Below are 72,089 nucleotides of genomic sequence, written 5' to 3'. Positions count from 1 at the left end.
TATTAGAGAATTGGAGGGAAGGTAACACACACCAACATTTGTGGTAGGCAGTGTATTAGTTATCCATTGCTGCATAACAAATTATTCCAAAAATCTATTGGTTTTTTAAAAAAAATAATAATAAACACTTCTTATCCCTCACATTACCTGCAATTTAGGAGCAGCTTAGGTGATGGCCCAGAGCTGTCATGACATTATAATCAAATGTCAGCCAAGATTGCTGTCACCTGAAACCAGATGTAGCTTTGGGATTACTTACAAGATGAATCACTCATATGCCTGTCAGTCAGTGCCTCCCGGGACAAAAGACAGGAATAAAGAGAAGCAGATGCAAGCTCCTTTTGGTGTTCGCAATGCTGGAAATTGAACTCAGGGCCTTGCACATACTAAGCAAGCCCTCTACAGCTGCATGACACCCCAGCTCTGAGCCACCTTTTCATAAACTAGCCTGGAAGTCACATACCATCACTCCCCTTGTGCTCCGTTCCTTGGTATCAAACTCTAAATGTGACCCACATTCAAAGGGAGGAGACTGCAGTACCACCTCTTAGGAGGAGGAAAGGATTTACAGACATCTTTTCAAAGTGTCACTGGAATAAAGCATTGTACATTGCATGTGTGTAAGCAATGTTTCAAATGACTACTGACATCCTGTCCAAAAGCAATGAAGGTGGAGACAATTGGACATTTTTAACTGCATATTTATGGCAGACATGTAATGTCTCAGTGCACGTGGACTTTGTGTAATTTTAAAAAGTGTTAAACATACCTGTCTTCCCAAACATTTGTTATTTATTCGTGATGAAGACATGCAAAATCCTTTCTTGGACTTTACTGAAACACAATACACTAGCATCATCTATAGCCATGCACCTGTGCTATCCAACCCTGGACTTATTTTTCCAATCTGTACTATAACTGAGTACCCATTGGCCCACACCTGTCCCCACTCCTCCTCCCCACTTCCGTTCTACTTTCTATTTCTAGGAGATCAACAATCTCAGATTTCACATATGAGTGAGGTCGGTTAACACACGCCTGGACATTCTGAGCCTGGTCTATGTAGCTTAACACAATGTTTACCAGACCCACCTATGTTGTCACATAGGATTTTGTCATTATTACAGCTTTGTTTTATTCCACTGTATACACTGGCTGCATTTCCTTTATCATCGCTTGATGAGCATTTAAGTTATTTCCATTTCTTAGCTACTGTGAATAATTCTACAATAAACACAAGAGTACAGATGTCTGTTCAACATATTGGTTTCATTTCTTTTGGTGATGTATATCCAGAAGTATGATCATATGATAGCTAGGTCCTAGGAAAATTTTATTTTAAATTTTTGTTCTGAATCTCTGTACTGTTTTCCATAATGGCTACAACCGGTTTAAATTCAACGACAGTGTGCAAGGCAACTCTTTCTCCACATCCTCAGTCAGCCTTTTTAACTTCCGGCTTTGTGATAGTAGCCATGCTCACTGCAGTGGGAGAACATCTCATTGTGGTTTTAATTTTAAATTATTTCCTACACTAAGAAGAAACTTAGTTTCTTCTTTTCAGCATGATGTTTAACGCCAACCTTTATCTGTTTTTGTTTTTGTTTTTGTTTTTGTTCTGTGTTTTAGTATCTCCTCCAAAACACCCTTGTCCTTGCCCACTTGATGGCCTGAAGCATTTCCCCTGTTTTCTTCTAATAATTTCATAGTTTTAGCTTTTAAGCTGTTTTGAGTTTACTTTTGTACATGGTGAAACATAGAATCAATTTTGACTCTTAATTTTCTATAAACATACTTTAAAGAAAAACTCTAAACTTTTTATGTGGCTTACAATAAAGTACACTGTAATGTTTAGAGTATATTTCAAAGCCTAAAACAATTCCTAAAAAGTAATGCAAAGTGATGTGGCTAACTAAAATGTGTTCCTGAAATATTAAAGTAATTCAATATAAGGCGGGGATGGAGATACAAAGGATCAAAACACAGAGCGTACAGACATAAGGCAGCCTGCCTGGGTAAACCCCAACCAGACCACACTGAAAATTACATTAAATATTGGTGCACTCCAACTGAAGGACAGAGAAGTCTAGATTTTCAAAAGTGGCAATGAATTTTACTCTTTCTGGAAGAAAGGCACTTTAAATACTAAGCACGACTTGTTTAATTTTAAAGATGAGTGAAGATGATCCAGTTCAAAATCCCACTTAAACAACAAAACATATGGAACAACAGACTTGAAGTCACTGGAGATCAAGCATGAAAGATAGTGATCCTTCAAAGAATGCTCTCCCAACAATCATCTGTCTTCTTTACTGGTTCCTCTTAAACTTGAGATTTTTGTGTCTGTAATGCCCCAGTCTCTGCCTTGAACCTCTTCTCTTTATCTCCCTTTGCTGTCGTGTGATTGCATCTTTTTTAAATTTCAACTTATTTTATAGTTTTTATTGCTGTCTATGTGGTAAACTGACACCTTAAACTTTATCTTTAGGCCAAACCTCTCTTAGTCCATCTACTCCTTGATGTCCAACCTATAACATCTCATTCTGAAATCTTGATCCCCTCTTTTGATCTATCCCTCCTCCTTCCATAACCAGCAGCTCCGTTCTGTGAGTCAGCCCATAAACCCTGGATCACCCTGCAGCTTAACCCTTCCTCTTACACTCCGTGCAATGTACCAGCATATCTTGGCTGTGTTTTGTATCATATGCAAGATCAAAGAACGCAAGCCCATTTCCCCTCACCAACACTACTGCGATAGCCTCCTAGTGGGTCCCTGACCCATAACTGCCCTATTTTTCTTCTCTATCATCCTGATAGAGAAGCAGATCATGCCACATCTTCATTCAAAATCCTCCCAAACGTACTGCCAATAAAATACAAAGTTATACCACAGGCCTTTCCTCAAGCCTTCCTGATTTGCTCCATATGGTACCCTCACCTTTCTCTGAGTCCTCTCCTTCCAGATTCTGCTCTGCCCACTCCACTCCAGTCACCCTGGTTCTTACCCAGGTCTCTGTCATCCTCTCCTCAGGGTCTTTGCCTTTGTTGTTGCATTTTTCTAGAATTCTCCTCTCCCAAATAAATGAATGGCTCATTCCCTTACTAAGTCTGGGTCTCTGTTCAAATATCACATCATCAAAGAGGCCGTCTTTGTTATAAACCAGCAGAATACACACCCCTTCGCCCCAGTCACTCACTGTCCCTTTACTTTTTATTTCTAACACTTTTGCAACTCATATTACAGATTTGTGTTCTCATCTGTTGTCAATCAGCACAGTATTTTAATCTCCAAGACAACAGGTCCTTTCTTTTGCTAACTGCTCTATCTCCAATACTCAGGGTGTTACCTGGCAATGAGGAGGTGCTACATAAATTTTTGATCATTGAATAAGAGAGGGAAGCAGGGGGAGCAGCAGGACAAAAGGAAGAAAGATGGGAACAGAAAAGGAGGAAGGAGCGGAGTGGACTATCCAGGGGGATAACAAACATGGAATACTTGTAAATTCTCGGAGGGATTTCAAAATGGTAATATGGACCTGTTTGAAAAGAACCCAGTATCCTTACTGAACAGAAACATAACTCCCGTCCTTGCAATGAGTTTCTCCAATGCTCATGAGCAAAGTGAATGACAGGGTTCAATCGCAGGTCACGTCACATCATCAACTCCAAGTCCAGCAGCCACTGACAATTTCCTGGAACCACATAATGCCTAGAACCATGTTGTCTCTATGTCCAGGTCTCTGTGCCTATGGACAGCTTCTGGATCTCACTTACATTTTCATTATCTATGGAAACTAGCACAACACTGACATGAAATAAACACAATAAATATGTGTTAACTTAATTAACAAATCAGTGAATACAGGAGGGGAGAATGCAGTTAACATTCACAGAGCACCTCTTAAGAGAACACCTCTTAGGAAAGTGAGAGAGAGATAGAAAAATGCAGATATAAATAAAGAGACGTACATATTTCTACAGGTATGTCAATCTAGCTATAGGTGTGTGTGTGTGTGTGTGTGTGTGTGTGTGTGTGTATAATTTATTTAATTCTTACGAAAGTCATTAGAATCAGGCTTGTTTTCAGATGGCAACTTGAGGTTCATTTTGTATGTGTATATGCCCAAGGTCATGTAAAAGTCATATGGGAGCCAAGGAAATGGTAGATGTAGGACTTGATTCTACATCTGTGTGGCTCCAAAATCATGTTACTTTAACCTACTCACCTACCTATTCACCTTTCCCAGGGAAACCTAGACCCCAGTTTCTCTAAGTGTTCTTTAGCTGTGCTTTGGAAGCCTGAGATCTAAAACTGCTTCTGTGTTTCCTTCTCCACCATCAGCTCTGAACAATTATTCTTTTAAGGAATGGGCTCTGTGCACTCCCTGGGCAGACAGAATGTCCCTGAGTGCTCTTTGCAAGAAGAAACAAATACTTCTGCAGGCTTCAGATAAAGGAGATCTTTCTCGTTTACACCTTAAAATAAATATTCATCGTATCTTTTGTGAGCAACTTAGTAGTTGAGGCCATTGGAGAACCTGTGGGACATGCAGTCATTTCATTTTCTGGTTCACAAGTAGCAAAAATTCCTCTTCGGCTGAAGATTTCCAAAAGATAATCACCACCTTCCTGGCTTAATTTTCCAGAACACTGGAGTTAAGATTCTGACTGCATCTCAACTCTACCCCTTCCTGGCCCCTTTCATATGCTTTGGATCAATTTCTTGACAAGCAAGATGAGAATAATCACATCCTCTTTACCTGGTTAATGGGAAGATTAACTAAAGCACCCGTGAGTTCACAGAGCCCCATTAATAACAATTCATAAGTGTTACTTCTGCTTCTAATACAAGGGATGTGACCAAAGTTCTCGCCATAAAGACATTACTGAACATTGCACCGATAGTTGTGACAGACCTGTGTATCTAAAAGTCAGGAAAATTATTATTAGAAGGCCTGAACTTCCATAGTGATGCCAGACTGGACAGCGTCCATTCCAGTGGGTTAGATGATCATTTTAATTTGCCAGTGACCATATGGGATTGATATACTGTTGTGGATGGTTGTTTTCTTGCTCAAAATATTTTCTGCCTCTTTCAGTGGAAAGATGGTCCCTGTCTACACCACTGACTTCAGGCGAGGCAGGGGGGCCTGCTCGGGGCAATGAGCTGAAAGCAGATGAGACGCGTGCCATTTGCCAGCAAAAAAAAAAAAAGCTGTATATATTACTGTGTTTGCCTTTTGCAAAATCCTGATATCTGATTCTCCTTTTGATCTTTTTTTTCCCTAAAAATAGAGTGAAGAATTAAGCATTCAGAGACTGAAAATTCTGGTAAATTGAAGTTTTCCTGAGTCATTGCTGGGAAGACATGCACAGAAGCATATTTGCCTCAACGAGGAAAATCTGGTTGTTTGGAGGTACAGAAGTTTCCAATAACTCTGCAAATATATTTGCTCTTTGGATGAATCACCGAAGTTGGATTTAAAACACAGATACATTAACAGCTTTTTATTGACATAAAAACTCTACAGACTTTTAAAATTCATATGTACTGTCAGTTTATAGTCTAAGAATAACATCACAGCTTCATTTCTGAACAAAACATAAAAAGGCTGTGGTTCTTAAAATACAGTTTTGATTTGAATTTTTTTCTTTCTTTTTTTCTTTCTTTATTTTTTTCCCAGGAATCAAACTCACAACCTCACTCATGCCAGGCAGGCTCTGGGCCGCTGAGCTACATTCCCATCCCCAGCCCAATACAGTTCTGACTGTTTAATATCATCTTCATGCTTTTTGTTATGAAGACTCTTCAACTATAACATCATAAGATTCAACTAAACCTGAAATCTTTTATATATACCTACTAAAAAACTTACCAAACTTTCTTTCAGGCCTTTTGGTTGCTGTGCCATTCAAGAGTTCTGAAAAGTGGAACAAATGTCAAATTTGTCTAAATAGCAACTCTGAGACACACACTAATTAGCATATTTGTATTTTAATAATTGGAGCACTCAAGTACCTAGCTCACTGACAACTTCCATTCTCAAAGTTTTACATATTCAGAAAGCATTATTACCTTGTTTTACATTGAGCCTTTTAAGTAACATTTAAAAGACAATCAATACATATTCATTGAACAGAAAGTACTCAGTGTGATCAAAGAATACAGTGAATTTTTAAAAAAAAATTTTATACCAAAAGACACATCTCCCTGAGAATATCTCTCTTTGCTTCAAATACACTGATCCTATGTTTGTGTCACTTTCTAAAGTCTTTAGTTCCCTTATCGTGACTGCCTGGATAATCAGAACTGATTCAAAACATTTGACTTTTGTGGTCAGTTCTACTTTGAGGAAGAGTCAAAATTTTATAGTGCCAGATTCACTGAATAAGGTAGAAGAAGACATCATTGGGTCTTCATTTGATAGAAATTTCTACAGTGATTTGATAAACAAGGGATGATCACAAAATACCAACTAAATAAATAAAATTATTACAGTAAAAAATACATTGCTGTTAATTTCCCCAAAATATTCAGATATTCTCCTAGTATTGAATACCTTTCATCTCATCATTTTTACTAATGTGTCATTTACTGTAGTAAGTTTTTGTTCATTTAAACATCTGCAGCCATGGGCCAGAAAGACAACCAAGAACTCAGTTCACTCTTCCTATGATCCGGTGGCAGCCATGTGGGAAGAGAACCCAGAGGTCAGCCTGCCCTTCTCATGAGCCAGCTGGCCCACAGGCTGGGAGACAGGAAGCTCCCCACCCACACTCCACGTGGGCAACTGGCTGATTCGGAGGAACCCAGGCAGAGATCATACCAACTGAGGTACAAAAACAACTGATTTGCAGGTCGGGGGCTGGTGGTCTGTTTAGAGAATAACAAATATAGCAACCATGGGGAATTTCCTTCTGTCTTGTTTTTGAAACCCAATATTGTTCTCACTGTTTTGTTTCATCCTGTTTTATCATTTGGTTTTATTCCCTTCAAAAAAAATTTAAAAAACATCCACCACATTTTTCATCACCTGTTGTAACAATGCAATGCACTGTTTAAACACCCAGGCATAGAAGTACCTGTATCAACTGCAGCCCTTCCAGGGGGAGAACTAGCAGTGTCTCCTGAGATCCACGCCATGTTGGAACTTAGGACTCTGGAAAGCCAAGCCAGCACTTCCCACCCTGGTAAGTGGAGGCAGGGTGGCAGACTGCAGCCCTTCCAGGGGGAGACCCAGCAGTGTCTCCTGAGATCCACACGATGTTGGAACTGAGGATGCTGTGAAAACAAATGACCATTCTGCCTCCCTGCTTAGCAATAGTGAACCTACTGCTATATGGCCTAGAGTCAAATATCCCACTTTCCTGATCCTCCTTCTCCCCACCCACCCACCCCCCGCCAATTAGCAAATGGGAACCAAAAATCTGAGCATCTTCTGGGAGGTTGACCATAGCCAATAAGGGGGATTTCCTTCTACCATTTCTTTGAAGGCAAATATTTTTATTACTGTTTTGTTCTTTTCTGATTAGTGGTACTGCTCTATTCAATATTCTGTTTTGATGAGTTCTATAGTGTTCTATATTTCATCTCATTTTGATATATGGGATTGAAAGAACAACTATTATAAAGATAACAAAATATACTGTGATACCTATTACTGTTATCCCGGTAACCTGCTATGAAGTTCTGTACCAATTTCACTGTACGATCTTAGTTGGCTTTATTCTGACTTGTTCTGTTGTATACTTTCAAAATAAAAATTGAAAAAAAAGAAGTACCTGTATCACTGAATGCATTCAGGGGTGACTGATGACACAGATTAACATTTAAAAGTTGGTAAATGCCCAAAACATTTTTAGTATTTACCGAAGGCAGCCTCTAAAATAGCCCCCAGTGATCCTGCCTGCCTGACTTTGCTGACTCAGTCCTGGAAGAGTAGCATCCCATGTGACAGAATAGATGGAGTGTCATTTCTGAGAATGGGTCATGAAGAGATTACAAGTTTCACCTTCTCTTTCTCTTGATATTTTGCTTATGCTCTCTGATGGAAGCCAGGTGCTATGTCAGGAGTCTCCTAAGGAAAAGATCCTGTAACAGGGAGTAGGAGGAGGCCGTCGGCCAGCAGCCAGCGAGGATGACAGCCAGTGGGACATCAGGAATGGAATCCTGACTCCATCTGAGACTGAGCCTGGATAGGGATCCTCCACCAGTGGTGTCTTCAGAGGACATCACACCCAATGCCATCAGTGTAGCCTCGCGGAGGACTTCGAGGCTGAGAACCCACACAGTTGCACCCAGATTCCTAAATGCAGAAAATGTTGATAATACATATTTTAGGGCAAGCTTCTAAGTCTGGGGATAATTTGTTACACAGAAAGAAATAACTAATAGAACCCACTTAAATATTGGAACTAGTTCTCTCTGTTTTCATGATGAGTCAATAAATATTGCTTGAGGTCCTGCTATGTGTCAAGACTACAAGTGGGTTGTAAGAATGTACAGACCTGTTCCATACTCTCAAGGGTTTCAGGTCTAGCGAGGAAAGTAGACATGCTGACAACTCATGATGCCACATCCCGAGTCTGGCAATTCTATGTGACCATGTTCTTTATCACTGACCTTCACTGCTGGCCTTTGCTCCACTCACTGTGGACTTAGGCTACTGGCCCATCGATCGCTTCCTGTTTGCCTCTTGTACCCGCAGGTGACCGCAAATTCCACTCTATTCCACTGTCCGTCTGCACAGTCCACCACAGGGTAAGCAACTTCAGGTTGACAAATGCCTCCATCTCATGCATAACACACAACACACATTCACTGGTGGATAGTAGGTGACCATCGCCTGCTGATTACACTGAAAGAAATGTCTGGTTCCCTCTATTTCCCTGAATTTCATCTTCTGTCGTATGTTTCATGGTAGTGATCTACTCACATAAGCTACCCTTGAGAATTTATTCCCAGAACAACACTTAAAAGGCTAAATTTTGAAAGCTCTATGCTCAATCCACACCTGCAGCCTGCTTTCTATGATTTACCTCGACCCCTGCTGCTTAAGGGACACATACTCCTTCCCATGTCCTACCCCCACCCCTGCCAGAAACCTGTGATAAACTGCTTCATTTCATTCACACCAATGCTGCCTGGTGCTCTACCCACCTAGTGTTCTGCCAGACCCACCAGTTACTCCCAATGCTAGTTTTGCTTGTTTACCCATTGTTTGCCCTCCTCTTCCTGAGCAGTCTCATGTCCATGTGCACCAATATATGACTCTCCACCTCAACCACGCTCTCACATCTCAGCAGTCCTGTAACTCACTCCTGCTTGGTCACCTCAAATCTCCTGAAAAGCCTGTGTTGGCCTCTGCCTGACACTCTCCACCTCTCTCTTTCTATGCCCTTCATCCCGTGCAGAATTTTTTCACTGACACATTAGCTAACAACCGTTGAGGTGCACAGCACTTACCACAGGCCAGCGATGTTCTAAGTGCTTCACTTTCAATCCTCTCATCAACCCTAGAAGGTAAATTGCAAAAGTAAAGCCATGTCACAGTGACAGCTGAGGCACAGAAAGGTTAAGTAGTTCCAGGAAGGCCATGTCCCTGAAAGTCATAGAACAAGGAGCTACACTCCATCTGTGTGTCCAGTCCTCTGGCCACCTGGGCACCCAGCTACCTGAGATCTTAATAAGATGGGGACATGCTCAACTTACCTTTCTTTCACATCTGAACAGCAGTGTCTTAATCTGTTACTATGTTTTTAATACCAAGCTCAAGGAGGGAAGGGTATAAAGGACTAGATTTAGAAAAATGTAGGGTACTTACTCCTTAGAGCCAAACAGAAGGAAAAATACCTAAAGTTATAAATAATCAGAGTATGCACCTGGTGGAGCATGCTCACAGTTAATAAATCAACCAGAATCAAAAACAGGCATTGCAGAAGAATGAAGCAAATACACAGACGAATAATAATCATGATATTCATTGTGACAAAAATTATAAACACTTAAAATATCTATCAGGAGATGTTGGAGATTAGTAGATTGCCACATACTCAACCACATTCTCTCCCTCTTCCCTAGACAGAGCCCAACTGTTGCTGGTGTCAATATGACCTGCTGAAGTGTTCCATTTTCTTACAGAAGGGGGTACTTGGGGGTTAATGTATGGATAATGAGATATGAGCAGAAATTGCTAGGTAAGACTTGCATATGAGTTCTTTAAAGAAGGAATGGGCTTCAAAGTGTACAATTTTCATTCCTTATCTGCCCCTTCTTGTCTGAAATAAAGATTTGATTGCTAGAGCTACACTAGGTACTTTGGAACCGTGTTACCTTGAGGGTGGGAGTCACATTCAACACGCTCGAACACTGCAGTCAGTCTATCCCTGAAGACATCACAAAATCATCACAGATGCCCAGGATTTCCCACTTTTATTTTATGAAAAAGGCATGCTTTTACACGAGGCATTTTTTTAAGTTTCTGAAACTAGCACTCAAAACTAATTCCCGGTAAACACAGCAGAAAGAAATATGTAATTATTGATATATTCATAACTTAAAGTTTCATAGGCCCAATCATTCTTTAAAAAGTAGATCTATAGACCAGGTTTGGTGCCAACCTATAATCACAGCACTCTGGGATACTGAGGCAACTTAGTGATTTAGAGAGACCCTGTATAGTGATTGATTGATTGATTGATTGATTCACCTTTAGAAGTGTAGAAACTTAACTAAGTCAAAACTTAAGTGTAGAAACTTAACTAAGAAACTTAACTAAGCAATTCTGTACCCTAGGATGTTGAGGACCTGCCCTAGGGTGGCTGTCTGCACCCTAGGTTGTAGAGGATCCACCCAGGGTGGCTCGTCACCTTGACAGAATAAAAGGGAAATTAGGAAGGACAGATGGGCTTCTGTTCTTCTAAGGAGCTCCAGTCTTCACCTTCAACTTGGACACCATCTCCTGGCTTCCTATGCAGACTCGACTTCTACTTTGGATCCTTTAATCTTCCAGTATAGACCCTTCAGCCTTCCACCACTGATCATCGGCCGCCTGATACAGTCTTGCATGGGACATTGCAATGAGCTCCAGACCTTGAACAGAACCCTTCAGCCTCCAATGTGCAGACCCCCTCTGCATGCTTCCTCACCCAACCCTGTGGCTGGCCACTGTGAGCCAATCTTGTAATTTCTTTTTTTTTTTTTTTTGTCTTTTTCATTTTTATCGGTACCAGGGATCAAACTCACGACCGCCTGCTTGCAAGGCAGGTGCTTACGCCGCTGAACTAAATCCTCAGCCCCTGTAATTTCTTACACATTTGTATATCCTGTGCTGTATCTGTTTCTCTAGTAAAACCCTGACTGATATACCCTGTCTCAGAATACAAATTAAAAATCAACTGAGGATGTAGCTTGATGTGATGGCCCTGAGTTGAATCCCTGGTACCATACACACAAAAAAAAAAAAAAAAAAAAAAAAAAAAAAAAAAATCTGTGTACTACCATGGCAAGAAATCCATTTTATTCCGAGAGAAAAGTAACCTGAGAAATAATATGTAGCCTACAATAGCATCTTTTACAAATTATGGACAGATATACTGGAGAAGGGGTTTTAAAAAGATAAATGAAAATGATTATGGAAACAGAATCTTTTATTCTTTGACCTGCGTGTCACTATTATTTTAATATTTATCAGTAAGTATGTGCTGTGCTGTTGTTATAAAGACACAGGAGATAAAGAAGAAGAGAGCAGTAGGGGCTGGCAGCAGGATAGCTCTGGTAGAACATTTGCATGCGTGAGGCCCTGTTCCATCCCCAGGACCAGGGGAGGAAGGAGGAAAGGAAAGAAGCGAAGAAGGGAAGGAGGCAGCGTCATCAGAGCTCACTCTACTCCAACTACCTGGACTTTCTCTAAACAGTGTCCTGCCTCAGTTTCCCAGCAGGCAAGTTGCAAAGGATGCTGTGCCGTGGTCTAAACGTAGCAGTGCACTCTCTGAAAATACAGTCTGCACATTTAGAGTCATTGGCTCTAACTTTCTATTGACTTCAATTTCTCTTTGCATCCTAGTTAAATATTGCACATAGATAAAAATATAAATATTTGTGCAAATCATTATACCGCACTGTTTTCTGGACTGGGTTCCAACTCACATCTTTTAAAAGGTAGAACGTAGAAACTTGGCAGCTACAAGATGAAAGGCTGCCTTGGAACTGGATCACTCCTCCCTGGCACAGATAGTGAGGTAAACAATAAAAGAGATTCACCTGACTTCAGTAACTCAGCCAAAAGGCTGTGGGCTTGGCAGAAAATAAACCTAAATGCATCCCTTGTGAATTACTGGTAGCTACAGAAAGCCAGGGGAAGCCTTCCATTACATTAATGCCAGGAGTAGAATGGCTTCATTGTTAGACCAAAACATAGACTCACAATATTTATACAAGCTTATTTTAAAAGGACACATCAAAATACACTATGTGTCTATCCAAGAGCATTTTCAAAATGCCTCTCGATATCCATCAGAAAGTGTCCAGGGTACAGCTGCACTCTACAGAAGCCACCCTGAAGCCACTGAGAAGTTAAATCACATTATACAGATCCTAGACATTAGATTTTAACCAAAACCATGCTATATCTATCATTAAACTAAAATTAACACTGGAGGTTAAAAATATAATATTCAATTTCTAGTATAAAAAATTAGGCTACAATATTCAGAAATCAACAAAACCAAATAGGAATTATTAGAAAAAATGTAGGAGTTCTTGGAGATAGGGGAAAACACTAACAGCTTTTCCTTCTGTCTACCTGTAGAGTTGACCTATAGGAATTCACAGAAGAGCCGTGCTAATGGAGAACTGAGGGGCCCTTCTCTGTCACACACCGGTACCTCCTCCTAACACTCCTTCAGTAAAGACCAGTTCACAGTCATCAGGACTCTGACAGCCTCTGAGAGACACCGAAAAGAAAAACACATGAGAAAAGATGGTGTATTTAGCAGAGAAAAAAAGCCAGAAACTTTAAATGAACGTGAAAATAGGGAGAAACAAGAGGTGCATCAATTCAGAGTTTGCTGTTCTAGGAAAAACACCAGGGAGCGGAAGCACAGATGGGTTTCTGAGTAACACTGAAACGCACACAGGTCCACACTGATTTAATGGAAATGGAGGCTGGGGGTGAACCGTGACCCTCATCCATTCGATGCAAGTTGCTTGAAGAAGGATTGCAGAGGAGCCCGCCTGCAGTGCTGGACACTGTGAGGAACATGATTTTTGTTATTGCATTAATTTGCTTGTCTGAATAAGCTTTATTTTCTTCATTCTTTCAAATTCACACTCAGTAAAGTGCATATGAGTTTCTTGCTCTTGAAAAATATTAAGCCTGGAAATTAGCATATATGCCTGAAACCATCAAAACAACAGGAGTCACATCTCTCTGACTTTAAAGCAATCTAGTGATTCAATTCTGCGTTAAAGCTTCGCTGGGACCCAGCTTGTTGGGTGAACAATAGCTTTCTTTGACCTCAGGTCCATTCATATTCCTTAGGGCAAGTGAGTGTCACATGTGAACTTCAATGATGAAAGTGAGATCCTGTGGCTGATGGTGGTGGCACACTCCTCTAATACCAGCTGATCAGGAAGATGAATCAGGAGGATCACAAGGTCAAGGCCAGTCTGGGCAACGTGGCAAGACTCTGTCTCAAAAAGAAAGAAAGGTGCGGTCCAGGGAAGGACCCCACTTGGGGCACAAGGTGATATTAACACCTACTCTTGGGGGTTAAGGGGACTGGGACAGGGTCACACTACATAGTTGAGGCTGTCCCTGAACTCACCACCTAGCTCCAGCTGGCCTTGAACTCATGGTGATCCTCCTGCCTCAGCTTCTCTAGTGCTGAGACTACAGGCATGCACAACCACACCCGCCTTAGACAACGGTTTTTAAAGAACTCTTAAAATTACAGAAACATCCCAAATAAAAATAAGAAATATAAATTAGGAGGAAAAAAGAGAAGAATCTAACTTGTGAGAAGTGGTTTTGTGAAGCAGGGGTATTTAGTAATTTAAGAATACACCGGTAGATTTGTTTTGAAATCCCATATTGTCATTGTCATTTCGATTTTGCCGTTGTTTTCTAATTGTTTGTTTGCTTCTTGATTTTTGTGGGTTTTTCTCTTTAAAATACAAAATAAAATAAAACTAAATAACTAAAAACATTGGCAAAACTGTAAGACAAAGCAAAACAAAAATACACCAGTAGAAACACCATGTCTAGAAATTGCAGAATCAGTAACTGGGTGATCTAGAGAGCCAAGGTCGCTGCGGAGCAGACCAGAGCAGCGCGGGGAAGGCAAGGCGGGCTCAGGCTGGAGCCCTGTGGACAGCTGTGATGTCCTCATTTGCATTCTGACGCCCTACGTGACACCTGCTGCTCTGAGCTTCTGCTTTTTTTCATTTTTCACTTTTCTATGAATGACATTCGCTGCACCTGGAGGTTTGGGCCACCGTTCCCGCCCCACCCACCGATCTGATGGGTTTTCCCCAAACTCCTGGAGGGGAATCCAGCTCCCACTGCAGCTGCAGCGTCTCCTGCTTTTTGTGCTTGGCTCTGTTCCCTTGTCATCCCTATCCCCTATGAGCTCATGGGCTCCGCAGTTTGCAGTTTTTGTCCCATAAATACTCTAGGAAGGATGGGTGAACTGGGATAGGCTCGCTCTGGTTCAGTGGGTTTCCATCATCCACTAAAGCAAATTGCACATTTTCGATTAGAGGAAGGCACAGTTTCTTTTTAACCTTGGCACCGCCTGAGGCTGCCCTACATTTACAAAGCAATAACCAAGTGAATCCAGCAAGCTACACCCCAAGACCCTTGCTCCTGCTTTCCGGTAGCTGGGAGCCCCCTGGTGTCCAGAGACACAAGAAAACACTACAACCTTTCCCAGGGCCGAGAAGGCAGCGTTGAACACAAATGCAACCCGAAAACCTGACTTTTACCACTTCACGCACAGGAGCACCACTATCACCTGCTTAATCAGCCAAGTGTTCCCTCGGGGTTTCAGCGTTCTCTAAACGGTATCACCGTGACCAAAAGGTCCTGGATCTATCCCTCCTGCTTCCACTCCTCCTGCTCCTCCTGCTCGCTTTTCAGGATGCTGCTACCATTTATGGAACCTTTGCTGTGTGCCAGGCACTGTGTTGAGCACCTCACACGCATGGCCCATCATTTATTCTCCCAGTAGCTCTAAAAGGCAGTTATTGTGTCCCTTTCAGTGAGAGGGAACCCGAAGCTTAGAATGTGAGGTCACTGGCCTGAAGTTACACATGAGGAGGAGTCAGCCTTGGAATTTGGTCCAGCAATCCTGGCTGCAGAGATCTGAATCACTTGCTTCCATCAGGATCAAAGAGCACTGCCACTGGGATTCGGTCCTGAATCAATCACACTAATTCACATCTCAAGGGTGACCACAGCCATGGCTGTCCTCATCCTCTCCTGCCTCTCGCATATTTCACCAGTAGGGTTTTATGAATTGGGTTCATGTACACATGTGTCAGATCTTCACAAGACACCTCTTTGCGTGCTTAATCTGCCTCCTTCCCTGCACATGGATGGTTCCCCATTCAAGGAGATTCACGATAGTCCTTCATACTGTGCTTGACAGTTCTCATCATAAAATGCAGACAAACTGTATTAGCTGCGGCTCAGAGCAAGAAAGAATCAAAATTGAGATTTGTTGGCTTGACATAAAGTCTAATAGCCATGACCTCGAATCTTTCTTTATATAAAATTCTACTCATCTACCTTGCTTTAGATTTAGCATGCAATTCTTCTTCCTAATTTGATGCTCACATTTTTCTTCAGCCCATGCAATTTATTTTATGATTGATGTCTTGGTTAGATTAGTTTTTATCATTTATTCTTAGACATGTTAACACTCACATAACTATATTACTTCCTGCTTTGACTGGTAGAATTTATGCTTAATTAATGAAATATCCTATCTAGCTAAATGATATTCATTGAGTTTTGTACAAAAAAATTACCAGAGAAATGAAATGTCAAAGGTTATTTCTAAACAGTGGATCAGGAAATTTTAGTCATGAATGGCATTATTTTATGTATATACCCAATCCTTAATAATACTGTCAGATTTCTATTATTATTAAACATGACACTATCGTGTCTGTTAGTATAATAAATTATTATATTAATAATATTCATAATCTCTAGTAGTTACTAACAAGACAAAATTTGATTCTATAGTCCAAGAATCATAAATATCTATAGATAGGTACTTAATAACTAAAATAACATCTAGAAAAAATACCTTTCACTTTTAGTTTTTCTATTCAAGTAGAAATATTCCCAATCTAGTGAAAATTTCAGACCTGTAAGATTAACTCTATCTATAATGCTGGAATTTGAAGAAGACTCACACTTAGTAAGTTCTATGTACCAAATTTATATACAGGCACTGTGCTACAGGAAGTATACTTGAGCCACAAACTAATCCCATAGTATAATGAGGCACATGGTTGCTTGATGTTTTCATAAACTCATAAGAGACACTTTTTGCAATAGAAAGATATAACTATCCTTTAACCTGTATTGTTATGTTGTTATGCCCTCATTCTATCTCTCCCTTATTCATTAAAAAATTATTTAATTTTTTTTATTTCTTTTTTAAACTAAGGGGAAAAATCAAAAAAAAATCAGGATATATTATAGTAACTTTTTTGATTTCCTGTTAACTTGATTTGAAGTCCTGTAATACTCCCACTATCTTGTTTTGACTGATTAAACTCTGTTCTGCTCTGTATGATAGTATCAAGTATCAGAGTCTAGGCAACTACTTTGAAAGCAATAAGATTCACTATGATGCCCATTCTGGTTTGACTATTATCCTCTTTTGAAGTTCTGTAAGGTTTACAATGTTTAGGTTTTATTGGTCTTGTTCTCTACTGTTCTGTTCAACTTTATAATACCTAATGAGATAGACAATTCTTCTTAAGGAAGCAAGAGGCATTATGGTAACCATTGTTGATAACCTTGCACTCTGTTTTTACATCATGTGCTATGTCTATCCTTGGGTTTGATTGACAGCTTTGCTTTATCATGTTTGATTTTATTCTCTTACAAAAAAAAAAGTAATAAGATCTATGGAACCAATAAAATCCAAAATGTGTAAATTTTGTTGTAATAAAGAGAGGGGGAAAAAGTGCCCTAAAGGATACAACAGCAAGTGTGTTTAGGTGTGTTAAATAGATGACCATATTAATATTTTTGATTGGATCATTGAACACAACTATTTGCAGTCTCACTGTTTGAATGTTCACTTTGTATGCTTTGATCCTGTGACCTGAGCCACCATTTCTAAGATGATAGTGTATAATCTATTAACTGGTGATATCTTACTGTTTTTTTTTTTTTTGTAGTTCTGTATTGCTTGAACCCTTACACTGTTTTTTTCTTTTTCCTTTTAAATAAAAAAAGAAAAATATAGCTATCAAGCCAATCAGAAAGTTCTTACAAGTTAACATTGTCATCCTCAAAAAGAAAATAATACAACTAGGATACCAAACTATTATATCTATTCCTACCCCCACAAAAGAGTCCTTCAGGTGGTTAGTTTTAAGTAATAAGTAGCCCTTGTTTCTTGATGCCTCCTAAGACAAAAGATTATTGATAGAACTTAGTTGGAAGATGAAGCTCAGAAGTACAGCTACCATGATATTTCTTACATTGCTTCAGCATTAAGCTCTTATAGGTAAAACTGAACAGCTGAAACTTCAAGGACAAGAAAATGACCTTGGCCCATTGAAGCATCAGTAAGTCTAACTCACTAAGTTTTATTTGTGTCTTCTTCTTTCTGAGGGGTCAGAAGATTCAGGAATTTTCTGGTTCATTCAATCTTTCTCGGCTTTGAAATAGACAGAATGTCGTATCACAATTTTTTACATTCTGCTGTCAAACAGAACATTTCTGATCAATATATATTTTAGAACAAAAGTTGCTTAAATTAAAAAGATGGTTGGCATTTCCTTGCACAAAGTACACAGGAGACAATAACATAATATTTTTATAGGTATACTCTATTTGTGGATTAGAGAGTATTAGATGTGTGTGTGTGAAAATCCAAATAGGCAAGATATGATTTTGTTCAAAAATTTTGTGTTCTAACCCACAGAATGGGAAAGAATTTTAGCCAGCAACCCCTCAGACAAAGGACTTATAAGCAGAACATATAAAGAACTGAAAAACATCAAGCCCCCAAATTCAAAGCCCCTTTCCATAAATGGACATCTGAGATGAATACACAGTTCTCAGATGAAGATACACAAATGACAAATAGATACATGAAGAAATGTTCACCATCACTGGTCACTCAAGAAATTCAAATTAAACAATACTGAGATTTCATCTCACTCTGGAAAGAATAGCTGCCATCAAGAAATCAACTGATAACAAATGTTGACAAGGTTATGGGGAATAAGGAACACTGCTCCACTGTTGGTGGAAATGTAGACTGTTGCAAACACTATGGAAATCAGTATGTAGAATTCTTAGAAGACTAGGATCGGAAGTTCCATTCAACCCAGCTATTCTCCTCTTGGGTATTTTCCAAAAAAAAACCCTGAAAAGGTCATGTCACAGTGATATGTGTGCACCCATGTTCATAGCAGCACAATTTGTAATAGCTAAGTCTTGGAAACAACCAAGATGCCCATCAACTGCAGAGTGGATGAAAAAGATGTGGTATTTTTGTACAATGAAATATTACTCAGCTACAAAAAAAGGATGATCTTGAGGCCCTGATAGGTAAATGGAGGCAATTTGAGACTATGCTTATAAGTGAAATAAATAAGAATCATATTTATAAATATCATATTGTGTCTCTAGTACAAAAGTAATAAGAACTGTAGGAGTAATGAAACCCAAAATGTGTAATTGCTATTCTTAAAAAAAGAGGAAAAGAGAGTGCTCTAAAGGATATAACTGCACATATGTTTAAGTGTATAGCATTGATAACCATATTACTAAGTTTTTGTTGGACCACTGAACAGAACTGTTCGCAGTCTCACTGTTTGAATGTCCACTTTGTATGCTTTAATTTTGTAACTTGAACAACTATTTCTAAGATGACAATATGTAATTTGTTAACTAGTGATTTCTTAGTGTTTTTTTAAAAATTCTGTATTATTTCTACCCTTTTTTCTGTTTTTTTTTTCCTTTTCAAATAAAATTTTAAAAATAATTTGTGTTCTAGTAAGCACACTGACCCATAGGAGACTAATCATTGTGAATATAAGCCTGGAGCTCAGTAGTTAGGTGAGTATTTAGCTCTGTGTGAAAAACATGAATTGAGAAGAAACTTTCTAGTCTGAGATTTTAAGTTTTTCATTACTTTTATGTAAAAGATAATGTATACTAGTTGTAAAAAATATAAAATCATAAAACATAACACTAATGACATTGCCTCACTTTCATGGTGATATATTTCTTCCAGGCATTTTAACACCTATAATTAAGCCATTAAACAGTAGAAAAGACTCAAACCAGGCTTGTCAGCACATGCCTGTAATCCCAGCACTCTGGGAGGACGAAACAGGAAGATCACAAATTTGAGCCCAATCTTGACAATTTAGAGACACCCTGTATAAAAAAGTTCATATTAAAAAAATAAATGCGCTGGGAATGTAGCTCAATGCAAAGACCATGGGTTTAATCCCCAGCCCAAAGGAAACGGAGGGAAGGAAGGAAGGAAGGAAGGAAGGAAGGAAGGAAGGAAGGAAGGAAGGAAGGAGAAAGGAAGGAAGAAAGAAGGAAAGAAAGAAGAAAAAGGGGAGTAAAATATTTTAATGTATGTTAAAAAAATATTTAACATAATTGTGAAATGATGTGGTACCAAAAACAGGATTTCTAAAGATAAGATGAATACAAGAGTTCACTGGAATACTCAACACTCAAATGGTGACCAATAGTAAATGCATTGATCATTCTTGGGAGCATTCATTCATTCATCAAAGGACTATAACTTGGGACAGTATCATACACTGATTAGTCTTTAACAGATTAAAAAGAACTGCAGAACACATTTTCTCCTCTACCCAATAGGTTCACCTCACAATAAGAAAGACTCTCTGCCCGCCTACTGGACAGAAATATTCATCAACATCGCTGCCCTAAGTGAGTGTATGCAGTAATCTAGCGTCTGGGGCTACCTTCCTGAAAAGCTTTATTTTTGTCAAACATTGGATTGATGCAAATCAAGTCTTTCTACAAAGTAGGTTGTTAAGATTATTAAAATGACATACAGTGTACTTTGGCAGAATAAATAACTATACAAAAAGGATCTGCTTCTAAAACAAACAAAATTCCTGACATTAACACCCAGTCATATTATATAACCTTTCCCATTAATCTCCTGTTGCTCACCATGTGGGGTATCAGTTCACTAAGGCAAAGCCGATTTACTGTTAGGTCACTGTATTTTGAACCAGTCCTTACTGGCTTGAAATAGAATGTCCTTAGCACTTGACTTTTTCCTTGTTGTGCCTCAACATGCTCCTGCCAAACCTATTTCATCTTAAATTATCACTGTACTTGAGGACACAGTTTCTCTCAGATCCATAGACTGACAGCATGCAGTACATATGTGTGTATATTAGCACACATGCACACACACACACATTCTGTCTGTCCTACCCTCAGAAGCATACAGGTCTGTGATCTCAAAGAGTGCAGAGCTAAATTTTAGTCCTTTAACAAGACTGAACTGAAATGCGGATTCTATGTTCAGATGCCCTCACCCCACCCTGAGCCTCATGCAATCGTGGAGGTGGCTGAATCTATCATTTGTGATTGGTTTGTTGCTAGTGCTGTTATCAGCTGGTATCAGATTGGTGGTATCAGTGCTGCGCCCGCCCAGGGGAGGGGAGCCAACCTACAAGAAAGAGAAGGAGACATGTCTCTTCTCTTTTGCTCTGTTTGCTCTTGCTGTTTGCAGCACCATGAACAGCTGCACCTGTGCAATGCTACCCTGCCTTGGAGCCAGCTGGGGAATGAAACCTCCACAAACTGTAAGAAATAAACCTTTCCTTCCTTCATGTTGGGTGTTAGGCGTTTTGTCTCAGCAATGAGAGAAAAGTAACCAAGACACACTAAGTCAGAGTATTTATAGATACCAGACCTCCTTATCTCTGGAAAATAAAAATTATCCAAAAGCATGTATGGGATAGAACTCTATTTTGCAATGTTATTCAAAAACTCCCACTGGGAAGAAATTAGACTACCTAATAAAATGCATAAGCACTTCATGATGAGCTTAACGAGTTTAGGACTTGTTCTAGTAATCCACCCTGCCCTTGATTTTCTGTAAAGATTAAGAAACATTAGTGCTATGGCCCACAAAGACTAGCTTACCATTTTTTTACCTATCAAGTGTCCTTATCAGGAGTGACTGTTGGAATCAGTCTTCTAAGCTCTTTCCCTTGCATTCTGATCAAAACTATAGCCTCTACAAACTTTTTTATAGCATTCCAAAACCGCATTAGGTTATCAAGTCATAGATTACTCAGGATTCTTCTAGTGAAAAGACAGAAAAGGGAAGAAATGGGGTGTGTGACAGTTGCCACCTTACAAACATACCCAGTGGCCCCTGAGGATGCGAGAAAAGCGTTAAGGGCAGCTGAGGGCCATCTACACAGAAGGGAAATGTTGAAATTGGAAGAAATTTAGTGACTATTTTAAAAACCATCCTTCACTTGACATAATTATTAGTTTTGACACAGTAACCATTTCCTACCTGTGTTTGCTGAAGAGTACACTGTTTTCTCATTACAGCTCAAATAAGCTTTTACGAATTGCCTGGAAATTTAATCACCATGGAAACATTCCTCCAAGGAAATATATTACAAATTCTAAACAAAAAAAATCACTTTTTGACATTTGAAGTGCAACCTTTTGGTACATTGAAAATTCCAGCTGATCTCTATGGGAGAATACAAACCAATGAAAATATTTCTTAGATAAATTCAACTTGCTTTTGCTCTGGAAGATAATTCTCAGTAAAAAAAAAAAAAAAAACCTTCTGATTATCAAGCTGGAGTCCAAAATGTTTCGATATTAGGAAGGAGAATTTCAGCTAACGGTCACAGGGAGGACATTAGTCACAGCAGTTAAATTTTCTGTTATAAGTCAATCCATTGGCTTTCTGCTATATAAATTTGTCTTAAGTTAAGAGGTGTACATTAATGCTAAAGTTAAGTACACAGAGACATAGTAACAGAATCAGCCCAGCTACTCTTGACTGCCTGGGAACTAGGTATTATTTATTTGCTTCCTTACTTATTGTTAATGTCTTGCATAAAGCTGTGCCAGAACACTTTTCAATGACAGTTGACAAAATCTAAACCAAAAAGATATGACCAAGATACGTTAAATAGCCACTAAAAATGAACCAAAAAGAAATGTAATAAACAATTATACAATATAGGAAAACGTGATTTAACAGCACCATATAGTTTGTTTAAAAATTAGATGAGCTTTGTTTGATACAAGTAAGATACCACAGAATCAAACTATTACGAACTCAGCCTGTCTCAAAAGAAATCGACATTAAGCAAGTGCTTGTTTGCACTATCTTTGGATCTTCCACATCATCAGAAACGTTTAGGATGAAAGCTTTGCACAGCATTGTTCTGCAAGACAGACCCCATCTGGAAAACAGGGCTCTGTTTAAAAGAACAAAGGGGAAGAGTTTTGAGTGTTGGGAATGGATGTTTAAACTTGCAAGTGTTTAGGGAAAAAAACTCTCCGCAAAGCTGTTGACAGGCTTTAGTACAGAAAGTGTTTAATGGAGACTTTCATGCTTGCCATTAGTTCCCATCCTACCAGGTGAAACTGTTGCTATGAAGGGCGGACATTAGATGGAACGTGGTCCCCTCTCCCCTCTTGACAAGCATCACGTCATCTCAGGTCCCTTCAGCCCTGCGGTCTGGTATAGAGCAATCATCTGTGAGATCGGCTGACAACTCATGCTTGTCTGCATCATCTCTCTGTAAGAAACACTCACTGAAGCATAAAAGAAAACTTCTTCAAATAAAATAGAATGAGAATCAGCTAATTAAACCAATGCAAAACCAATCTCAGCCAAATAGCGAAGTTTTCTCCACTAGGGAAAAGGACTTTCATCTCACCTCCAATTTAGGAAAAACTATGCAATGACAAGTCTATGAACTATTAATTTAATGGATAGACTCTCAGATATTTCCTACTATTTAAAGTGAAAGATTCATTTGCCTCTGAGCTACACTCAAAAAACCGCATGCCTCCCTGGTATAAAGGAGCTAAGAAAATTACATGGAAGGCAATTTGCTTTCCTACCTGGGAACTTTTGACTTCTGGGATGCAGAAAATTACTATAATTTCCTAGAAATGTATGGATTCAACCACATGAAGGCAAGCACTAGTGATACATTTTAATGGAAACACGGGAAGTTATTGCTGGCATCCTCTATCTCCACATTAGAAAACCAAACAATTCCTCAAGCCACCCCATATTTCATGAAGCAAACTCATTAGTCTCTATGGCCTGTGTTTGGAACCATGCAATCTGGGATTAACTCTAACTCTCCAGAAGTGCTGGAATTGTACAACTGAAAGGAGATACTGTTTTGTTTTTGTTTTTGTTTTTGTTTTTGTTTTTGTTTTTTAATCTCAGTTTTGGGCTTCAGGCAAAGAGGTGTTTTATCACCAAGAGATCCTGCCAGTAGGAGAAAAGATCTGCAAGATACCACAAAGACCACTGGCAAACCCACATTCCCAGCTGCTAGGTAGGTACAAGCAGCTGGCCAAGGGTTTAGGACACAGATCTCAGTTCACAAGGAGTCTATCACTTGCTGGCAGACACTTAACCCTCCTTAAATCTCAGTTTCTTCACTTGTAGGGTTGTATAAAAATAACTGTATTGAATAAATAATGTAGTACATTTTTATTATTTTAAAAAACAAACAAAAAAGGATAAAATATTATAGAATTTGAAAAAAAGAAAAAGGAAATTAACACCACTTAATAGGTTGCATATTGTTATTTTGAGAGTAGTTGTTCAGATTATAAGATTTAGACATAAAAACAATGATCAAACAATCAGACAATGAAAACACAACTTTTTGATGAATAGAGATTGGTAATATAGTTATCTATCTTGTATATATTTGCACTCCTATTCAGTACAGTTTTGGAAATATTAGTCAGAGTAATCACATGAGAGACAAATAAAAGGAATAAAGATAGAAAAGGAAGAGGTTAAATTATCATTATTTGCAGATGACATAATACTCCATATAGAAGACCCCAAAAACTCCCCTAAAAGACTCCTAGAGTTAATAAGCAAATTGCACAGCATAGCTGGACACAGAGTCAACCCTCAAAAATCAATAGCATTCTTGTCCACAAACAATATTCTTTTTTCCTAAATAGTGCTTATATCTGCTTTCACTTACTATATGTCAAAGTTTCTTTAATAAAACAAATGCTCAAAAAATAGAAGTGATTAGCAAAATAATTATTAATATCCTCAGTGAGAATTATCAAGATTAGCCAAAACTAATGTTCTAAGGTTCTTTTTAATCTGCATCTAAGGATTAAAAGCTAAAGTTCTAGGGTTTTATTAATGTACATCTGTGTGTGTGACTGGAAGAGAGAGAGACAGAGACAGAGAGAGACAAACAGAAAGAGCTTATATTTCAATATAAGCTCCACAGCCTCCCCGTGACACCTCTTTGCCATCAATTTCCTGTCTGCACAGTGAGATGATGATGATACTCACCTCATAAGGATTTCATAACAAGTAAATAACCCAACTTGAATGTTCACACAACATCGGTACACAGAACGCACTATGTATCTGTCAGTGGCTACTCTGAGCAGTCGTATTGAACTAGAAAATCTCAAGAGAAGATGCAAATTAGTTCACACGCTTCTGAGTCAGATGTGCAAAGTTATCCACATTCTGTTTCCTGGAGAAGTCATAACTTGAAAGTGACTCTTGAAGACTTTCCATGCCGACCATGGACTGCCATGAAAGCTGTGGAATGGGAACAGGCATGCTGGTGTGAGTGAGACCCTCCCGCCACCTCACTCCAACTTTAAAGCCATTGTTCCTTCCAATAAATCCAAAGCTTCAACAAGCTCCCCCTCCAGAACCCTGATCTCATGGAGCCTTCTTTTTCTGTCATGAGGTAAGGGCACTGTCATCACACTTGTCGGTAGGCATCTTGTACAAGGGTGAACCTACAAACACCCCTGTTCCCACCCCCTCTCCCAACTGTTGAAGCCCCACTGCTGTGTCAGTGGGAAAGATCAGAGCCCTCCATTTCCACTTTCCAAATGAAACTGATTCTCTTAGAATGATACAAAGGGAAATTAAATAATATGTGATTGACCAAATCAGCCAGGCCAGATAGAAAAGCCCATGAGACTTTTCTGGGGTCATGTAAATAAAAACTTGGAGGATAGCCCCAGATCCATCAACTGTACTAGGTACAATCTTTTGAGTATCTTCCTGCCTCTTTCAAATCAGACAATGTCTTTCTTTATATCTTAATTCTCTCCATTCCTAGTACCAAATCTGCCCCCTCACAAACTGCGGTGTTTCTCACCACTTCAGCCAAAATCCATATAAAAAGATCACATTAGCAGCGTGCTTGATATGGCTTTTTAATGCCTTTAACATAAAGTCCAAAATCCTTGGCATGGCATATATGCTCAACATTTGGGTGGTAAAAAAGAAGTCAAATAAATTCTAATTAAAAGGATTCTACCATCATGTGGAAATTTATGAACTTATTTGAGCACATTAGTATACATGACTCCAATGTATAAAAACTGAATCTAGAAATTGAAGAATCTGAGTTATACTAGAGCTTTAATAAAACATACCTATCATTCTATTAAGACCATCGGGGGATTTTTGTTCATTTTGAGGCTTTGGTTTATTTTTTGTTTTGTTCTGTCTTGTACTGGAGAGTAAACCCAGGGCCTTTGCACTGAGTTACATTCCCAAGTCCTTTGCATTTTTTTTTATCTAGAGGCAAAGTTTGCTATGTTTTCAAACTTGCAATCTTCATGCCTGTGTTCTGGGACTGCAGGCAAGTGTTACAACACCCAGGAAAGATAATTCTTTTTGTTGTTATAATGAAAAAAACATTTAAAGTTTTCCTAATTTCTGTAAACTAAATGGCTCCATTTTCCATTTGGTATTGCTTTGCAATGAACCATCCTAAAATATGGCCGTATTTTAAAAATCAGTCCACTATATTCATACTTCTTTGTATAAGAAATTCCACTGGGGGAAGGAGGGTAAGGATGGCTCATATCCACTCCACAGAATCTGGGGCCCGTCAGAGATGGCACAGATGGCCAGGGCCGAATGGGGTCACTAAACTACGGCTGTGCCTTGGCTATGTCGATTCTTCTCCACACAGAGTCTCCGGGATGTATTCACTGGCATCCCTGCTTCCTCACCTGGAATGACCAGAGTCTCTGTGGCTGGTCTGTATGACTGTCTCTCCACACGGTCCTACTAAGTGGCTCGCCTGAGACTCTATATGATAATGGTCTCATAACAGTTCATATTTCTTGATAGAGATTCTTTTAGATCAAATAGGATGCTGGAAATTTGTAACCATCTTTCTTGTAAATCCAAGAACACCATTTCCATTGCACTCTTGCGGGCCCAGATTCAAGGCAAGGAAATAAACAAACTCCATCTGTTGGTGGGAGGCAGAAACTGATGACAGCCATCCCTTCAGATGAACTGCTGCAGCTTCGCACTCTTTCTCTGACCCGGACAGTCTGTCTCTTCCCTTCTCATCTGTGGATCTGCTTCTCAAGGAGGGCACCTTTTCATCTCTGCCACAGAAGCACAGTAACAGTGCTAGCTAATCTTAGCAGCACAAAAGCCGTGTGCTAGGCTCTCTCCTGAGCTGTTTACATGCATGAATTTAGTTCGCTTTTCCAACATTCCTATGATGTTTCTATGTCTGCTCCTTTCTAGAGAAGGGGAAAAAATGAAGCACAGATGTTCATTAACCTTCCCATAATTAAATCCAGGGCACAGCAAGGACTCAAACTTAGGTAACATTGCTTTGAAGCCAGCTCTTTCAACTTCTGCCTTGTGTTATAAAGAAATTCTTCCTATATTTAATGTCTGCAACTGTTCTAGGCCATGGAGATACTGCAGCGAACATAAAAGAAATCACTTGTGTGTAAAGGATGATGATGAGATCAGACACTAGACCTATGATCAAAGAAACACACTGTGTACCCGATGATAATAAATCTACTCTAATTTCTTCAAGCAATGCAAAGAGAGGAAGAAGTGTCCAGGAGAAGTGGGAGTTGCTTTATTCATCAGAGGGGACAGGAAAGAAGTGTCGGGAAGGTGACACATAGGACCTGAAGACAGTGAGTTGATGAGTCTTGCAGGTGTTGGAAGAGAAAGCATGACAAACAGATGGAAGAGTGAATGCAAAGATACTGTCGAGGCGCAGGATCTGGGAATGGGAAGAGCAGTACGGAGGCCGCAGTGGCTCACACGGAACAAGTCACAGAGACTTGTGTGCTGCTGGAGGTCATCACCATCACCATGGAAAGTTTGGACTGAGCGACGTTTTATGTCGTTTTCTCTTCAGCAAACCTGTGTGGGTTCTGCTTAGTCATTAACATATTATAATTTCATGATTTTAGAACAATGAATTTTGTAGTGTCACTTTCATCTCAGATAAAAACTGGATTCTTAAAATTTGCGTGTCATTTGTGCTCAGGGGTATTTTGTTGAAGGCAAACACGTGTTGGTTGCTGTCTCCTACAGAAATGAGCTTATTTTTCCACTTCAGGCCTTCGCCTATATCAAAGCCAATTTATCATTCTCCACCTTTGGACATATTTCAGTGATAAATCTGACAACTTATACTTGCATTTTCTTCAGCTGTAATAACCATACTATTTTATAGATGAAGTTTGTGGTAAGAATTCTCTACAAGGAGAATGAAATCTCATAACCTATTAACTCTATAGAAAAAGTCACCAGTATTTTTAATTTTATATAATTACCAAATCTTAAAAAAAATAAGAAGAAAAAAAAAGTGCCAAACTAGATAGTGGCATTTTTAGTAGCAAGAATGTTATTTGAAATGTAGTAGTGATGTTGGTGGATGTGTGCTTGCATTTCAAGGAGCATATATTGGTCTGAATTCTATTAAATCTTAGAATTCCTTGGATCAAAATACTTATACACTGTGTATGCAATGGGTTGCTTAGAAAATGTCTATTTCAAAATGAGCATCTGGGCCCGAGGCTCACTCCCTGGCTCACTCCACTTCAGCCATGCTGGTCTCCATGCTGCTGTTGGACTTCCATGGAGTCTCTTCTGTCCGAGCCTCACCTGTTCTCGTCCATTTCTGGGGAACTCCTAGCCTAAATTCCCACAGGCGCATCCTCTCATGCGGGGGGCCATCCTGGACCCCACAACTCTCTACTCCCATTCCCCACACTGTGTTTCTGCCTTGCTCATATCTCCTCCAGATGAACTTCATTTTTCCCACTGGCTGTAGTCAGCATTCCGTAAATACACACTGCATTAAGTAGGAAATGAGAGAGCCCCTGGAACAAACTTAGCAGACTAGACATGGCATCTCCTTAGTTTCTTCCCTCAGTCCGTAGCTAGGGGGATTGATGCTGGAAAAGAGTGTTTGGAACCATGTCTTCCTGACGGCTGGAGAGGGTTTCTTTGGTTTCCACTGGGCCTCAGTTAATATTTTGGAAGTTGATCATGGAGACACAGGGTAGGGCCAGTTCTTTGGTCAATCTGCTCCATTACCTAGCTGTCTCCTCTTCCTCTGAAACCAAGTATCAGAAATATTACATAACAACAACACTGAAAGAACAAGTTTACCTGATTCTCTAAACCTTAAGATATTATAAAAGATACAAATGAACGGCCAGACGCAAAGAGACAAGGTGTGTAGAATCGTTTCCTCTTGGAATCACCACTGGTCAGGAACCTGACCTACGTGTGTGTTCAGCAATCCAGCAAGCCATATATTCAGTTTATTTCTGAACCCTGAGCTTTGGAGTTGTTCTGGAAGCTTCGTTACATAGGCAAAGATAGTTACATCGTTGGCCACTACTGAGAAGTTAACCTTCAACTAGTTTTCCCTTTCTGGGGCTTGAGCAATATAGCTCTAATCGTATCTTGATTTTTTTTCAAGTGGTCGGACCAGCCACCAGTCACTTTACTAGCATGTGAAAGGTCTCATTTCTTATCAGTTGGAAGATTCCAACTATTTTAGAAGCTGTATGTCAGGAAATGGGGTCAAAGACTAAATATACATTTCACAACATTGCAGAATGATTTTAGATTCCTCTTTCAAAAGGTCTGAACAGTTAAAATCTGCTTAGTCCAAGAAATTCCTTCTGATCCCTCAGAAAGATGATTTCTACAACTTTCCACTCCAGCTCTCTTTCTTGAACACTTTGCACCCACCAGCAATGCCTTTTAAGGTGCTCCCAAAAGGCAAGAAAATCCTATATTGCAATAGTTGAGAGTGTCGTGTAATATATGATGTATGATATTTAAGGAATTTTCAAGAAATTTGCACGAAAGAATTCAAATTAAATCACAAAAATTGGCTTGTTGGTTATTTGACATTTATTGTGGGTTTACAGTGCATATTACACTCTAATCTTTCAGCTAAAATGGCTTGTTTTCCTTTTCAAGTTATTTAGTTGATGATTTGTGCAATCAGAGGCTGACTGTTGCTTCCTGTCTTTTGCAGATTGTGTCGAAGCACTAAACTCTTACCATATTCAGGTTGTGTGTGTGTGTGTGTGTGCATTTTATTTTTGAAACTGAAAACATTTTTTGGAGAAAAATATCACAGAGGGAAAAATCTTCTCCATTATTTGAGTAATGCTATAGAGACAAGCTGAGGACAGGCTCTTCCTCTGAAGAAGTAACAGAAAATTCCACAATATAGAAAGCAGGAAACAGCTAAAGTCCAGGGATTACAAAATGAGCCAACCTAGCATAATTCTTTCAGGGATATGTAAAAGAAGGTAAGACAGAGCTATTAAATAACTTGGGGTAGTTATATTGCACCTTATCACACTACATTTTCTACTTATTTGAAAAAGTTATTCCAGAAGTTTTGAAGAACTGATTTTTTTAAAGTACAGAAAGAATACACAGTCCTTGCAAAGTTAAGTTATATAGTGAAAAGTTGCCTAAAATTTGCTAAACAAGAGATTCTCTCTTTGCCATCAGTGTCAACATTAAATTGGCCACTACTCAAATGAAAACCAGACCCTAAGTACACAGGGAATGGCACTTTGAAAGGGTGGCTTTACACTATTTAACATAAATAGTTGATTAGATTTAGGAGACAAGTGGTTGAGAGAAAGAATAAAATCTTTGCTACTATCTATAAAAATCAATTTAAAAATATTTACAAACAGAAATACAGCACAAAACACTGCTACCAAAAAGAAATATTATCCTGAGTTGGACATGGTGGCACACACTTGTAATGCCAGCATTTTGGAGGCTGAGGCAGGAGGATCACTGCAAGTTCAAGACCAGCATAAGTTGCATAGTAAGGTCAAGGCCAACCTAAAGTACATAGCACGACCCTGTTTCAAAACACACAGCAAAAAATTCTAAATATAATACCAAGTGAGAATAAAGAAACTGAATAACTCGTAGAATGTACAAGGAGAGCAGGGAAGAATTTTGGTGAGGTTGGGGTGATTGGGGGTGACCTTGCTCTACGCAGGCATGGATAAGGTAGAAAAAGGAAACTCTAAGAAGTCTCACATTTGGACCTGTAGGATTTGTTAAAGGGTCCAGGTTATACATATGTGAGCTAATTATTAAATTGCATAGACTGATACACTGCCATCCAGTTGAGAACTCAATAAAAACGTCAAATTAGCTTGAGAACAATCACGTCTGCGGAACGCAAATGTACATACTCTTTTCTTTTTGTCTACATGTTAAAATGATGCAACAAGAAGCACCAACTGCAGCAATGAAGCAGTAAGCCAGTCTGCTGAAGACACAGAGCAGGAAGACGCTAGTTATGTGAGTCTCTGAAGTTACTAAGGAGCTGCTTCCTCCAGATGTTTTGTTCCATGAGATTGTTAAACATCTTTTTGCTCTACTTCTCAAACCACTGTTATCCGACTCATTTATTCTTTTCAGCAAAAAGCATTCTGCATTCATGTATGCCTAGAAGAGAGAATTTGTATTTTTCGAGGTCCTTCAAATAGGCCAGGTATGATTTGAAAGTTCCTTCCTCACAGAACCCACATACCCAAGACAAATACACCAAGACACCTGTGTGTGGACATCTGCAATTCTTCACTTAATAAAGGAATTTTTATCTAGAACATGTAGTATTGACACCTGCCTGCCTATACAGCACCTACTTTTGGTAGCATCTTTGGGTCTGTTGTAAGATAAATTTCCTCTTCAGGGAATCTTTATGGTACACAGCTTTGGGTGGATCTCAACATATCTATTTTTTAATTATTACTTGTATCTTGGTTCAGATATGATGGAGGTTTTGTCCTCAAAGGAATCACACCTACTGCTACTCTGTATTGTGTAAAGAACCACTTCTGAAATGTTTCCCATTAAGCCATCTTCCCTCTATGATACCAGTTATCAATGTATAATCCATTTGGTCCAATTCACCTTTACCTTCCTTTGCCATATGAGAACTCCACTATATGAACATTTTCCCTTTGTCAGCAGGAGCAATGTAGGAGCAGGAGCATCAGAGAGACATTGTTCTGTCTAGATGTGGCCCTGATGTTTCATGCATTCATAGGTGGAGTTGTTAAAATGTGACTAAATCATAAGGCTGCTAGAGCTAAATGTGATGTTCAGAGGAAGGCCCTGCTAGAAAGAGGAAGTCGCCTGGAGATGTGACCTGGAAGATTATGTCCTCCCAGCCCAGCTTTCCCTTCCCTCTCGGCTTCCAGCCACCATGATGTGAGCAGCTTTCCCCACACAGCCCCTTCTGTCATGCTGTTTTGTGTTTAAGCCTGCTAAACACAGGCTGAAGGAGCCAAAATAAACCTCTCTTCCTGTAACTTGTATACATCAGGTATTATGTCCCAGCAAGGAGAGAGTGGTTTAGGCAGGAGCGTGACAGCAGGGTGAAGGGGCTTTTCTTGATGGATTCTATGTATGGTTTTTGCTCTGCAGCTCTGAAGTGCAAACAGCCACGTTCGTTAGCTTGTGCTAATAGAAAGAGTTAAGAATGAAAATCTAATTTCCAATTCATGCATTGTCGGTGAATATAAATGATGAATAACTCATCGAATTGGTTGGCTGCAAGAGACCTAGAATACATTCTGTGAATCTTGTAAAATCTTACCCAGGGTTAAAACCCATGTCTCAAACTCATCAGTAAAAACTTTTTTCTTATGGAGATTTCCTATAATAAACTTACACAGAAGCAGAAAAAGAGGCAGAGGAAATTAAAAATGATCTTCCATATACTCTTAACCTTTGACTTCTCAAACTTCAACAACTGTAAGCTCACAGGCAATTCTGCCAACCTGTTTTATCCCCATTTTCACCCGGTTCTCTTGCTTTGTTGTTTTGAAGCATGTCCCAGATACCTGGACTAAGAAAGACTAAAGCTCTAATTTAAACCCACCCTGTCACAGTTCTAGTTCAACAAATTCACAATTACTAACGTAAGCAAATACAGTTACTTGATAACTATCTCCAGGAAGGAGGAGAGAGTCTGCAGCTAACTCCTGCAATAAGAAATCTGACTCGACACCTTAGTACAAGGATGGTATGTTGAGAGAAGAGGACAGTCATCTGTTCAAAGGAATCAAACTCAGCAGACTTCGAGAGCTGAGAATGTACAGTATGCAAAGAAACTACGAAAATCCTGGCACAGGAAGGTGGGCTCAGGATTCAGAGCTGAGTGTAAAATGAGTCTACACTCAAAAACCAGACACAGTGTAACGATTTCTCCATCCACACCAACTCTTCATAGTACAAATAAACACCCGTAAAAAGTCTTAGGACTCCTGCCCAGGGAATCCTCGCCCTTGCTGGAGGGCGAGGATTATCTCACTACTAGTGCCCTATGGCAAACAGAAGACCCTATAAATACAGGTTGAATGAATGAATCCCTACATTTTAAGGAGCTACTTTAAAGTTTTTCCATATCCTTCGTCGTTAACCAGTACGTTACATGAATTTTTTTTTTTTTTTTTTTTTTTTGGCTGGGCGCACATAAAACTGTACAATGACAGCTCTTTGAGACAAGCGCAAAATTGAAGTCTTCCCTTGACACCGTAATGCGAAGCACTGCGCGTGCGCTATTTGCCAGGTCCGCCACCTTCAAAGACCCTCCAGCCAAAGAATCACCTCTGCGCCTGCGTAATTTGCCACTGCCCAAAAGGGGGCGGGGTCTAAAGAAGAGGAAATGGTCATTGCGCTTGCGTCGCAAATTGTGGAGAGGCGCAGACTGGCTGCGCAGGCGCATCAGGGCCGTTTTGACCGTAAACATCCTGCCGATTTGAACCGAGGATTTGGGCGGCAGGAAGAGCCGCGGCGTAACGGCCGCCATCTTGTTTGTTTGAGTGAATCGGAAAGGAGGCGGCGGCCGTGGCGGCGGCGGGAGCTGCTCCGAAGCTACACCTCACCAAGGCTCCCCCCTTTCCCCGCCCCCTCCCCCGACCCTTTTCCCCCTCCCCGGGTCACGCAGTCCGCGCGGCTCCCCGCGGAGCTCCAGGTAAGGGGCTCGGCCGCCCTCCTGCGGCCCGGCGCCCTCCCCCACCGCTTCCCGCCGCGCTGCCGTCGGGGCGGACTCCGGGTCGGGGGCGAGGTGGGGCGGCCCCGCCGGTCCCGCCGTCCGGAGCCCCGCGCCCCAGCCGTCCTCGCGGCTCCAGCTGGCTCGGGCCGGCCCCGGGGACCCCCGCCGCCGCCGCGGGGCTGGAGCCGGAGCCGGGCCGAGGTCGCAGGCGGCGGACCGCGCGGGCCCTCGGCGACAGATGGGCGGAGGGCGGGACCGGGACCCCTGCACCCGGTCCCTCGGAGCGCACCTTGCCGTCCGAAGCGCCGAGTTTCCTAAAGACCGGAGCGGTCGGCGCGCCGCGGTGCAGCTCCTGAGCCCGCGGACCCGCGCGTTCAGGTCTCCCCGCCAACTTCTCCTAAACTTTGCGCGCGATCGAGGCCGTCGGGTGTCGGGCGAGCGCCTCGGTGCCGGCGCCCAGGGGCTCGGCGGGGGCTCCGCGCCCCGCGCGGGGGTGACACTCGGCACCGCCGCTTCCTTCGCGTTTGCAAGGAGGAATCGCTCGCTTGAGGTCGCTTCGGCCCCGGGTTTGTCGGCCACCGTGAGCGTGGAGAACCGCGCCGGTGGGTTTGGGGGGAAAGGCTTGGGTTAGAGATCCGCCTTCCGGGCGCAAGGTGGCATTTATTCTTTGTGTACCGTATAGAGTGATCGTTGCTTTTCGAAAAATCCCCGTGATTTTCTTTTTTTAAATGAGAGTGCAAGCCAGTAAGTTCTGTGAGCCTGCAGAATTTTGGAGACTTCCCTGAAGATGGCTTACCTAAGTTGTAGGATCATTGACTACCTTCGTTTTTAGTCTTGGACGCCACTAACGAGGACGTGTGTCACGTCACTTTTGCCCTTTTGTGTGTTGATAAAGGCGGTATATTAATATATTGTATAATACAGCTGACTGAGGGTGGTCTGTGGTTATTTTTTGAGTTGAAAACTTGTGAATTCCCAGTCTAACCTAACACGCGGACTATAACAGATCTTACGCTTTGGTAACTTGGGAAATGTTCTGATCTTGAGAAAATAACTGTTACGTTTGTCGTGTTATTAACTATGAGCATGCTGACTGGTTGACATTTTGCTACAAGATGTTTTTCAAAGTTACTGTGGCATCTGCTGTGGCACTCACTGTGTTAGGAATGCTGTTCATTTTCGTTATTCTCTTTAGTGGGTATTATCCCCGCTGCGTAGTCGAGAGAGCAAAGACTCCTGTGTTAAATAACTGCACCATTAAAAACAATTAGGGAGCTAGCAGGATTTGAATTTAGGAGTGTTTGATTATAAAAGCCTTTGGTCTTATGGCAGAGCTAAGAATACGTTCTTTCCCTTTCTTTATCCAACAGTCCCCAGAAGGAACAGCTCGTTCTTCCCTGGATTAGGTATTCATGTTGTCTAGAGTTGATAAATTAGCAAGTACCATCCTTCATGTTTTTATGAAGGGGAGTTGAGGCGCATAGAGGTTAAGTAGCTTAACTTGCTGGTTAGTGGTAAAGCCATATTAGTATGTCTTGCCTCCCAAGTGATAGTTTCAACTTTGATTAGGTATGTGTGCCCAGTTGAAAAAAAAAATTGACCAAACTGTAGAAAGATAGGCCTCTTGCGCTCTGCCTGCAGATCCACTTTCCAGAGGTACTGTAATTGCTGTCACCGGTTTATGTCTGCCCAACAGTATCTAATGCTTAGGATAGTGTTTGACTCTTCATAAGGATGGATCCCACATGGGAGGAGTCAACCAACCATGGATCAGAAAATACAGCCATCCATTGTTTTAATAAACTTCTTTGCAGATACTGAGGAAGGGAGGGGGTCACCCGGTGAAGGTCTGGGACCCCTGAGTCTGCAGGCAGCATATTTGCTATCCTCAGATTATGGTTAGCAAGTTGTTAACAATGAAGCATATTAAAGTATGTACATTGTTTTCTTAGACATATGAGGTTGTATGCTTAATAGACTACAGTATTTTGCAAACATGACTTTTACAAGTACTGGGAAACCAAAAAGTTCCTGTGACTCACTTATTGTAGTGGTCTGGAACCAAACCTACAGTGTCTTTGAGGTGTGCGTGGATTTAAGTAATAATAAAAGTTAAGGGTCACAGTGGCTTACAGTTCCACTGAGGTTACTTCCAGCATAGGGCTCCCCCCTCCCCATGCCCAAAGTCCAAGTACACCAAAGTCTGGGCACTCAAGTCTTACAGAAAACAGTATAGTATTTATATATAACCTATACTTTATCTTCTTTGTATTGTATAGAATACCTAATACGATGTAAATGCTTTGTAAATGTTGTCATGTCGTTTAGGTCATGATGATGAGGAAGGTCTATCATTGTTCATACTGGCAGAGTGGCTTATACCTTTTAACACTCTGGGAGGCTGAGGCAGGAGGATCACAAGTTCATGTCGAGCTTGGGCAGTGTAGTAATTTAAGGAGACCCTATATCAAAAAGATTTTTAAATAGGCCAGAGACATAACTCATTGTGAAAGTCTTAGGTTCCATTCCCAGTATTGCCCTCCAAAAATTTTATTTTCCAATTTGCAGTTGGTTGAATCTGAGGATGTGAAACTTGAACTTACTGAAGTCCGGCTGTATATACTTAGAGATAGTAAGAGCCCCACACACGTGTTTCTTTGCCTACCCTGGAGATTTTTCTTATTAAATTTAATATAATTTAATGTTATGTTTCCTTGTGTGGATATTCTAGTTTTCCAGTCACTTATTGATGGTCAGATAGGGTTTTCCGTTGTTGGGGCTGTGCAGTTAGAGGTGTTGATGGATGCTGAAATTCCCACTCTACTTGTGTGTTAAATACTGGTGAGTCTTGCTTCATCCTCATCTTGGCCCTGTTTTCCCCTGCTGTGAAATGGGCCAGTATCTACCATACAGCACAGTCAGATGCATAGCAGTTGGTGTACTTAGTAAGTTTTCTTGGGGGGCGATGTCGTACGTGTGATTCATGTTACATGCATGCATCTCCTAGGACATGTTTTACATTGATGAATGTCAGTTTCTGCCCAGGAAGTGTGAGTATGTGAAACTTGCATTAGATCTTGCCAAATTGTCCTTCCTAGGGGCTGCACTAATTCACACAACTGCAGTTCTACTGTGCAGTCGTCGCTGAAGAAACCTGAGCTTCAGTTTGACCTTGGTTCTTCGGACTAATCAAAGAAATTGCATTTATTTTGGGGTCTTCCTTTTGGATTACTGAATGATGGGAGACACATTTTATTTTTTTAGAATCAACTGAAAAAAGTTACTGCTTTAGAAAAAAAATTGATTCCAAAAACGTTGAAGTTGCTATGTTCTACTTTGGTGTCTAATGTAGTTTTCTCATAAGGTCTTTTGTAAAGGATTACCAGAATTCAGACTCTTAAACTTACAGAGATTAACCAACGTTTTTTTAAGATTGGATAAAATCGTTTGAAAGGGCAACACTGATTACATTGTCTGTAGATACAAGCTGCTAGTGGGTCCCCCACAGCTCCTTTTTGGCTCAGTTTGGTTATGGGATGATTTGCTCTTGCTAATTGTTTCCTAGATTAATTTTAGCACAGTTCTGCTTTCTGAACCCCTCACTCCCCTGAATCCCTTTGAGCAGGCATCTGTTTAGGAATCTCTGCCTCTACATAGCTGGGATATTTTGGGCATAGTACTCTGACCAGCAGCTGAGGTGGTGGCTATAAGCTGCTGACACCTGTTGAAAAGTGCCGGTAATTTTAGTTTTTAAAACCTCTAGAATTTTCTGCATATGTCAATTATGAGATAGCTTGGTGTATCTCATTTGCTTACTCATTGAGCACATACTTAGTAATTGTGGCAAACAGTGTTTTCAAAGTTTTCTGTTTATTTGGAACAGTGTGTTGCTGCTACAGGGAAGCTTGGGGCTTCCATTGTGACAGTGTCTTATGTTTCTAAGGACACGATTGCATATTGGACTTCTGTAGAGTTCTCTGGGTTGTGTTTGCTGTAGGAGCAGGTTAAGCTTGGCTTTCACCAGCTTTTTGTGGTCACTTATGAGCACTGATTAGAGCATAGGAGCCTCTCCGATTACGAGCATATTTCTAAGCTTTGTGTGTCTTAGTTCTTAGATTTGGAAGAAAGGTTACAGCATTAGCCAGTAGATGAAGCCTTTTCACTCAGTCTCTCTAGAGAAAATTTTCTGATTATGAGATTAATATTGTCTTGGCTGCTGGCTGTGTTGGTTCAGAAAAATAGAAATTTCAGGTTCCTTTGTCAGTAAGTGATGGGACATGAGAGGGAAGGCAAACCCGACTGCTCTGCAATTTCCACCACACCCTCCCTCCCATAGACTTGTGACACGCACAAAATCTCTTGCCTCTGGTATGCTTAATGCAAATTCTCTCTTTAAATCCAGGGAGAGGATTGTAACTGCAAGTACTGTAAGCAAGTTCCCTTTGAAATGTATGGTTCCCTTTCAGGTCAAAGCATGGCAATTACAGAGTTATTCTGGATCTTTCAAACTAATACAAAAGAGATCTTATATACTCACCAGCAGTGTAAGATTGGATCCCACCCACTTTTCCTTATCTTGAGACTTTGATGTTGCTGCTTGTTTATCTTAGCTTCTGGATGTGTGGTGATAACTTTTTAAGCTTTAGTAAATTTGCATTTTCCTAATAAATTAGCAAATATCTTGTGTCCTTGTTTGCTGTAAGTATGGCCTCTTCATTTCAGTTGCTTCTTTCCAAATTGGACTTTTTTTTAACTCTTAGTCTTGAAAGTTCTTTACATTTTCTAGATCCAAGTTTTTTAATCAGATAGTATAGTATGTGATACTTTTTCCCAGCTACTATCTGGTCTTCGTTGTCTCAATAAGACTTTTTCCAAAGCAAAAGTTACTAATTTGATGAAGGCCAGTTGAGTGCTTTTCTGTATAGATTGTATTTTTGGTGTTAGGACTAAAAATTCTTGACTAAGCTTTACGCACCAAGAAATTTTCTGTAAAAGTTTTATAGTTTTACATTGGAGTCTGTTCCAATTGGAATTTTTTTATATAACCTTGAGTGATTGAGGTCACCTTTCTTTTTGGGCGGTGGTGGTGGTTTGTGTCTGTCCTGTTTTGCCCGTGGGTGACAGTCACGCCCGCATCACTTGTTGAAGGCGCTCCCATTGTTTCTCTGAACTGCTTGTGCATTGTCTGTGCCTGGACCCTGTGTTTTGTCCCACTGACAGTGAATCTCTTTCTGCTCTTACCATGGTGTTACCTTTTGTCGTGACCTAAATCTGAAATAGGTGGGCAGTTCTTCCTGTTTTACTTTCCATCGGTGCGGTAGCTTTTTCCAGCTCTTTTGCCAGTCCATACACATTTTAGAGTAATCTTTTCTAGAGTTGTGATATCTCTAAAATTTTATTAGTTGTGTTAAAGTTTCATTAAAACTAAATGCACACTTAGACATATTGCCTAGCAGTTACAGGTCAGGACATTTGTCATAGAAAACTAATGTTCAGGGTAGTCGTGCATGGTATTTACAACAGCTTTGTTGATATTAGGCCGGAACTAAATGACCGTATAGCCTTTAATAGCCGAATGACAAATTGTGGTCTATTATTCTCAAACAGAGTGGGACTCAGCAGTCAAAAGGACCATGCTCTTGATAAATGCAACAAGCTGAAGGGACCTCCAGCGTGTTGTGCTGAGACCAAAAAGTCACGTGTTGTATGATTCCATGCTCTCAAAATGAGATGTGTAGACCGGCCACAGTGTGGGTACCTAGGCTTAGGGACAGTGGGTGCCAGGGCAGGGTATGATGCTTTCGTGGTGACAGAACAGATCCACGTCTTACAGCAGCAGCTGTGCAGACACCACACATACACACACCCTGGCCAGTGCTGTGGCCCTACGTTTCGCCTGCACCAAGCAGGAGTCTGGTTTTCCATGCTGCTGTGGTTGTGTACACTGTCACCACTAAGGTGAGGGCACCTGTCCTCTCTGTGGGGCTGCTCTGCTGTGCCTACACTGCCTGCAACTGTATAATTCTTTCATAATTGAATTAATTATAAGTTATTGTATGTATTTAAGCTTTATTTCTAAAAAAGCAAGTGTTAACATCTTATTACAGCCATGGACATATTAGAAAAAATTTCATTGGCAGGAAATTTTTCTTTGAAAAAGGAGAGTTAATGTAAAGTTTGCACTACTGATTTATCAGACTGAAGTTTTCAGGCTGCCTTTCATTTCTTACGTATTAATACACTTTCCCTCGAGATGAAAGCACTAGGGTATTTTGTATAATGCAGGTATCTTTGAGCCTTTGTTGTTCCTCCTTTTAAAAGCAGGAGCCTTGTGTTTGCAGAGGCTTGCTTGCTTCAGGTCTCACAGGGTACTTAGCTTAACTCTTTTTTCTCTCTCCAGGTTTTCTCCTGTTTCGTAGTGGACCAGAACAATGTTCTACGCACATTTTGTCCTCAGTAAAAGAGGGCCCCTGGCCAAAATTTGGCTGGCGGCCCACTGGGATAAGAAGCTAACCAAAGCCCATGTGTTTGAGTGTAACTTAGAGAGCAGCGTGGAGAGTATCATCTCGCCCAAGGTACGTCTGCTATTGGTGCTGCTGTGCAGTTTGTTCAAAACAGCTCTTCAGGTGGTCTGTTGGTGTTTGTTGGAAACAAGGAAAACCTGACTTCTCAGTTTTGTTTTGCCTTTATCACCTCTAGGTAGGTATGGCTATGTATGTCACAGTTTGATTTCTTTTTTAAAATTCCCTGATTACACAGATACTTTTATTTGTTTTAATGGCAAATAAGTATAACATACACACTACCGAAGTATTTTTATAATTAAGCTTCTAGATGTTTTTGCACTTCAGGGTGTAAGTATTTAGAAATTTATAAAATATTCAAAGTGAGGGGCTCATTACATTTCAGGCCCCAGATTCACCTGTCTGCATCTGTAGATGGATGCTAGAGCAAAACTCTTCACAATGCTTGCTTTACCTCAGCCTCGCAGCTGCCTTGCTGGTTCCCTGTCGCCAGTTTTGTGCACTGGTGTATCCTTGCCAAGGAACACTTCTGCGCCAAAAATTGCTCCCTCCCAGTAACGACCTCTGACTTCCACAGGAGCCTTGAGGAACCCTTGTTGACTTCTGCAGGTGTAAAGCAGTGGTTTCTACACTTGTATTTCACAAGTAGTATAACTTAAAGCACTGTAGAATCTTTGCTTCACCAAGAAAAGACATTTAAAGCACGTAAGATACAATTGTCCTCTACTACGGTAATTAGCACTATATTGAAGAACACACATGTTGACATCAAAAATGTGAGAATGGCTCTCTCAAAGGAGCTATCCTTAAACCTGCTATATCTATATCTTAAACCCTTTTCTTGTGCCTTGTGATTATACCTGTACACAATTCCCTCATGCATGTCCTGTAGTGAATGTGTTCCAGCTCATAGCTGTGGGAACCAGCATTGGGAAATACTCTTCTTAGATTTGCCAGTTTAGGCACAGTGGGCATGAGGTATTCAGTAAAGATTCCTTATTGTTGGAACAGTTGAATCTCAAGAATAAGGCAGCAAATATAGCAGAGACTGGGTCTGAATAGTTTGCATATTACTAAGGAAAATGAGCCAACCTGAAAAGCCTTCATAGAGTACGAGTCCAGCTCTAGGGCACTATGGAAAAAGCAAAACACTACAGCTAGTAAGAAGATGTAGAGTCAGGGAGAGAAGGGAGGTATAAACAAACTTTTCTGCCTTTTACTGTGATTTGTGCACATATTTGTCCAAACTTACAGGATCTACAAAACCCAGAGTGAATCCTAATGTAAACTGTAGACTTTGGGTAATAGTAATTTTGGTATAAATTTGTTAGTAAAATAAATGTGCCACTAAATGGGACTCTCCATAGTAGAGAGGCTCTGCATGTTTGGAGGGGAGTAGGTGAAAACTCTCTACCTTTGCAGTTTTGCTGGGAACCTAACATTGCTAGAAAAAAGCCTTTTTAGACACTGTATCACAGCTTTGGGCAGAGCTTTTCTTGCATGCAGTCTTAAAACAAGTCATATAATGCAGGTTTATGTAAATATATGTGTGAAAAATCTTTATGTGTGCACATAAAACATATACATGGAAAAGCATAGAACATGTGCTAGACTATTAAAGGTTTAGTACTGAAAGATCTACAGGTTGTTTACTTTCTTAAAAAATAACTATTTACTAAACATTTCTGGTTAAGTCTCTTCCACCCCCAAGCCTTTCCTTAAGATCAGTGTCGAGGAGTTGGTAGACAGTGGTACTCTTCGGACCCTTGGCATGCATTAGTAATTTGCTGTCTGAGGGGGTTGTGGCATCTTGATGATGAGAAGGTGCTTGAGAGCATGATGCTGCATTAGGTGTGCTCCTTGAGCAAGCGTGTGGCCAGAGGAGAGCTTCGTGAGAGAGCTCCTCTGTGGCGTCCGTCGGCAGGGTGTTGCGAGTCCTTCAGGCCGACGCTTCACTACATGTGCACAGTGCTGGTACCCTGTTGGGAGCACTGCAGCGGCGGAAGGCAGCCTGCGCACAAAGCACCACAGACAGCCACGAAACACTCCATTGGGGTAGCGGAAAAGGCAGTGTGTGTGCAGGAGTGAGTACGTGGCTCACTTTAAGGTTTTTTAAACTCCTGTGAGTGGGGTTTGGGTGGGTCTTCCTATCGCAGTAGGATATAAAGGCGTTTCCACAAAGTCAGCTGTTGCGAACACCTCTGATGCTGGCTCAGCCCCTGGAGTAGGTCAGACTGGTGGCTTGGATGCGCCTCAAGGCTTGCGCGGTCTCCCTTTCTCCTGTTTGCCGGCTCGCAGAGCCTGTCGCATCCTTTGCAGAGCTTTCTGTGGCTTGGCCTTGGTCTTGCTTCGATTACGGCATTCTGCTTCCCTCGCTCTGCACAAAAGCCCCAATGCCGTGTCTCATTTTACCTGCCCTGAGCCAGACCAGTCCCGAGAGGAAGCTTTTGCCCACACACCAGTTTGAGGAAGTTGCTAATTCTAGACCAGGTAATGACAGGGACAGGCAGAGATTTTCTCTTCCTTCGTTTCGGGTCAGTGAGAAGACAGCATGCGAGTAGGTTCTGTTTCTCCGTTCGGAGCAGTACTTTGCTTGGGAATTTTTTGTGTTGGGTTCATCACTTTAGGTCCTCCATTGGCTCACAGGTATGTTACAATTTGAGGTATCTGAAAGTGTATAGCAGCAAACTTTATAGTTTATACTGTGGTTCTCAAGTAACCATAAATACAGAGATAAGAGTTGCAGTTAGGTTCCTTATTGTGCCATGTACTACCTTTAAAACTATAAAACACGTTTTACTTTAAAAGTAATGTAATGTATAATTGGTCTACATTTTAAGCAGATGATTAACAGTTTTGTTACCTGACAGTTTGGTGAGTTTTATGTCATGATACGAAAAACTACGTTGGGAAGTTTGAGTTCCTTTTGTCTAACTTGCCATAAATTTTGCTTGTAGCCCAAGGAATTGTGAATATTGCTTTTTAGACTAAGTGCTTGTCTCTTTTTCTCATTGAATAATGATTCTCACACCGTGTACATTAGCATTGGTCAAGATCTGTCTTGAAATTAAACTGAACAACAGTGAACTGTATGTTTTCTGATGAAAAAAAGATGGCTTTGGTATTCTTTGCATTGCTGTGTTTTTCTGTCAAGTAATAAATAGAAACATAATGGGAAGTGGTTTGAAAACCACTGTTACTGAGCAAATTGGAAATAGGAAGATCCAGGATAAGTGCTCCCTGCTCAGGGCTGCTGGCCCGTGCTTGTGATCGAACCTCAGTTCCAGGACTGCCGGGCACAGTTGACGCTGCCCGTACAGGGCAGGAGAGGGCTGGGGGAAGCTGCTCTCAGACGCCCCTGGTGCCTCACCTTACTTCTCTGTTGGCTGAAGTGCAGCATAGGTCACTCGGTTGCATTAGCAGAGAGGGATGAGAGCAGCATCCTTCAAGGCTGGGGACGTTTGCTTCGGAAAGAAAACCAAGTGAGGAGGCCCTCGGGGAGCAGGGGCCCATTCAGGTCCCGTTTCCCAGCTGCCTTCACAGCTGGGTCAGTTCACCAGTTACTGCTGGGTAGTCTGTTTCGGGAAGGGAGTACTGAAGGGATTTACTGGTCAGCACTAAGAAATCAAAGCAGGTGATTATGAGGTAATAGGAGTAAACACTAAAGAGGTATAAAGAAAATGTCAGCAGCTCTGTATACAATAGCACAGAAATACAGGCTTTGAGCTGTAGTTACCTCTAAAAACATTAAGCTATGCTAATATTGCTGTTTCATTCCAGGTAAAGATGGCGCTGCGAACATCAGGGCATCTCCTGCTGGGGGTGGTGCGAATCTATCACCGGAAAGCCAAGTACCTTCTCGCAGACTGCAACGAAGCGTTCATTAAAATAAAGATGGCCTTTCGGCCAGGTATTGCATTTCACTTTCTTTTTTTCCCCCCTAACCTTTGGTATTTCCATGTTTTATTGGAAAATTCTTAAACACATATTGTAACTCAGAATATTGTTTTATTTCCGTAACAGTGCAAGGTACCCTTCAAAGATGGGTACAAGCACAAGAGACTTTGGAGGAGGCAGTATTCCAGGGAAACCCACCTGAATTGCATCTACATGAGGAATAATTATTTTTCACTTTTCCCTGAAAACTTACATAAAAGTGATTTTGAAATATAGACAACTTGCTGGGCATGGTGGCTCACGCCTGTAATCCCGTACTCGGGAGGCTGAGGTCGGAAGATCGTTGCGAGTTCAAGACCCACCTGGGCTACAAAGTGAGCTCAAGGCCAGCCTGAACTGCATAGTGAGACCCAGTCTCAAAAAGACAAAAAAAAAAGGAATATAGACAACTACTTATTATGGAATGGTTGTTTGTAGATCAGAAAAGAGGTTTTAAGATTTGTAATTTTCCCAAGTAATTTTAATGTACTTTTAAAATCAAATTCACTTTTAATGTATTAGAGTATTTATCTGAATTCACATATTCTGTTAATTTTTTAAGCTTTGATGAAATTTTATTTAAAATCTAAATGTATGAGATTCTTTGTTTCCATTGAGGTTATATTCTAATACTTCTGTTTCAGTATATGAACAATAAATGTTTGAGATCTTAAGATTTTCTTTAAAAGTAAAATATTTAGGCAAAGTACAGTGTTTAAATGATTTCTAACATATGGTCCCTGAGTACATTTTATTTAAATAACCGCTTTTTGTTTGTCTTTTAAAGTAGTAGATATGTATTGTGGTTAGCTTAAAATGTCCTCTTTTTTCCTTCCCTTACACCCCTGTCATTTTAAATTTTATCATGTAAATTTTTCAGGATAGTGAAGATTGTGCCCCCACTTTGCCTAAAATAACCTCCTCCTTCGCAGTCATTTCTTTCCCCTCATGACTTTCATGTTTAATTAGAAAACTAGTATTGATAACTAGTGCTTAGGCTTTTTTATGTGGAGCAGGTGGTGTGTGCCTTGAGTACGTGTGCTTCACATGAGATCGTTCTCAGAGGCCCTGAATGCGACCTCAGGAAGTCCCGCTTCTCCTGCCTCCCGTCCCTAGGGCATCTGTGGACAGTCAGATCTTCAAGCTTAACTTTCCTTTTCCAGGTGTGGTCGACCTGCCTGAGGAAAATCGAGAGGCAGCCTACAACGCCATCACATTGCCTGAAGAATTTCATGACTTCGATCAGCCGTTGCCAGACTTAGAGTACGTGTTCTCTGTCTGTGTCTGTCTCTAGCTCCTCTTCCTCCTTCCCTCCCGCGGTCCACTGGCTTCCAAGTGTACAGTTTTGGTTGCAATGTTTTTATATGGAGTTAACTAACTAAAGTATGTATGCTTTTATTGAGGATAAGATTTTTTAAATGTAAAATGTGTATCTAGAAAGTGTTTCTTCTGTAAGAAAATTGGTATCAACTTGTGAGGCAGCTAGGATATGAGAATTCAATTACTGCTGAGTATTTTTTCAGAGGTATACATTAAAGTTAAAACCAGCCGTACTCCTGGCCGAGCTGTACTCAGAGCCCGTGCGAGATTGTTTGTTTTTAATACACCTTTTTGTGAAGAGCACAAAAAGTCATCGTCACCACCCCCGCAGAGGAGAGAGTGGTGCTGAGCCGGAGGCCGTCACAGCAGAGCATTGTCTCCTGCTTCTTGGCTCCCAGGGTCCAGGGCTGCAGGGCCTGGCCGCAGCTGACAGCAAGGAAGTCCTCTGTGCCCTGCCCACTCTGCTTTTTGAGGTGATCTGTGATTCAATCAGAACAAGTGTTGGTATTTCATCTGTTTGCCCATTGTGTGTTAGTATTGGACAAGATTTTGCTGTTTTACTCTTTTCTCTACTTATACCTGTCATTTTATTTTAAATTATTTTATCACAACAATTTTTAAGCACAGCTAGAAGAGATTAATTAGTATTCTAAGCCTGGTGTCAGTTTGTCAGTATATCACTAGATTTTTTGTTTTGTGTTTGATTATTTGGTGGGGGAGAACTGTTTGGTTGGTTCTTGTGGGGTTTTGGGGGGGGGGGTTTGTTGTTGTTTTTAAGATCCTACAAGCTCTGTATCTCTTCTGTTTCTTTCCATTTATGCACCAACCAAACGTGATCATCTGTTTTGAAGAATTTATGTTCTGGATTTTTCCAGTAGCATTCCAGAGTGGTGTTTAACATTGTGTATTTTTTAAATTAAGAGGTAATTAGTATATTCATGGACAGGGAATCTGGTCTCAGAAAAGTCAGGTAACCTGAGTCCATGCAGCTGTAAATGGAGGGACCGGCCTGATGCGAAGCGAGGGCTCTCTGGAGACTAATTGTTTCACCCCTCTACCGTGTCTGTACCATCCTCTGTTAGAGATTTCGGCTTGTGTCATCATGGATTCTGATGGTTTTCATGTTAGAGGTACACAGTAACTTCCAAGTCAGCCTCAAATTAATTTTGAAATTTAAATACGAAGCTCCTAAAACTTGGCTAGCTTTAAGCATAGAAAGAACTAAGCTATTTCTCCCTTCATAAATGCATTACAGTTTGGACTTGACACTAAAGTGGATTTGAACTCGTTCACAGTGATATCGATGTGGCCCAGCAGTTCAGCCTGAACCAGAGCAGAGTGGAGGAGATAACCATGAGAGAGGAAGTCGGGAACATCAGCATCCTGCAGGAGAATGACTTCGGTGAGGACAGCGGGCTCGCCATCAGTTCCCACCCAGCTCTGTTGTGTCCCAGCTAGCGATTTCAAAGGAGACTGAACTGTAACATTTTTACTTACTACATACTACATTCTTATGACAGATAGGCAGTAAAATTTAATTTATTTTTTCAGGGAAAGAATCTGTCTTGCTGTTAGCAGAGTAAGCATCATTTCCTTTAATAGACCAAATGTGAGTTCATTTTTTGCCTGCTCTGCTCCCCATACACAGCGGTAGAACTTGTAATTTGATGTATATGGAAAAGTCCCAGCGTTAAAATAATATTTACTTTTTAAAGTAAGCATTTGGACCCATTAGTTGATTGGTACAGCCACTGTTCCAAGCCTTGGATATTTCAAACTTGATACCAAACCACATTCTTGCCTTGATGAAAACTTGTTTAGCAGAGTTAAAACTGTAGAAGGTCAGTGTAACCTAACATACCTGTGTGTTTCCCTAGCACATTTAAGATAGCCTGAGTTTAGAGTAAAGTCTGATGATGTTATCTTGGCCCCCTGAGTTGCAGAGTTTAAAAGGGCAGATAAGACAGATGTGACATCTCATTGTAACACAGCATTAACTGTTGTCTCTTTTAACTGATGGCTTTCTGCCATCTGCCCAGGTGACTTTGGGATGGATGACCGTGAGATCATGCGGGAGGGCAGTGCTTTTGAGGATGATGACATGCTGGTGAGCACCAGTGCCTCGAACCTCCTCCTGGAGCCTGAACAGAGCACCAGCAACCTGAATGAGAAGATCAACCACTTAGAATACGAGGACCAGTACAAGGACGACAACTTTGGGGAGGGAAATGACGGCGGCATCCTAGGTAGGGCACCGGAAGTCCGCTGTTGGGAAGGAGCCCTTTATTATCGTGGTATTTGGAGCATTGCTAATTCTGTGTCTGGAGTGCCTGCCAGGTGCGCAGGTGTGAATTATGATCGGGTAGTTCAGTAAAGGTTTTCTGTAGTGCTAATCTGAAAGTGTTAAAACCTAACTTCTGTGACAATGCTTGTCTCAGAGTTCTAAACTCACTCATTTATGCTGCTCCGTGCTGCCTGTACTAATGCATTTTTCCATACATGAACTAGAAAACAAATGAAGGGAGGCTTTTCCACGTGCTGTTCACACAGTACTTCTGCGAACTGTCTTGGAGAGAAACAAAGGCAGTTAAATCTCCCGTCCTTTTGCATCTCCCATTCCAATGCTGAGTGAGTCTTCTGTTCCAGATGACAAGCTTATCAGTAACAATGATGGCGGCATCTTCGATGACCCCCCGGCCCTCTCTGAGGCGGGCGTGATGCTGCCGGAGCAGCCTGCGCATGACGACATGGACGAGGACGACAACGTGTCGAGTGAGCGCTCGGCTGTCCGCGGGTGGGGGGCTGCTCGGGACGTCCAGGAAGACCCCTCGGAGGGCACAAGTCTGCCGCTAGTGCACGCTGATACCTGAGGTGGGGCTCGGGACAGTCACCACCTCCGAGGCTCTATGTCTTTCTCCCATGCCCTGCCTTGTCCCTGTGGCTTATCAGCCCGGGGGAGCAGCCTCAGATAGAAGTGCGCAGTTGTTAGTGCCAGTGGGACTTCTTTCAGTCTCAGAGAGGGCTGCTTTTTCCCTTGGTGGGTAAATGTGTTCTCAAGCCTCTTGTGACGCGTTTGTTTTTGTAGTGGGTGGGCCCGACAGCCCTGATTCAGTGGATCCTGTTGAACCAATGCCAACAATGACGGACCAGACGACCCTTGTTCCCAATGAGGAGGAAGCCTTTGCCTTGGAACCTATTGATATAACTGGTGAGCAGGCTTTAGGGTGTGCAGCGGGGAACTGAGGATCCTCCTGTCCCCTCGCCTGCTGCCCTTGTGGAGGACAGCTAGAAGGCGTTTCCCTTTGTCACAGACACCTTCGGAGAGTCTGTCTGCTGTCAGAGTGCGGCCTGAGTGGTCGGTAGAACAGCTCTCCGGCTGCTGTAGAAGCACAGAGCAGGTCCTCCAGTGTGTTACCTGTCAGGCATCAGCAGCTCCTGTGCAACAGTTAGCAACCATCGCAGCTTGCTTTACTGTTCAGTTGTCATCTAGAAATTCTAAATGCTGTAAATTTTGGGCTGCAGTGGGGGAAAATCTAAAAATACTCTTTCAGGAAAAAGTTTGAGTAGCAAAGATTCTAAAAAATCTTCCTTTTAGTGCTTAGCAAACATTACTTAATGGATGGCTGCTTCTGAGCAAAAACAACTCACAATATATGAATTGTGACTGAAACTAAAATGGCTGGTGGTGTTAGAGACGGCAGGGTTGCCGTGTAAGAACTGCCCCCAGGAGAGGTGGGCAGGGGACACCGAGGTGAGAGACTGTCAGTGTGTTGGACTTTTTTACCTCGTGTCTTTCTGACCCTCATGCATGTTTTATATATAAAAATTATAAAGCCTAACGCCTGACAGTGAGATGCTCAAGCAATTTATTTAATACCGTGAGCTTCTCAAAACTCAGCATCATGCTGCCCCCTGTGTAAGGTTGTGAGGATTAGAAACAACCAGAGGACGTGCAGCGGAGGGAGTTCCAGCTCTGTAAGGGGAGTGGGCTTTGCTTTACTTTATCCAGCAGCCTCTACATCTGCCAGGAGTCATAGCTTCACCTTCGCATCTAACAGGCTTTACAGCCACGTGTGCGTGGCTGTCTGTGCCGCGCACGAGCGTCAGCATGCCAAAGGTCTAGAACTTTCTCTACGTGCATAACCCTATTTCCGATTTTGAGAGTAAAGCCTCCGTGACCCAAATAACTTTCTCGTGGCTATGCGGCTAGTAAGTGTCAGAACGCAGTACTCTGGTGCTTGTGTTATTTTACTCAGTGGTGCTTCAGGGAATCAGTAAGGCTGGCAGTGTGTTTCCTGCCAGCCTCCCACAAAGATGACCTCCTTTTCTTTATCCTAGTCAAAGAAACAAAAGCCAAGAGGAAGAGGAAACTAATTGTTGACAGTGTCAAAGAGTTGGATAGCAAGACTATTAGAGCCCAGCTTAGTGATTATTCTGATATCGTTACAACCCTGGATCTCGCTCCGCCCACCAAGAAGTTGATGATGTGGAAAGAGACGGGAGGAGTGGAAAAGCTGTTCTCTCTACCTGCTCAGCCGCTGTGGAATAACAGACTACTGAAGGTAACACCTGGTGTGCCTCCGGCTTTTCCAGTGGTAGCTCTCTTAATGTTTTCAGATAAACTGACTTACATCACCCTAATGCATGCTGTGCTTCAGATCTGCACTCGCCGGGTATTTTCTGAATAAAACATGAGATAGCTCTGCTTCTCCACAGTCCCAGACTCTGGCTTTAGGAGAATTTTTGTCACTCATAGACACTTTTCTGTTTGCACTGGATGCAGATTTTTTCAAAATAAGGGTCAGAGGCCCCTGGTAAGGGAAGTGACACTTAAAAGGTGACATAGCATGGGCCCTGCCTATTTGACTGAAGGCTGCAGTCTGTGGCTGCGGTGCCCACAGCAGCACGGCTGTGAGGACGCGGCTTTTCATTGGAAACACTCACAGCGTTTGGAAAAAGATCCTTGAAAAGATTTACTCTTTGATTCAGCATACTGTGGATTTGAATTTTTTTCCTGACAAAGTAGTGCTTCAAAATACAGGAAAGGCCACTTGTGGGAAGATGATTACATTGTGATCAGTTACAATTTGAGAAACCTAAAATTGTGGTGGCTTACGTGTGAGATACTCTGTCTCACGTGCCCAGAGGATTATTATGCAGCCATTAAAACCATTCAAGTAGGGTTAGTAAGTTGTACCGTTAGGTCTAAAGTCAGTTAAGTTTCTAGTTTATAGAGTAACAGTTTTCAAGTTTTCTAAAATAGCTACATGATGTGAAAACTTGTCTTTGAAATTGTTTTAAGATGGAGTGAAGTGTCCATCATGCTGCGTTTAACTAGAAATGACAATGGTGGATTTTCATGTAGTAAAATTTGTTTTCAGATAAATGTGTTACTCTTTCCTAATAGCTCTTCACACGCTGTCTTACACCACTTGTACCAGAAGACCTTAGGAAAAGGAGGAAAGGAGGTGAGGCAGACAATCTGGATGAGTTCCTCAAAGAATTTGAAAACCCGGAGGTCCCCAGAGAGGACCAGCCACAGCAACACCAGCAGCGTGACATCATCGGTGCGTTCCCTTGGGGTGTTTGGCTTCCCATTTACCTTTATTGCCAAAGTAGAAGTGCGGAATGAAGGAGTAGGCTCAGATTTGTGAACAGGGACACGACGTGGCTATGATGGCCCTGTTGGATACATAGGGACAGGTCTGAGGTTCAGGGGTGGCTGGGTGACAGTGCCATTGCAGGGATTCCCAGCCCTGGACCGAGTCCTGGTGCCCTCTGGAGCCTGTTAGGGACTGGGCCACACACCAGGCGGTAGGTGGGGGCGTGCAGCAGGCCAAGCACTGCCTGGATTTATGGCTCTTTGTCTCCGGAATCACCACCTGAGCTTTGTCTCCTGACAGAGGAGAGGTGGCACTTGATTGTCCTACCACACACGGGGCGTGTGAAGTCTAGGTTGCATGCTCACCAGGATCGAATTCCAAAGCCATTGTCACATGCACGCCCTGTCTGTAGACAAACTGTCCCACTGCACCAGGCCTGGACCTTGGTGTCCGAAGTGTCGGGGACGCTGTGCTGAAGCATTGTCCTGCATCAGTCTCGGGTGCGGCTTACCTTTTAAGGCCTTTTCCCGCTGTGTGTACTGTGTGAACTGTGTGAGGGGACCTGTCTCTGTAGAGCTGCACTTCTCCCGGTTGTCGTTAGAGAAAGTAGCTCTGTGTATGTCCTAGTGTACAGCCTTGGTAGCATTCAGAGCTGTGTGCTAAGGCTCTCTGTGGGTCACCTGCAGATGAGCCCATTTTGGAGGAGCCAAGCCGCCTCCAGGAGTCCGTGATGGAAACCAGCAGATCAAACATGGATGAGTCGGCCATGCCCCCACCGCCACCCCAGGGCGTGAAGCGCAAGGTTGGGCAGGTGGATCCGGAGCCCGTGATCCCCGTAAGTAGCAGGAAGGGTGGCAGGAAGTGTCCGAAGGGCCTTCTGCAGTGTCGTGAGTTAAGCGGAACATGACAAGGAACAGGGCCGAAGAACGACGGCTGCTGTGGACGTGGCCCCGTGGTTCCGGAGCTGTGCTGGGGCTCTCCTGCAGGAGCCTTGCTTCACAGTGGTCCGAGACAAGCAGCCTGGGCGGGGTGGAACCGCGGCTCTGAGCTGGTTCCCGTTTATGTGGCAGACCCTCCTGTCTGTCTCTACTGCAAGGCAGTTCTAGGTTAGCTTACTGAACAACCAGCGTCAGCTTCTCAGCTGAAAACATGGAAAGCAGTGGCTGAGGACTCCATTTATATTTTGGCTACCATTGCATTCAGGTATATTAGAAAAAGGAGGTCTGCTTTAGTTCTCCCCAATTTTAAATCTGTAGGATAAAGTGGAGGGAAGGAGGCTTTTGGTAACTAGCTCGGCCTGCAGGGAGAGCTGTGAGTAGATTGCTCTGCCACTTGGAAGAACCCTGTCTCTGCCCTCTGCTGGCAGGGACTTGTCGTGAGAGTGTTCTTCCCTGTGAACTCAGGAATAGGGACAGGTAGGGTAGGTGACTAAATGCCTTGGTTGAGATTTTGATTTTTAAAATGTTCTCTACTATTAACCTCAAAAGGAAAGAAATAACAGGAAACAAGCTCAGAAAAACCATATCATTCCTATTATTTGCTAGTATAAAAGTTTGGGAGTCGGAACTTAAGATTTTAAAATACATTTTAATAATAACTTTAAAGACAGTCTTACGAGATGTTAGTAGACCAGACTCTGCTAATGGGTTGTATTTTTAGTTTTTGTTCTAAATGTTCTTGCATTGTTTTATTTTTGTTGTTATTTCTTTCTTGTTTTGGCTTATTTTTCTACTTCAGAGTTTTTCAGTATTTGATGTCTAAAAAATATAAAAATGAAAACCTTATGTTTTAAGGTAACAGTTAACTTTCTTACAAGCTACTTTAATGTCACTGGACAATTTAAAAAAAGACTATTATATTTTTGTTTGTGGGAAGCTGGAAATAGAACCCTAGTATTTCCTGCATCCTGAAAGTGTAGCATGTGTGTTTGCATGTTAAAGAAGCTACCTTTCATGCACTTCCCTGGTGCTGCTTCTCAGCCTCAGCAGGTAGAGCAGATGGAAATCCCCCCTGTAGAGCTTCCCCCAGAAGAGCCTCCGAATATCTGCCAGCTGATCCCAGAGCTAGAGCTTCTGCCTGAAAAGGAGAAGGAGAAAGAAAAGGAGAAAGAAGACGAGGAAGAGGAAGAGGTGAGGCAGCTGGAAAACAGATACCTGGTGGATTTGGAGTTCCTGTCCAAACTAGGCAGAACTCCTGACCGTTTTACTTTTAGTGTTGGGCTAAATTGGGTGAAGTGGAAAATGTTCACCTGGGATCCAGATGCTTAATAGCATGATGGTCACAGGCACATCCCATTTAATGCCGGCACTTTGTGGCCTTGAAGGGACACAGGCCGCCCTTGTGCTGCCTGCTCGCTTGGCTTCTCAGGTGCTTGTGGCTGCTGTTGATTATCTGTGGTCAGTGGTCAGAGCTTACCGCGAGTCTCATCAGCCTCAGGTATAACATCCTCTCTGTCTGTGGCCCAGAAACCAAGTGACAAACATTTTCCATGTGTCTCTAGATTCTGGCTTCGTTTCAGTGAGACCAGGCTAGGGCGTGACTCGTGAGTGTCAGAAGGGCTGACTTCCAACAAAGCTTCGAGATGCATTTCCTTTCCTTGGGGTGTCTTAGTCCATCTGGGCCCTTCAGCCACAGAGCTCATGCTTGCTCTTCACTCGAGCACCGAGTTGCATGGGGCCCCCAGTGCTGAGCTCCCAGCTGCGCAGTCTCTGTGCCTGTCTCGGTACCCAGTCGGCTGTAATACTGCTGTGCCATCCGTGGTGTCTGAGGCTGCCGGCCCTGCCATTTGGAATGTGGGTTCTGGCGTGGCGGGGCGGGGAGCCCGGCAGCTGTTGGCCCAGCCCCGCAGCACTGGGACTCACCAAGTCTCTGCGGCACTCTGCCCGAAGTGCAGCGCGTTGCAGATGAGAGCCCGCTTCTCATGTGCGGTGACATCCGCCAATACTCAGCCAGTCAGCAGGCACCTTAGTGTGGTGCCAGGGACAGCCCCTGGAAATCATACTGCACACACAGGTAACAAGCATTTAGCTAAAGGAACCGTCACACTGGGAGCCACCGCTGATTTATACTCTGGCATAGATTTGTTAACAGAGGAACTGGTAACAAGTCTGATGACCAACAGTGTCCCGGGACCATTCTGTGTAAACCGCGTCCTTCCACAGCAGTGCAGAAGCATAGTTCAGTGCAGGGTTTGGGTGCTGGGGCAGGGCTTTTCTTTGTCACCAAAGAGGGACAAACTTTCTAGAGCTTTCAGGTAATGCACAGTGTTTTATTTTGCAACAGAGTAGCTTTAATGGGCTTTGGGGGTCTTCATTCAGGAAGAAGATGCGTCAGGGGGTGATCAGGATCAGGAAGAGAGGAGGTGGAACAAGAGGACTCAGCAGATGCTTCACGGTCTTCAGGTACGTGAGGAAAGCCCACAGGAGAGGCCTCACCAGACCCTGTCGGCGCAGCTCCCCCTCCCCTCAAAGTTACCTGTTACGATGGGAAAACAGACCTTTATGGAACTTGCCAGAACTACGTCATTTTAAAATAGTCTCATGGAATACAGAGGCCGGCCAGCCGGAAACATCCAGAGTACTTTGCCTTGGTTTTCCTGGAAGGCAGACCTGTGGCGATACTTCAGGGAAGCCCTTAGCGTGACTCCCTGAAGCTGTGGAAGGGGATGTAGCATCTGGCATTGGCTGGGCCTGCGGCCTTGAGCCAGGTACAGTCCTCAGGTCTGTGAAATCCCCAGCAAGCTGCGCTCGCCATTTCCTAAACCAGACGCATGCAAGGTCTGAAGGATTTCATGTTTAATTTGGTTGGGTTTTTGTGTTTTGTTTTCACTTTTAAAAACTAGTACAAGTGGTAGATTTTGCCTGTATGTCACATTAGCTGTCCAGAGAGATGAATGACATCATGTGTGGGAGCAGCTCTGCTTTTCTGGACTTCGCTTTGCTTTTGGACAGACCAAAATAACGCTCTGGCCTTTATCTTCCCCATGAGCATGTAGTGTTCCCCCAGTTCCTGACAGTGTATAGTTTTTCCATACCAAATTGGCACCCATTTACTGTGGAGATTCCTATTACAATTCATTCTTTTTTGAATTTTATTTCAGCGAGCTCTTGCCAAAACTGGAGCTGAGTCTATCAGTTTGCTCGAGTTATGTCGAAACACAAACAGAAAGCAGGCCGCGGCGAAGTTCTACAGCTTCTTAGTTCTCAAAAAGCAGCAGGCGATCGAGCTGACGCAAGAAGAGCCCTACAGCGACATTATCGCCACCCCCGGACCAAGGTTCCACATCATCTGAGGAGTCACCCGTGAGACCTAGTGTTGGTCACTAGTGTGTGCAGCTTGCCCCGTGTGCGGGCACACAAACGCTTTGAAAAATTTTAGATTTTTTTGTCTGTACAAAATCTCTGCCTTTTCTTTCATTTTTCCAAGTGTTTTTAATTCATGGATTTCATCTTTAAGGGAAATTGTTTATAAGGGTTGTGTTTGTGTAGCAGTGGAGAAAACAACACCCCAAGGACCCAGAAGATGATTTTAACAGTTCAGAACAGATGTGTGCAATATTGGTGCATGTGATAATGTTAAATAACTGTCGAAAGTCATGATTTTTAGTTCCCTGTTGCTGCGTCAGGAGGAAAATGCCCGGCAGTGTAATGAAGAACCGTGGTATGTGTCGGTAAGAAAAGGTGTCTTCCCATCAGGAAACCAGCAGTCTGGCCGCCCTGTGCGCGGGGACGGCACCCGCAGCTAGACAGTCGCCCCGAGGCCAGACGTTTTAGAGTGTAATTGATGAGGAGCAGGAGCCTGTGCGTCTGTGTGGTGACGGATCCCGTCAGCCACGAAAAGATGGGCCTGGCACGACGGAGAACATGCCGTCATTCTGTTGCGACTTCATAACGAACTTTGCTGCCCTGAACTCTTGTTTTAGTGCAGATCCAAAATGACCAGAATAGACCTGTTCAGGTGGAGTAACTTAAAAACACTTAGAGCTCTCCAGGAGCTATAAAGAGAGTTGACTGTTCAGATCATGAAAATAGAAATTATTCTGCCGACTGGAGGGGCAGACAGGTGGGACATTACACATCAGGTGGGCTTCACCCTTAAGCAGACAGTGCTGTAAAAACTAATTGCTTCTCTGATATTTATTATAAATGTTAGTACTGATCTCTTCCAATGCTGCACACTCCTGTGTTTGGAACTTTATTTTAATAGCTTTGCAACCGAAATCCTGTATCTGGTTTCCTGTAATTTAAATGAAGAAAAACACATCCAAATAATGGCTTTATTATTTTAACAGACCAGATAGCACCAGAAATTATGAGACTATTAATGATTATCATAACGTCTTAACTTTTTAGAGCAAAATTACACTGAAAGTTGTCTTAAGTGTTGGCACTTTTGTGGGGGAAAAATCACTTTTGAACCTCAGACTTCAGTGTATACCCAGTTATTTAAAATTATGTGAAATGCTTTAAATTTGAGAACTCATAATTACTGTTTTAACGATTCAGTTTTTGAGACTGGTAATTGTATAAAATTGCTATTGCAGTTTTATTTTCAATATTATGTGCCTGTAAACCATGGTCCTCCCCTTTGTAAAAAGACATTGTAGATAATTGAATGTTTGATTACTGAAAGGTCATTAATTTCTCGTTACACATTTTGTTAGTCTGGTTTTTGTTGCTTATCGGGTTTAATATTGTTCTTGGAAATAGTTGATGGTATGTTATGTATAACTTTTCTAATAAAAGTTGTGTTATAAGCTGTTAATTTTGGAGTGGCAGTTACTCAATTGCCGGTGTTTACCAGAAAAAAAAAATGGCTGAAAATATTAACATGGCCCAGGGTTCCTTTGTGCACCTTACCTGGAATAATTATCACAGATGAAGCGCAGGGAGTCCCTGTGACTGGTGGGTGCAGGGTAGCTCTAGCCTGGCATAAAAGGCTACGCAGTCTTGAACCAGTTAACCTGGGTGAGATGCTTCCAGTGTATGGATCTGCAAACCAGAGTTCTCTGCCTTCATATGGCTTACATTCTGGTGTGGAGCCAAAAATCCTAAGCCAGCAGCCTGGAACATTAGGACGGGCCGTTACAGGCAGGGTGCTCAGGACAGGCAGCGGGGAGGTGAGGTTCCAGGAAGGAGGAAGCAGTTTGGAGGTGGGTGTGGTCAGCTGCAGAGTGGAGAGAAGGGCCCGCTAGAGGGGCCGTCCCTGACTTGCAGAGGTGAAGGGAGGCGCCATGGCTGAAGCAGTGAAGATCCCGGGAAGTGGAGCCGGAGGCAGTGAGCCGTGTCGTGTCTCTTCTCCCATTGCTGAGATGAAACCCCAGTCAAAGCAGGAAAGGTTTATTCAGCTCGCAGCCTGTACAGGTTTCAGTCCATCATCGGCTGCGGCCGCGGCAGGGTGGCTTGGCAGAGGGACATCCAGAAGAGAACGGTTCATGGCAGGCAGGTGACAGCAGAAGCTGGCAAGCAAAGCAGAAGCCGGGCCACTGTCTCCCCTTGTACCCAGGCTACGGCGACTGAGTCATTAACCGCCCCCTTAATGCTACCACTGTACCCTGAATCTCACACACTGAATGCAGCTTCTGCAAAAGCCTCGTGACTGCATGGGGCTTTGGGGGGGCAGCTAGACAAAGCTGTAACTTCGTGTCCAGCAGGACTTTTCCTCATTGCTGCCCCCTTCAGTCACCAGAGAGCTTCTAGAAGCACTGCTCTCCGGCCCCACTCCCTGTGGAATGTTCATCTGATTCTTCATCAAGCACACAGGTTTCGGGTGGAAGGAACTTTGAGTCCCTGTTAATCTGAGCAACATTGCTGACCCGGAATAAACCCTGACGATACCACCATGACCCGAGTTTATGAACAGGTCCCCTGGGTAGAGACCTGGTGTCTGTGGTTATATGGGCCAGGGTTTGATGCTTCAGTCTCTGACCCTTAGGGTACCTGTGGGTCTGTCTTTTCAGTTGCAAAGTATGAGCTGACTTCTTGCAGTGTTTTGTGAAAATACGTGAAATAACACATACATGTATCTAAAACTGGCCACTCGGTACATGTTGGCAGTTGTTGTTTAAAGCAAGGGTTCATATCAGGAAAAAATCGAATTTCTGAATAGAAACTACAGATGGGGATGCCAAGTAGAGATGAGACTAAAATACCCATGCCAGGGACGTGGATGCTGGAAGGCCCCCAGCAGTCCCCACCTCCCAGCCCTTGGTCTGCTCGGCTCGCCACCTAAGTCACCTGAATCTCCATTTTAGATTTATCCAGTAATAAAAAAAACCCCTAAGGGAAATTCTGATCCACGCTTTTAGATTTATCCAGTAATAAAAAAACCCCTAAGGGAAATTCTAATCCACGCCTCATATGAAGCGTGATTTTCTGATTAAGTGTTCTTGTAGCTTCCTGAAATGCCTCCTAAATAACCTGTAGTTTTTAGCCACACTTTCCTGCCATTGTAGGAACCTTAGGTTTTATGACATCTTTAAAGGCTCCAAAGAGAGACTCCACAGTATGGTGCTTGCCTGCCGTGTGGCAAGGCCTGGCTTTAATCCACAGCATGCAAAAGTAAGGCGTGTAAGACCACCTTTGAGAATCTTCCTAACAATCACACGATACTAAATCAACGGAAAATAATCACAGATTCTCAGAATTCACATGGGTCTTTCGGTAGCCAGCTGTGAAAAACTCCAAGCCTGAAGGCGGGCAGGACAGTCGCCCCACCTGGAAACCCCGCCTGTCCAGTTTCAGAAGCTGGGTGACCTACCGGTTAATAAAGTGCACTCTGTATGTCTGCACATAGCAGTATTTCTCCTGAAGCCACATTTCGAACACAGCCGCATTGGACCCTCTGCTAGGAAGATGACCGACTTCCCTCGGAGGCACTCGCTTTGAGAGCCCAGCTGTCAGCCTAGTGTGCCCTGCGCAACCCTCTCCACCTCCCTGAACCTCAGTTTCCTCATCCGTAAAACTGAGTAACGAGGTCTGCTTTGTGGGGATTGTGATATGTACATGAGAAACACTGTGAATAAACAAGAACAAAGCACCTCGAGGCAGCAAGTGCGTAGCTACACCCTAAACTTTCTCAGTCACGGCCAGCACACGGTGTTTACGATCCTCCAAGAGTAACATTTTCACATCACCTTTTCTGGAAACAGCTGAGGGCCATACTCAGCCAGGCTGCTGTGTTCCACAAGAACAGGAAGCAGGCCCTGGGCATGGACTCCCTGTGGTTGGGCACCAGAGCCGCCTTCTTGGGTGACAGCAGTTTTAAAGACAAGGAACTTGGGCTGGGGATGTAACTCAGCGGCACGAGCACCCGCCTGGCAAGCGTCAGGTTGTGAGTTCGATCCCCGGTCCCAAAAAAAGACAGAGAAAGTGCTCTGGGCTGCCCACTTTTCCTAAGTTCACCTTCCATCAGAGTCAGCCAGCAAGTCTGCGTAGAGGAGGCCAGCGGGCTCTTTGCTCATCTGACATACCGCAGGGTGGAATTTGATGCTACTACCCAAGTGCACACCATGTGACAGATGGAGGTTCTTATCATATCCATCCCTCATCGCTGGGTGATGAAAATGCTCCAGATGTTTCCAGCTGTTGGAAATACACAGTATTATTAACCGTAGAGCATAGGAACTTGCTGCTGCTACCTGAGTGTGTCTTCCACCATCCTTCCCACCCCATGCCTCCCAGTGCCCAGCTAACTCTTGTCCTGTCCTTCCATAAGATCAGCTTCTTTAGGTTCCACGTGTCAGTAAGGCTGTGAATTAGTTGGTTTCCTGTGCCTGGCTGGTTTAGCCAGCAGCAGGGTGTCATCCTTGTCTGGATGGCACTCCACAGCGACACAAACCACATTTTCTCGGTGCACTCACCCACTGACAAGTGCTTAGGTTGCTTCCAAACCTAGGCCGCTGTGAATAGGAAGGTTTTCTCTCAGGATCACGTGGCCCAGAGCATCTGCTCACTTTCGCCGTGCTTCAGATCAAGGACAAACGTGTACGTGGGCCAGGCCAGCAGTGGAAATAAGTCACCAGGGCGCAGTGGAGGGCTGCCAAAAGAGAGTGTGGAACTGGCTATGGGGGAAGGGGGCACACAGAGCATCTGCTTATGCATATGCATGGGATACAGTCCAACTGCTGGTTGAGAAAAGACAGAATTGAAAAATGTGGAGGTTTCTCAGAGAAGATACAGAGAAAAGGGAACTCTCAGCCACTAGGAAATATATACTGTACAACCAGGGTGGAAGATGGTATGGAGGTTCTTCAAAAAATTAGAAATGAGGGAAATAAAATCAAGATATCAAAGAGACATCTACATTCCCAGGTTTTTGCAGGACTATTCACCATAGCCAAAATACACAACCTACATGCCCATCAGTTAGTAAAACAAAGTGTGGTACAACCACAAAAGAAATAACAGCGTGATACCAGCACAAAAACAGGCATACTGACCAGTCAAATAAACAGAAACAACCTCAAACATCTTAAGCCAGCTAATTTTTCACAAACGAGCCAATAAGTGCTGGAGAGAAGATAGCCCCTTTACCAAATGATGCTGGGAAACCTGGATATCCACATGCAGAAGAAGAGGTAGAGACATCTTATTACAGTGACACATGCACATCCATGTTGACAGCAGCACAACTCAAAACCCATAAATCTTGCAAGCATTTCCAGTGTCCATCAAGAGGTGAATGGGTTTTAAAATGTGGTGTTTACTCACAAAGCCTGCTTCATATTTAAGAACTTTAATTTCTCCGAAGGCCCTTATTGGATTCCCCAGGCCCATGGGAAGCACGCTGGCCTGCCTTTACACTTCGGCTAACGCCCTGCTCCAACATGCTTGGGATGACTGTGGTGCGAGCATCCGCAAGCTAATGGAAAGGTCTACCGAGCAGCAGGCCTTGAAAAACAGAAACCTGGAGACAAAAGTCTCATCTCGCAAATCTCTGAAGCCCAAGGATGCAGAAGTGCACGAGCCCATGGGAAGCAGGAGTCTTGCGGGCCGAAGTCTCAGCTCAGGAATCTACACTGGTCCCAGGCCCAGGATCCGAGGCAGGTGGTTCCTAGCTGGTGTTTTCAGATACTGGCATTCAGCTTCTTCCTTGGAGATGCCATTTCAAAGGGGTGGCCACATCTGGCACCCCAAGTGCGGGTCAGGAAGTGCCCTCTGTGATCAGCTATTACTTACGCTCTAGAACTAATTAGTCCTCAATTGGCCGACAGCTGTTCAGTAGGAAGTTTTCCTACGATTCAAGCTTTCCCAGCTGAGCCAACCAGTGCAAAGTTATTTCCAGAAGGCATTTGTCCAAAGGGTTTTCGTGTCCTGTTCTAATTACCCCAGCTGCTGACAGTCCCCCAGGCACTATGAAAGACAGAAAGGGCACCAGAGGGCAGGTAATAAATCAAACAGCCCTGGGCGGCAGAGCGGGCAGCTCAGCTTTGTTGATTGAGCCTGGCTTTGTGCTTGAGAACCTGGGCTTCATCCTGTGCTGAGGGGGCGGGAAGGCCACCGTGTGGATTACCTGATAGCAGGACGGTCTCCACACAGTGTGTGGCCCACAGCAGTGACTCCAGGGCCATTAGCCAGTTTTCACCCCATTTATGTCTGTGGAGAGCCTTACCCTGGGCTAGGAAGGACTCCAGTGCTGGGTGCATGGGTGTGAACAAAAGACACACTTCTCTCCCTCCTCACACATACACAGAGCTTGCACGTTCCATAAATTTGGTGAGAGAATCAGGGCAGCTTCTCCAAAGAAGTAAACCCTCCTTCAGTTCCCCCAAATTTCTTCCTTTCATCTTCTCTGTGTCCACAGCCATTTATTTGTACCTCTGAGATGAAGGCTTCACAGCAGTCTGTCATCCAACTGTTCCCTTCTCCTGACTGCTTGACTGAGAGCTCTTGGAAGCCACCCTGGCCAGGGTGTGGCTCTCAGTGGAGCCCAGATGGATTTGAGTGACACATAGCCAAACCAACTCCTACACAGCCACCAGAGTCTGTGAATAATTGATCTTGAGGGTAAGGCATGAATTCTTGGAGTTTTTAAGTCTCATTATTATGCCTTAAAAAATAAAGATGGGGGACTAACCACACGAACCCAGTGAAACCTCAGAAGTTTGACTACCTACAACCAAAACAGAGCTACACCCAGACATATAATAATCATGATCCCAGAAATTCAATATAAGAACAGAATATTTAAAAGCTGTTAAAGACAAGAAACAGATAACCTATAGAGGAAGGCCCATCAGAATAACGGCAGACTTCTCAACACAAACTATCAAGTCAAGAAGAGCCTGGAGCAAAATATTCCAAGCCCTGAAAGAAAATAACCTCCATCCCAGGTTGATTTACCCTGCTAAACTACCTGTAGAAATTAATGGAGAAACAAGATGCTTCCAAGACAAAGAGGAACTTGGGAAATTCACAACCACCAATCCAACTCTACAGAGAATACTACAGGGCATTCTAGAGAGAGAGAAAAGTACTACGATTCCAGGAACCGTTGCAGAGAGGCCTCAATGAATGGAGCAGAAAACAGAATGAAGAAGATAAGCAGACAACTGATGGCAAAAAAGAGCATAACAGAAATGAGGCAAAGGAGATTTTATTCAAAACTGATATGATTGCTAGTATCAAGTCTGAGAGTATAGGCAACTACACTGAAGATGACAAGACTCTTTGATATACATTCTGGTTTGATAACTGCAGGTTTTTTAGTTCTATACTATATACAAAGTTGTATTTTTATTAATACTGTTATGCACTGATATATTCAATTGTACTATGTCTGATGATATAGCCAATTCTATTGGAGATGACAAGAGACAACCCAGGAACCATGGTAGAACTCTTTGTACAACAGTCTTATATGTTTATTTTGTTTCATGTAGTTATAGGAATATGTTTTGTTTTGCCTTGCTTTGTTTTGTTTCTCCCTCTAATATAGAAAGTATAGAAATACATGTTAAGACTCATGCATGTGTAGAACCTATAAACAGTTCATGAGAACTGATCTTATGACACATGATGAAATGAACAGATATTTTGAAGAAAAAGAGACACTAAAATACCCAGTGCTGATCCTGGAGTGTCATAATGTGAAACCCAGCAATAGTATTATTCTTTGTTCAGAGTGATATTAGCCTGCTTGGGTTTGTTCAATCTCAACATAATTGAAGATATGGATAACTGCATGTATGTTTAAGTGTATAGGATTGATAACCATATTTCTAAGTTTTTGTTGGATAGTTGAACAGAACTGGTTGCAATCTCACTGTTTGAATCCCCACTTTATAAGCTCCACTTTAGTATCTTGAATAACTATTTGTAAGAAGACAATCTGTAATCATCAACTAATGATTTCTTACTGTTTATTTTTTTCTTTGAAATTATGTATTATTTTTATCTGCTTTCTGTTTTGTTTAGTCTTTCTTTAAATTAAATTTAAAAAAAGACACTACATTACCCAGTGCTGATCATGGAGTGTCATGATGTGAAATCCAGCAATACTATTATTCTTTGTTCAGAATGATTTTAACCTGCTTTAGTTTGTTTAATCTAAACATAGATAAAGATATGGATAACTGCATGTATGTTTAAGGGTATAGGGTTGACAACCATATTTCTAAGTTTTTGTTGGACAGTTGAACAGAACTGTTTGCAGTCTCTCTGTTTGAATTCCCACTTTACATGTTCCATTTTTGTACCTTGAACAACTATTTGTAAAACGACAATATGTAAACATCAACTAGTGATTTCTTACTATTTATTTTTTTTTCTCTGAACATATGTATTGTTTCTACCTACTTTCTGTTTTGTTTAGTCTTTCTTTAAATAATTATTTAAAAAATAAAATGGAAGAAAAGAAACTAACAAAGAAGGAAGAGTAATTTATCCAGAATCCATGTCCTTGTGGCCAGGGGTTCTCCAGAGAACAGTGGATCCCAACCCTCAACTCCACCAAGCAGGTTCCTGCCGCACCTGCCAAGGCTGGAGCAAGACGCTCCTGCAGGGTCTGCTTCACAGTGTGGAATTAAAACCAACAGCCCTGAGTTAGGGTAGTTTGACCATCTGGCAGGAAGTTCCTTGGAGTTTAACAAGGTAGCCAGATACAGAGGATTCCTTGCTTTGGGGGCTGTGAATCCCTACAACAGTTATTGATACAAAACTTTGCTTTCTAGGAAAGAACAGTGTTACTTTTTTTATGATGCTTGGTGGGTAGACAGCAGCTGGCAAACTCCAAGTTTCTTGCCTCCCACCATGTTTCTGTAGACTGACTCCACCAAAGGAACAGAGACTGCTGGATTCGCCTGGTTGAAGAAGCTGACCATGATGAGCATGGAAGGGGTGATGTATGGGCACAGGTTTTACATTCTGCAAGCACTTGTCCATACTATACTATTAGCCAGTCCCTTATCAGCACCCACACTTTTAACTATCAGTGGAAAAGATTGTCCCCAAGTTCTCCATGCTCATACTCCAGTTGCTTACACTTAGCAGACAATGTGCTGCATATTTATCGGAAAACACTGATACCTCACTCATGCATTTGTGATCAGCTCTTGGCTAATGATCTCACACGCATATCTGCTCTTGGGCTGGCAGTTGTCAAGCACAATGAACAGAACTGGACTGTGTGCCAGTTCCAATCTGGCAGACTCACCCAAGCTTGACAGGGCCATCGAAAGCAGCCAGAGAACCACACCCAGGGCACAAGATGTTTCAGAACTGCCCTCCATCAGGTTCGACTCCGTCTCAACAATCAAAGCAAATTCCATTTCCAAGCCCACAGTCAGTATGAGAAGCTATTCGAGGGAGGTTACTATGGAAATTTCTGTAACAATCTAATACAGACAGTGTTATATTTTATTTTAAAAATTACTGTAGAAACTCTTATAATTCCTTTCCAAGTCATTTTTCATTAGAATTCAGGGTAAACCCAGAAGAGACTTCTTCCTATATAATTTTTCAATAAAACTAATTTTTAAAACTGTTTTATCCTGCAGTATTTCTCCGCTGTTTTGGTCTCTCCAGCATCCTTTGCTTTGGGGAAACACTAGTCTCCATTCAGTGGCTCTCCTGGGGTAGCCAGCCATGGTGCCATGCCTTCCTCCTTTCCTCTCTAGCTTGTGACTCAGGATTGGCTGAGGCTCAAGGAAGGGCTGGTCCAAGAAGAGAACCTGGAGCCCTGTAAACCAATCATGTGTCTTCCCTGGCACTGATCTACTGAGGGAGAAAGCAGGAAGTCCTGTTTTCCCAAGGATATGAATGTGGAGCTGAAAGTCTGTGACCGTGTGAACCAGTAGATGGGGAAATTCCGTTCATAGAGTGAAAAAAATCTGGGTAATGAACACAGAAGAGAAGGCAGGGATCCAGTGACAATGAGTTTTGGTTCTGGTTTATGAAGTCTTAGTTTCTACTGCATCTTTTCTGACCAGCGCAGCCCCCCAATGAGACAGAGGACGCTCTTGTTGGTAACAGGTAACTGCCCCTTTATTGCCGCGCGCTCTGGCTTATATATTCGGCTGTGACCAATCACATATCGCCACGGAGTCAGCACGGGGCAAGCACGGAGTGTGCACGGGGAGGCTAGTTAGGAGAGGGACATAGCGCATTGCGGGAGCTGACATGGTTCTTAGTCCCGGGCGGGGTATAGTATGTTGAGCACCTGCGCCCAACATCTCCCCCTTTCTTTATAACTGACGCAGGGTCTCCAGGGGTCGGTGCCCCTCGTGAGGTGTCACGCTGCAGTCATGACAGTGCCTCACTACTCATTGGTGCTCTTTTGGAGGGGGCGGGAGTATTGTTTTATGAGCCCAACCCACATGCTCATCGACTTGGAGACTGGGGTGTCTCCTGGCCAAGGACGACACCCCCTGCGATGCTTTGCTCCACACCTGCATCACAGCATGGCGAGCCATGCTACCGGGCTTTGACCAGATTCCATGGCCAGCAATGCTTGTTTGATAATTACTTTGTCCCTATTCCTTTGTCTGAGAATCCGACAGAGCAGAAGTAGACTGCCGAATGCGGCAAGTGTAGCCATGGTAGCCAGAGCCTCTATTTTTATTGCGCACGAGCTGGATCACAGGAAACTCGTCTGGGTCTGCCATAACTGGAATCGGTACAAACTGGGGTACCTGCATGACGACAGCTGAAAGTGTACTGTTATCCCAACATTGTGACCCATAACAGGTTGCAGTGGAGCAATTTAGAAAAATCATATTTGTGGTGGCTTCAAACAACAGAAAAAGGATTCCCTGATAGGGCCCGAGATCTCTAACACTTGCAGGGCATTGACGACATAATATGAGTCTGAGAGTAGGTTAAAGGGTTGTGGGTATTGCATAAAGACCTCTATAATGATCTTCAATTCTGTTAATTGAGGTTGATCAGGTGTAAATAGTTACCAATTCTGTTAAGTGAGTTCGCCTGACTTTGGGTGTCTAACTTCCTCCTTTCCAGCGGCCACTGCGTCCGCCATTTTGTGTGCCTCTTCTGACGAGTCCTCACTCTCTGGGTCAGGGACAGCCACCTCACCTGCGACACTGGGCTCACGAGATTGCTCGCAGGAAGATTCTGTCTGATGGTGGCTGAGCGCCATGGCGCCTGCCCTTATATGGTCACGACATGTAGCATCTGCGAGGCAACTCCTCACTATCGCCCAAAGAGGTCTAACTCCTGTCAGTTGGGGTTTTATTTTTATTTTTCTTTTTCTTTTTCTTTCTGTTTAGGGGACAGCTTAATCCCCGCACCCCTTCACGGCGCCCCCAAAACCTGGCCTCTTTACGGCCCCGGAACTCTTTTTACGAGTTCCTCCCTTCCCGGAACTCTCTTTACGAGCTCCTCAATCCCTTGCGACGCGTCCGCCCAAGGTTGCCCGATAGCCCCCGCTATCTGGCGCTGTAGCCCCCGCTACCCGCTGTGTAGCCCCCGCTACCAGCGTTTGGCAGTTTTACCTGTTAACATCTCTGTTCCATCAGAGAGAGAGGTTCCCCGTACGGGCCACCAGTTGACCGGTGCAGCCCCCCAATGAGACAGAGGACACTTTTGTTGGTAACAGGAACTGCCGCTTTATTGCCACGCGCTCTGGCTTATATATTCGGCCGTGACCAATCACATATCGCCACAGAGTCAGCATGGGGCGAGCACGGAGTGTGCACGGGGAGGCTAATTAGGAGAGGGACATAGCGCATTGTGGAAGCTGACATGGATCTTAGTCCCGGGCGGGGTATAGTATGTTGAGCACCTGCGCCCAACATTTTCCATGGTAAAAATGGTAGCAAGTGCACTACAATAAAGTTCCAATTTTCCATTTTTGTACTGAGACAAAATTACACACACACAAACACACACACACACACACAGACCACCACAAGCTTCCATCACCCTGTTCTTTTCTGATAACTGATCCAATTTATTCCCCTTAAACTACTTTTTTGAGTTACCACCATTCATAACCCACAGCACTGACAGATTAGATACCATGCATCCACGACCAGACCGACTCATCTTTGCATTCTGACCCAGTCATTGACTTCAGCCATCAGTTCTTGAACAGCTTAAACCTTCACTGGAGGAAGTAACATCGTAAGGGAGCATAGAAGAAACCAAAGGAGGCTGAAGAAAATGAATGGACCACTGGGCTAAGGAAACAGACAGCATGAAAATTACCTCTCAGGATGGCCTGGCAGAAGAGGAAGGAGACAGACAAATGAGAGACCGCCGAGAACCAAGAAGGTAAATAAAAGACTAAGAATGATGACATAGAATCCTAGGAACAGGATTATCTGAGACATCCATGAGGGCAGGAACTCCACACGTTTGCTGTGGGTGGTATTTTGGGAAAAAATAGACTTAAAATGATCATTGAAAAGGTAAAAGGAGGAAAAAGAATGATTAATAAGCCATCATTCTGCACATTAAAATGAAAAATAGGGTATACAGAGAATTACTTTTTGATAGAAGCACAACCCTGTTACTTCTACATTTTGGTATTCTATCAAAAATCCATTAGAATGACATAGGCATATCCTCACATGCAGAACTGGCGTTATACGGCACTTTCCCAAGGGATGATGCTGTGAAGTGTAATCTATATAATTACATTCCAGTATCCTGTTGCTTTGACATGTATTTTCTAGCTGCCTATCCTGCGTTCTAACATCACTTGACATTTTTTTCTTTCTAACATTTTTTTCCCACACTATCTGGTAGTATCCCCCATGGTTTCAACCAGCATCATCCCAAATTTTTATTTCTAAACACAACACTCCTGCTCCTACCTTGAAGCTATTTCTGCTGTGATGCTTATGTATTTCAGAAACAGTGCCAGTGTCTCTTTGTGCTCTGCTTACAGTGCTTCAATCAGTGATGAAGGGGTCCTTGAGAAGCTAACGGAGATAGGACCTTTGGATATTTTCAACAATCTCCGCCTGGTTATAAGGATAGAATCTTTGTTTTGTTGCCAGATTTATCGGAGCATGTAATAAAATCATATCTATGCAAATGCCTTCATGAGTAACCCTGAAAATGCAAGGATCGTATCACTTATAGCTTGATATTTCCTACTTTTGTTTGTTCACTCAGCACACTTCGTTTCCAAGTTATAGGTGCTTATTGTCTAGTGACCTACCAGGTTTACACACGATGGTCCTTCCTGTCATGGCTTGTATCTTATGTTCCCCCAAAGCCTTTTGCCTTCATAGGTGGAGCTCTTTGGAGGTGACTGACTCTAGGGGCCGTGATGCTGGGATTAAGGGTGTGATCCTGGGGTTGATTCATGATGTGATGCCAGGATTAAGGGTGCCCACCCTGGCTGTATTACCCACCCTATGGGTGAGTAGCCCGGATAGATTATAAGGGGCAGGAAGAGGGGTGCCTTCGCTGCTTGCTGCTTACTAGTTGGCCACCTGCTGCCTTCTGCCGGCTGTGGGCTGATTCTCCCCTGCCGTGCCACCGTGCTGTGCCACCGTGCCCTGGAGACAGCCAGCTATGAACCAAAACCTCTGCATGCTGTGAACTACAATGTTGAATAAAATTCAGATTAGCTCAAGAAAAGAAATGTTATGGGAACCAAAGCTGGAATTGAGGGCCATGTTGCAGCCCAAGAGGAAATTCAGGAAATCCCTAAAAAACAAAATGTTTACACATCACTTGAGGGTGCTATGGCACAATGGGTGCCCAGTGAATGGTAAAGAAAATGACTTCACTTCCAGACCTTCAATTCTGCTTTCTCACAGGAAAGTTAAAGGCTTTATGCAGAGGGTTGCTTTAAACATTATGCAGAGCAAGGTACAGAAGTGGATAGGCTTGTGCCTGACACAGTCCTCAGTAAAGACTATCCACAACTACTACCGTTGTTATTTGCCTTAAAAAACTGAAAGAAAACAAATCTCTGATTCCCTTAAATAGTTGGCCAGAAGATAGGGTATTTGACATCTGTTATGGATTAAAAACTGGTGGTCAATTTAATGCCAGCTGGATTACATCAGCACGGCACTGAGCATAGATGTCCTACCTGAGGAAAGTTGCCAGCATAAGTAGAGATGTGAAGAAGGAGAAGCTATTGCATTGAGGTGTTGAGGCATTGTGGGTTCTCCTATGAGTTGCTGTTTGAGCCGTTAGTTCTCCTGGAGAGCTCTGGTCCTCACTTTGAGCATTGCTTCCTGGCTCTGGAGAGGAAGATGTGCGTCACTTGGTTTCCAGGATGAACTCATCACGCTGGCTTCCTGGCATGTACCCGACTGTGCTTGTAGTCGGAGGAGCTCGGGGCTTCTGTGTCACTGAGGATGGCTGTGCTGCTTTTCAGGACAGCCCTGGTCTTTGTTATGAGCATGACTTCGTGGCTCCGGTGTAGAACCCTCAACCTGCCAGCACAGCTCCTTCACCCCACTAGCATAGACTTTGTGGCTTCCACCACTGACCTTTGGGCCTTCCCGGCATGGATCCGTAAAAGACGGGCATGAGTCCTTCTTGTAGGCTCTGGACCTCCAGATGGACTCATGGGAGGCACTGTCCAGAGCTCTGGGTTTTTATCTCAACTCATGTTGGACATTGCTGTGGGATTTAGGCCTTGACTAAGTATTCTATGTCTTTGGTGTTGTGGATAGATTTCCTGCGTTTTCTTGTATTAACTCCTGGTGACCACTGTCAAAATAATATCATAAACTCCATGTCCTGGTTCTAATTGTTCTCTGCACAACCCCTGACTACATCATCATAAGCAGTTCGTCTTTGATAAAAAGAAAAGTGGTAGCAAGTACATTACAGGAAAGTTGCAATTTCCCATTTTTTTTTTATTTTAAAGAGTAAAATTGAACACAACAGAACAGAACACAAGAAAGCATTGTAAGAGATATAAATTTCAAAACAAGACAATTAGAGATCTTCACTATTTATCATATTGTCTGTTTTTTTCCAAATCGTTGTCCATATCTTCACACACAGAGAATTCACATGAAACAACATGGCATAGAATTGATCTGAAAAGATGAGGAGGGTGTTTTAGGTCTTCAAGATCACACAACACAGAAGTCAACAATGGCTGTCATAGTGTCTCTCATTTTCTTCAAAATAGCTGTCCCTACCTTTGTGTATGTTAAATTTAACAAAATGAAACAGGCTAAAATCACTCTGAAAAAGAATAACAGTATTGGATTTCATATCATGATGCTACGGAATTAGCACTGGGTACTGTAATGTCTCTTTTTCTTCAAAGTAGTTGTTCATTGCATCATGCATTATATAATCAGTTCTCATAAACTGTTTATAAATTCTATACATGCATGAGTCTCTACATGTATTTCTATCCTTTCTGTAATAGAGGGAGAAACAAAACAGAGCAAGATGAAACAAAACATATTCCTATAAACACATGAAACAAAAAAGTCATACACAAGGAGTTCTACCATGGTTACTGTGTTGTCTCTTGTTATCTTCAATAGAATTGTCTATATCATCAGACATAGTATAATTGAATATAGAAGCACATAACAATATTAATAAAAACAAAACATTGTAGATAGTGTAAGACTTCAAAAGCAGGTAATAATCAAACCAGAATGGATTTCTGTTGTAGTCAGGGGTTGTACACAGAGAACAACTAGGATTAGGACATGGACTTTATAATATTATTTTTATAATGGTCACCGGGAGTTAACACAAGAAAATGCAGGACATCTATGCACAACACCAAAGACATAGATTATTTAATCAAGAGCCTAAACCCCACAGCACATGTCCCACATGAGTCTAGATAAAAACCCAGAGCTCAGGACAATGCCTCCCATGAGTCCAACTGGAGGCCCAGAGTCCATAAGAAGGACTCACGCCAGTCTCTTTTATGGATCCATGCCGGGAAGACCCAAGGGTCAGTGGTGGAAGCCAGAAAGTCTATGCCAGCAGGATGAAGGAGCTGTGCTATTGGGATGAGGGTTCTACATTGGAACCAAGAAGTCACACTCACAACAAAGAACAGGGCTATCCTGAAAGGCACCACAGCTGTCCTCAGCGACACCTAGGCCCCGAGCTCCGATAACGACAAGCACAGTTGGGTACATACCAGGAAGCAGCGTGACGAGTTCATCCTGGAGACCAAGCAGCACATGTGTTCCCTTCCGGAGCCAGGAAGCAATGCTCGATGTGAGGACCAAAGCCTTTCCAGGAGAACCAACAGGTCAGACAGCAACTCCTAGGAGAACCCACAATGCCTCCTTAACACCCCAACCCTCAACATCTCCCTTCTTCTCCACCTATTTATCTTGACAACTTTACTCAGGTGGAGCATCTTCGCCCAATGCCATGCTGATGTAATCCAGCTGGTGTTAAGTTGACCACCAGTTCTTAATCCATAACAATGCAATGTCATGGTTTATGT

The 72,089-nt window shown here is 42.5% G+C and overlaps 1 protein-coding gene across 1 annotated transcript; it reads left to right on the top strand.

Annotated features, from left to right (window-relative positions):
* Nucleotides 1–33,607: 33,607 nt before the first annotated feature.
* Nucleotides 33,608–56,984, top strand: Rad21 (RAD21 cohesin complex component). Its single transcript, XM_003479833.5, has 14 exons — nucleotides 33,608–33,817; nucleotides 40,239–40,413; nucleotides 44,143–44,272; nucleotides 45,462–45,561; nucleotides 46,914–47,020; nucleotides 47,658–47,864; nucleotides 48,265–48,390; nucleotides 48,704–48,826; nucleotides 49,957–50,180; nucleotides 51,026–51,185; nucleotides 51,908–52,056; nucleotides 53,201–53,350; nucleotides 54,539–54,622; nucleotides 55,321–56,984. Exons 2-14 carry the CDS (start codon nucleotides 40,270–40,272, stop codon nucleotides 55,510–55,512), a joined length of 1,896 nt encoding a protein of 631 aa, XP_003479881.1. The 5' UTR covers nucleotides 33,608–33,817; nucleotides 40,239–40,269; the 3' UTR covers nucleotides 55,513–56,984.
* Nucleotides 56,985–72,089: the final 15,105 nt, after the last annotated feature.

This window comes from Cavia porcellus, unplaced genomic scaffold (genome assembly GCF_034190915.1).
Source record: "Cavia porcellus strain 051 isolate PalLab524CR breed Dunkin Hartley unplaced genomic scaffold, mCavPor4.1 scaffold_10, whole genome shotgun sequence".
Taxonomy (NCBI): Eukaryota; Metazoa; Chordata; class Mammalia; order Rodentia; family Caviidae; genus Cavia; species Cavia porcellus.
This window is presented reverse-complemented; position numbering and strand designations above follow the sequence as displayed.

Excerpts from the sequence above, each read along its gene's own strand:
- Rad21 (XM_003479833.5), top strand. The coding sequence starts at position 40,270 with ATGTTCTACGCACATTTTGTCCTCAGTAAAAGAGGGCCCCTGGCCAAA. Across the intron at positions 53,351-54,538 it reads AAGACGAGGAAGAGGAAGAG|GAAGAAGATGCGTCAGGGGG; the intron begins GTGAGGCAGCTG and ends GTCTTCATTCAG. Across the intron at positions 54,623-55,320 it reads AGATGCTTCACGGTCTTCAG|CGAGCTCTTGCCAAAACTGG; the intron begins GTACGTGAGGAA and ends ATTTTATTTCAG.